At 40.0% G+C, this 72,089-nt stretch overlaps 2 protein-coding genes across 2 annotated transcripts; both read right to left on the bottom strand.

The window, feature by feature from the left end:
* Positions 1 to 14,214: 14,214 nt before the first annotated feature.
* On the bottom strand, positions 14,215 to 14,997 carry LOC138190375 (uncharacterized). Its single transcript, XM_069133156.1, has 2 exons — positions 14,765 to 14,997; positions 14,215 to 14,680 (listed from the first exon to the last, which is right to left on the bottom strand). The coding sequence occupies exons 1-2, from the start codon at positions 14,995 to 14,997 to the stop codon at positions 14,215 to 14,217; spliced, it is 699 nt and encodes a 232-aa protein (XP_068989257.1).
* A 25,802-nt stretch (positions 14,998 to 40,799) lies between these two features.
* Positions 40,800 to 42,154, bottom strand: LOC124212248 (putative nuclease HARBI1). Its single transcript, XM_046612128.1, has 4 exons — positions 41,954 to 42,154; positions 41,520 to 41,849; positions 41,286 to 41,427; positions 40,800 to 41,185 (listed from the first exon to the last, which is right to left on the bottom strand). The coding sequence occupies exons 1-4, from the start codon at positions 42,152 to 42,154 to the stop codon at positions 40,800 to 40,802; spliced, it is 1,059 nt and encodes a 352-aa protein (XP_046468084.1).
* Between the last annotated feature and the right edge of the window lie 29,935 nt (positions 42,155 to 72,089).

Consider the following 72,089-nt stretch of genomic DNA (forward strand, 5'->3'; position numbering starts at 1 on the left):
ATGACCTAGAACTGAGCCCTGTGGTACACCACCAGTAATATCATACTCCTTAGGACCACTTTTTGTGTCATATTTGAGGACTCTGTTTGTGAAGTAGCTTGCTACCATTCTACGCAAATACCCTGGAACTCGTTTCTCTTCAAGGGCGCGCATTACGCAGTCCCAGTTAGCAGAGTTGAAAGCATTTTTGATGTCTAATGCAGCCACTAAGCAATACTTTTTTGTGCCGCGATTCCATCTCTTTCCAGCAATCGCATCCTTAGCTGTGTTGACGACCAGGTTGATTGCATCTAGGGTTGACCGCCTTTTTCGGAAAACAAATTGGTTGTCTGCAAGGAGTGGATCAACTACTGCTTCTATTCTTTGGTGAATTATCCGCTCTAATATCTTACCCGCCGTGTCTAACATGCAGAGTGGACGGTAGGATGATGGTTCGTCAGGTGGCTTCTTTCCTTTCGGGAGCAGTACAAGTCTTTGCCGCTTCCACCTTTCAGGGAAGACTCCTTCCTTGAGACACACATTGTAGGTATCTATGAATAATGCCGGCACTGCTTTGATAGATGTTTTTAAAGCAATGTTTGGAATTCCATCCAATCCCGGCGCCTTATTATTCCCTACACGATTGCATGCCTCCATCAATTCCTCCTCTGTGACAGGTGGGATGTCTTCAGGGTCAGGCTGCGGTAACGAATAGATCAACTCACGTTGCTGAGGAAACAACGTACAGACGATTTTCTCTAGTAGCTGTGGACATGTAGGTGACGGCATTGGTTGACATTTCAGGTGGGTCATGACCACCTTGTACGGTCTGCCCCACAGATCTTTCTCTACCTCTTCGACGAGTTCCTTCCAACAGCGTCTTTTGCTATCCTTGATGGCTCTATTCAATTCTCGACGGGCCTTTTTGTACTCCGCCACCAGTTCTGCAGAGTTAAGTCGACGGTAGCCACGCTGAGATATTCTTCTTCTTTTAAAACACTCTTTACGAAGAGTGCTGATGTTATTGTTCCACCAGTATGCCGGAGATCGATGATTCATGCCACGTTTCCGGGGCATACAAGCGTCGCAGGCTTGGGTCACTCTCTTCATTAGTTCTTTTGCTTTCTCTTCAGCAGTCCCTGTGGTAGTCGGGTTGCTATCTAAAGCTATTATTAAAGTAGCTGGGTCAAAAGCTTTGACTTTCCATCCGACTGCGTTAGTTTGTCTGGTTGCTCTTCGAAGGCTCTGGCTAGTTGATACTTCCCAAAGGACAGCGTAGTGGTCGCTGGCAGTGTAGGTGTTCATAACTACCCAAGAATAGCTTCCTCTCGTAAGACTGCTGCTGACGAACGTAAGATCCACTATAGAGCTTGCCTCTCCTTTTAAATATGTTGGTGTCTCGCCAGTGTTAAGGAGGACAACATCTAGTGTGGCCATCGCTTCAAGTAGAGCCTTTCCTCGTGCATTGGTGAGCTTACTACCCCAGTCTACTGCCCAGGAATTGAAGTCACCTGCTATTGCTACGGGAAAGTGTTGCCTTGCATCTTCGGTTAGACAATCAAGAAAATCGATAAATTGTTCCAAAGAAAGACTCGGCGGGGCATAGCAGCTGTAGAAACGAATTCCATCTACCCATGCTGCTACAAATCCGGCTTCTCTGTTGTTGACTGCCTTCTGGAAAGGTAATTTGTCACAGGACCAAATGACAGCTTTGTTGGTACTGTCCGATTCCCAGGGTTGGGTACTCAGATGTTTATATGGTTCTGCTATCAGTACTAAGTCAAGCTCTAGTTCGCGCACGGTTTGTATGAGCAAGTCCTGCGCAGCCTCGCAATGATTGAGGTTGAGCTGCAGTATCTTCATGCTCCTTTGTTTATCATTTTTTCGAGCGCCTCTTTGAAAACCCGGCATCTGTATGTGCCAGCATGGTGGGCAGCGTCCTGCGCACCTTGATTGTCAGCGCATAATACACATTTGGCTGGATTTTTGCACTCAGCAATCTTATGTCCTTCTCTTCCGCACCTTATGCAGTGCTTAGATCGGTCGATTTCACTTTTGCACTGGGATACAAAGTGCCTAAAGTGCCAGCATTTGAAGCATTGTATCGGCTTCTTTGTTGCTCTCATTCGGCAGTTGACCCAGCCGATCCTTATTTTGCCGTTTCTTTCCAGTAGCTGTTGTGCTGCAGCTGCTGGTAGTGTTACTGTGGCCGTTTGCGTACCTCTGTAGGCCTTACGGATCTTGATAGCCTCTAGTGGTATTTCGCAGGTTTCTCCGGTTTTCGTTTTCAGGGCAGTCTGAATGTGCTCCTTTGTCGTGTCATCATCAATGTCTCGGATTTCGATGATCTCCTGCGGTCCTTTGCAAATTACTTCGGCCTCTTTTTGAAGAATGTCCGTGATAGCCTTTTGCAGGGCTTGGCCTTTGTCAGTACTCTTCTTTGAGAGCGTAATCAGCATGTCACCAGTTTTGGTTTTGTGGATCTTTTCCACGGTTGTGCGGACCTGGTCGTCAGGGACGGCCTGCTTTATACGACGCAATATTTCGGCGTACTTCTCCTTCTCGACCGGACGGATGATCAGAGCGTCAGGCCTGATCCACTTTCGAGGTTTCTTCCTCTTGGGTTCCGGCCGTGGCTCTTTCGGCGGTTGCTTTGGGAGCTGCTCTTTCCGTTGTCTTTTCTGTTCTTTTTTAGACCGAACTCGTTGCCAAGCTGGCGCTTTCATCTGTTCGTCGCTTGGCAGTGCTGCTCTTTGCAGAGGGCTTTCCTTCAGGTCCTTCTTTTTTGTTGCTTGCCTGAATGTTGGGTCTGGAGAGGGTCTTTCTTTTCTCTTACCAGGCTTGCCGAAAGTTTCACGCCCGTCTTCAGCGACTGATTCACCGTCACCTTCGGCTCCGGTGTCTATTGCTTCGTCAGTTCCGACGTCAGCTTCGGAGGTTTTCTCCGGTGTAGCACGGGAAATGCGCTGCAATGATGAGCGCCATTCTTCGTCCAGTTTCTCAAACCTTTGTAGGGCGCTAGCTACACTAGTCGTCTTGGACTTTATCTCCTTGTGAATGTTGACCTTTGATTGAACGAAATCATTCAGCTCACTGGTCAGTTTTTTAAGGCGTTCGAGCGCTTGCGACCGCTTCATTTCAGCGCTTGCGTCAATCGCTGCTTGTTGGGCATGAAGCCCGTTTCCACTCTTGTTTATTTCCTGTAAGTTACTCATACTTTTTTGGTTTACCAGCGCATCGTACGGAGTGGAGCGGGTTGTCATAACTAGGAACGGGTGTACCCTCGGAGATAGTACTCCTACCCCAGTTCCCTGAGGCCTAGTCGACACTTAGCCAATCCCGGGATACACGGACGGACTAGACTCGCTCGGGGCGGTGAAGATTCCGATCTCTAACACTCACTGCGTACTTCCTGATCAGGGTCCGAAGTGGCTGGCTCCTGATCCACTGTTGCAACTTACACCTCGGCAGAGCAAGCTCACATCAGCCGTGGCCCGCATCGTCGGAAATAATCGACACGGGTTCCGGACACTCCCAGTGAGTTGCAGCAGGGAACGATCGTCTTGTTAGGTCAGTTAATGTGACCAACCCATTGAAGGGGAGTTTTGTCCACGGGAGCGTATTTTATTTAGCTCCTACCCTCTGTACCTCATCAGCTAGGAGGCCTAGTGTCATCCAAGGACAGCGAGTGTCAACCCATCCGCTACGGGGAGACGCGCCTGGTAGCAGTTTCTCCTCTGCCGCAGGTGTGTGTGTGTGTGCGTGCGTGCGTGCGTGCGTGCGTGAGTGCGTGCGCCGGCATTGTGTAGTCCAGAACTGTCTTATATACACTACTCTCTCTCATACTTCTCTTCTCTCGAAAGTTATGTATTAAGATTTCCATGTATAATTCTTCGAATTCTAAAGTATTATGAATTATTAATTGTATTGTTTATGAATAACTCTCCCGAAAATTATCTCTTGTACTCGACCGTTGAATCTAGTCTATCGTTCACGCTACCGATTTTTGTAAATTATTAATGTATGTCAATCTTTCATACTGGTTGGAATCTATGGTAAATTCGTCTTATTCTCCCGTTATTACCTCCCGAACTGTCGTTTTTTTGTTTTCTACCGATTGCAAGAAAGTTCTTACTCTCGTTTTAATTAACAGAATAATAATTCGCGTAGCGTCATTTGCAATTTGGTTAAGATCACGTCGCCCAGTGACGTATAGTTTTAAGTAAATTCTTGCATTATATCGCTTCTCCCGACCTACGCTCATTTTTCACTGTTAACTATCGTCTCTCGTTTCAAAGCTATCATTTAATTCTATTCTACCGAAATTTCTGTGAACAACTATTGCCTGTTTTATCAAATACCGCTATCGATGCCATTTAATTTGCCTGTCTTAACCCTGTAACTTACTCGACAATATGAGACTGATTCACCTGTTCATTTTTTCTGACTTGAGTTTATTCTTTATTTTTTCATTTTTTTTGATTCTTTAATTATCGTCAGCTGCCTTGAATGCCGCCACTCTACCAGTTCGTGTCAGTTCCTGAGCCTAGCCAGCTATACAACGGGTTCTCTATTAATTTTTCATACGGTTTCGTGTTATTTTCATTGATTCGTATTATTGTTCGAAAATCGACGCCAACGCGTCTGGCACCCAACGTAATTGATTTGGTTATAGTTTAGTCTTCAGAATAAGTGGAAAATCGCGCCAAAGTGTCAACGGTAAGTCCTCATCTGAGGGAAACAGAATTTAGCGTTACACTGTTGTAATCTATAAAATGACAGTAGTTTTCAAAAAATTTTATCACCCTTGTTGAAAGTATTAAAAATTATTTCAACTGAAAAATTTCATACTTTCCATCTTCATCAAAATATACTTTCTACCTATTTGAAACGATTTATCCAAGATAATTTCATTGTGACAAGGGTATTTTCAGTTGATTCGAAGAATAGTTTAGGTTGTGTCCAGGCAAAAACATCTGAAATGTGAAAATATCCGCCAAGTTATCGAAACCAAGTCACAATAAAAATTCAAGAACACCTTAGGTATTGCCAGTCTCTGTCGTGAAATTAGGAAAGAACCCCAAGCCCTACGATCTTTCAGCAAGTAGGTATACGTCGTCGAGTCGGACCTCGCTGTTTCGTGTAGTGATATAGAAACATCATTCCAAGTGCTACGTACTTGGCGGGCACATTCGCTTTATATTTTTTATCGAAACGGTCATACTTGTTCGTGACGTGTGTGATCCCGTGTAATAATTCCGTCTTCAAGACTACCTGTTACCATCTATTAATGGACTGAATTTTTTTTTAACAAAAGGAATGGTGTATCGAAAGGACTGGTTGATGACAGATTGTTTAATTTTACGAACGTATCAGATTCGTTACTTTTCCCTACCACTTGTAATTTAATTGCATATTTTATAGAATTGAGGACTTCATGAGATTCAGTATATTGATCAGTTAGCTTTGAACACTACTATTATCTTATAATTTCAATTTTGGAATGCATATGCGCGCTTTATTCATTTATTCAAAATCATTTGCTGTTGATTGCAGTGCGAAAACCGTTGCGTGCGAGTGTACGTACGCGCGTGCGCAACGATTTTCAGAAAATGTATACTGTTTGTAACGAAGTCATGTTCACACTCCTTATACACCCTGGCAGGGCTGATGCTAATATAATATTCAGTGATCTGAGTCATCAAATGTTTAATCATTTGTCTTCAAATGATGAAGATCGCTGCGTAATGGCGTCAGCGAATATTACTATGATAATGGTCAATCCCCAGACTCTAACAGAAGCTTTTCGATTCCAAATATATTCGCTTTTTTGCACACATATTCTTTGCTGTGAGATTTCTTCGAGACGGCGTGTGCTCATTACGCACGGCGAACCCATTAATTCCTCTCGATGCAATTCTTATATTGTCCTTTATTACGTTATTATAAGCATCTTTGAAAATGATTAATAAGAATTAAAATATTTTTTAGTTAGCAAAGCAAGGACAGGATATTGGCAGGTAAATTGGACATATCAAAGCTTTGGCTGCTTGTGCCACGTAAAGTATTTAATTGAGTATACTGTTTCCATGAAGCATCGAATTTTTATTCCGCATGATTAATTAAATATTATCCCGCGCAGTGAAAATATGTACAGTTTATATTCTCATGTCATTATTCCGCGAATTGATGCCATGGATTAAACTCCATGATTGCTCTGTCGCTTTGGTATTCGTAATTGATTTTCAATAAAAATGTGCCCGTCAAGTACGTAGCGCTTGGAATGATGTTTCGATATCACTACACAAAACAGCGAGGTCCGACTTCACGACGTATACCTACTTGCTGAGAGATCGTAGAGCTTGGGATTCTTTCCTGATTTCACGACAGAGACTGGCAATATCTAAGTTGTTCTTGAATTTTTATTGTGATTTGGTTTTGATAACTTGGCGAATTTTTGTACATATCGGATGTTTTTGCCTAGATTTCATTACTTTTTGTAAGTATGCGGGAATGATAATGCTGTACCGTAGTAAACAATGAAGCCATTGTAAGGGACCACACTCTTATACCTATTCAGATATGTAGCATTCATAGTTGAAAACGTTCTGTCTTATGACTATCATGAGAATACAAATAGTAATAGGCGTGATCCAATTTTCGCACGTTTACATAAATAATATTAATATGGCAGTAGTATTCCGAAGACTCGTGTGGTGCAACGGATCATATTACGCGTCTGTACACCGTGTCAAGATGTTTAATAGAAACACCCGCATTCGCATGAAGGATTAAGAAAATTGCAGGCAACCTAACCTAGATGTAGCCGGACTAAGTCTAAGCCTCAATTCGCTGATCCAGCACGACCCGGAACGACATAATCCGTAACCACAAACGTCTATCTCAATTTTCGAACAAGTAATGAATACATTACGGAGTGAAAACTATGAACTAAAATTCTTTTTTATTCCATTTTATTCAACCGCCTAGCACAACAAGTATAGCTAAAATTTGTCAGTTTCAGTGAATACTCCCATTTTTTACAGTCTCCAATTTTTAACACTAATTTGTCAATTAATAATACATGTCGCAAGCTCAGAACAACGGTGCTAGACCTTTGATATAATGTATTATTTCGGGAATTCGCGCAAATTTGAAAGTAAAAGATGCAGTACATGCAATTTCATGTTATGTTGTCTAAAACGAAATTTGTTCGAGATATTACCGATGGATTTCGGTTCCGTGACGGGTTCGAAGAAATGAATCAAACGAAATGGTCAACAACTTTGACGCTCGATTATTCGTGAAACATTCATGAATACCTATTTGTAATCATGTTGCCGGTGGAACATAAATTTGGAGCAAACGCTACGAACATTACAAGAAAGGTAATTGCCGTTCTGAGAAAATAACCAACGTAATTCAGCATTTATGTGGACTGCACTAAGTTTTTGTAGATTAATACCATTGTGATTGAATATTTTTTATCGCACCACAATATTTCTTTTTTCGAAAACAACAGATTGCTAGCGCAGATAAAATTGAGATTCATCTATCTTGCGTTCACTTGTTCGTACAAAATAATCTCACTATATCTATAAAACGTTAAGAGGTGATCCGCGATATTAATTAGACATGAGAAGTTATTTCTTTACAATTTTTGTGTGCCAACCACATGTTATTAGTATAGAGGAAAATTTATGTCTTAAACTGAAAGTGATTCAAAGTTCCAGATAGTAGTTATTTGTCCAGGGCAGCATTTTACTGCTTGTTCAGTACTTTATAGAACCGTGCACAGGTAAGCAAAAGTATTGTTTTGAACCTTATATGAAATTGGTGAGAATACAGAGCTTAAATTGTGAGTGATGAAATGCATCGGGTGTGGAGCTCGTTTTTGTTCATTAAAAGCGTTCCATGATTGAAAATGGAATTCATGCTGGTAAAGTTATATTAGTTGTCGAAATGTGCCGCGTAAGCGCGGAACATTGAAGCCTTGTAGCGCTGAGTTCATTGAAAGCGAGCAACGTGTTGGGGTCGATACGCGAAATCTTTAGTATAATATAATACGCCATTCATAATACCTTGGTGTTGACTTTAGTCTATTGAAATATTTGCCCACTTTTGCTCTGAACTTGTTTGTTCAATTTTACACCAACAGGCTCCGCAGATTACATTTCTGTTCGATGGACATTTGGGAGACGCTATTCTATAATGTTCTATTGTATTAAATGATTGTCATTTATGAGTGGTGTACGTTAATTTCGACAAACGATAGTTTACACGAAATACTGCCTTCTATGTATCGTCTCTTATTTCAGGATTCACGTCTGAATCTGAGAGTTACTCAAGTCCATTGAGGTGCTGTTATGATTGAAACAAAAATTTTTATACAACTGGATACATGTCTATTAAGGTCCAGAGAAGATTGAAAAGCGTGATGATCTGCTCATATAGTCAATTTGACACCGTCATATATTTAAGCCAATTTTAGAGATTAGAAAAATATAAGAGCATAGATTAATAACAATATAGTCACTTTGTGGTACTTTCTAATACGACTCTAGTACGTCAAATAAAGCTGAGGGTAGCAGCTGAAATTAACAGTCAAACGTGTTTAACTTTTTCAAAATAAAATAATGCAGTTTAGTTTTATCGTCATGATGCTAGAAAATAGTTGGGAGTTCTAGTTATTTCACCACATTTTGATTTTCATACTTCACTACCTTATTTGAATGAACATTAGAATCTCAAATGCTAATTTATGCTGCTATCTACAGCCTTGTGTACTGCCACAGTCGAAGCGGATAGACATGCTTGAGAGATATGATCACAAAAGACAGCACGATCCGCACAGAAATTCACAAGTCCTCAGTGGGACATTCACCATATTTCATGGGGGTTGAAGTTTTTTATTCAAAGCATCCAGTTAATTCACATCCTAATTCTTGCTGTCGTTAAAACTGAGCACAGTTTCTGTCACAAACGTATTAGTAAGAACAACACAAGTATCTGTAAAAAACGGACAGTACAACAATCACATACAAAATAAAAAACATTCAATTCGTCGTTTATTTGTACTACAATTATGTTTATGAAGTATATAGTTTGTTTCGTAAAGTAACCAATGGTCTATTAGTAATAGTATTGTGGTCAGCGCATACCGCTTGTTGCTGGAAAGTTAATAGTGCTGATGGATAGGTAGATGAAGTTAATGATTGGCAAGTCAATGAAAGACGATTCGAGACAATGAGAGATACATAGAGTGCCAATTTCTAAGTAGCTGTCCTTTTGTGTTGGGACGTAGTTATGCCGCAGCGTAATGTTAGTGAGTTTAACAGATCAACGGTCGGATAAGAACGGGCCAGGTGAATGCGAAACATAGAACAAAAAACAATCAGGGTTTTATTATGTAGGTATGTAGCTTAAACAAAGGAAATGATTTTAGCTTATTACATGATGCTGAAATTAGTAATGTTATTGTAACAACACATCGAGGAAAAAAGTATCATTGCCAATTCTAGAATGACTTTTCAAGGAGTTGGCCTTTCAACGTAGGAGTATGTTTTGTTTATTATGGTTTAGTAAATATTGGACATTCTCAAAGATGCAAAGTGACGATTTTTCTCAAACATGCATCGTTACAGCAACGTTATTAACTTCATCCTCATCTTATTATCGTGTTTGTAAATATCATATGAGGTTAGGTGATTCCATCAATATGAAAATGTATAGCGTACCGTTAATTTAAGTATTGACAAATGTACACTAGTTTTCTTGGTGAGTAGTTGATGGTGCTGAACAACAGATGAATGAAGTAAATGCTTAGTAGTCTGATGACAACCGGTTTAATCCAATAAGATGTGTAGAATATTGAGTTTTGCACAGATGTTAGTTATCTTCTCTTTGGATTATCGGCTTGGCGAAGTTTAACATTTACAAGTTCCAATGGATTCAAACAGAATAGGAATGTTCCAAATGACTGTGAAATAAACGAAACAACAAACAACCAAGGAAAAGATTTCATTTTATCAATGATAAGTACTAAACCGTGCGACACTGAATCAAAGTTATATATTGAACAAATACATACTAAACATACAAATTAATTAACAAACAAGTCATGCATTTGGTAGAGATGACGAGGTTGATGCTAAGCTATTCATATATTAAATGTTAGGTGTAATCTAATGAGAATTAACGAAGTATCATACCGTCTGATATGGATGAAGCATCGTGAGTATTCTTCCAATAGCTTTGGTTAGCATTGTTCTATCTGATGATTCATGATGAGCGAAGAACCTCCTTCTTGGCATTTGCTTAATAGTCATGTATGCTTGTCACAAATGTTGCTGATTATATTGTGTTTGTTATTCAGGCTGTTTGTCGAATTTGTATTCAATTGCAGAATATCTCATCTTTTCTTTGGTTCGATTCTGTGTTTATACCCAACTCGGATGATCCATTTTGTAAAATCACAAGAGCCCATAATGCAGATGCCACTAACAACTGAGCTTTAGAGGGCTGGACTGGCTCTCTGAGGAGTCAGTAAATTAATCGGAATCTCCACTGGATGTGTTGACTGTTTATATACACAAATCATACCTCTAAGAAATATCGTATTTCAAGAGAAAAATGCCGGCCCTCTAAAGGTTAATAATAATAATCATCTGCTCGAAACCACAGTGGTCATTCTATTTCACTCTTACGACACTCGATCATTGATTCAGTCACTCACTTATTTTATAAGTTTGCAAATTGATTTCAAGATTGGATAACATATAAATAACTAAATGATAATAATTTATCATGAATATTTTACGATCCACGACGTGACATCGTCATGAGGCGGCCATTTTGGTTAAACGGTTTGCAGCGCGAGTAGCGCCATCGGGCTGTTGCATTATTAATTAATAACTACTTTACCCAGCAGTCATTTTGATTTATCCACCCACGTCACAAGTTTATAATATTATACCGGCCGAATACGGATTCAGACTTATACCAAAATCAATAGGGGTCGAGATTGCGATGCCGAGTATCTGCGTTTGAAACTTAAAGTCGATTCATACACGCGTTCGAGCGGAATCGTGTCCACAACGTGCTCTGGCGTGAAGATGAAAAAGAAAAAAATCATCATTTCCATCATCTTTGAGAGCTAATGCTGCGGAAACCACTCGACAGATTTCGATTAAACTTTCTCACTAAGGTTATATCGGCCGAAACTACCAGCTGTGTAAGTCTCATTTCAAAATATTCACGCGTTACTGAGATGTAACAAGATGCTTATACACGGGAAGATAGGAAAGTAATTAGGCCGGGTAAATATACCCTCGGCTAGCTTTCACCTTTATAACTGGGCGGAATCTAGATACTTCGGCATAGGAAACCTAATTTTTTACCCCTAAATTGCAATGTATATCCGTGCTAAATTGGGGTTCGAAATATTTTTTTTTATCGTTATTGGCTGGATAAATTTTTTAACGAATAGTATGACATTCTATAGATCACAGCACATACCATACATTTTTTTCACGGTACTTCATGGAGCCGTTTGGGAGATACTATGGGGCAAAAAGTGCAGCTTTCGTCATAAACATTATCTTTCGATTGCAATATCGCGAAATCGTAACGGGATTGAAAAAAATGGGTAGTACCATTGTATTCAGTAACACTTTCATTTTGCAATTTCATCGCGAATATTTTCTAGCCTCGTGATTATATATTATAATTCTACCTCGCGAGGAACACATTGGAATGGCAATTTTCAGTTTTCTTTTTTTTGTGAAAAATCAAGTTCTGATAAGAAATATTGGAAAATCTGTTGGACGATTTTTTCAACAGGCATTTAAAAAAAATCAAAAAAATTCCACCATAAGAGGGATGTCCATAAACTACGTAACTTTATTCTGCATGATTTTGAACCCCCCCGCCCCCACACGTTGTCTATTGTAAATGTTATTCTCTTTGTAGAAAAACACAAGGCTTAAAAAAATCATAAACTAGGAGTGTTTTTTTTAAATTTTTTATTATGTAAGACATCTTTAGGAACTAATGTCGAGACTTGTTACGCACGCACATCATTGTTAATGAGAAGAGAATTATTTTTAGGTTTTTCGTGATAATCAAGGGCAGGGAAAAAAATTATCCCCTGAAACAATACCTCCCGAAGAAATATCACATCAATTACCGAATACATTAATTATAAAACCACGTTTCGCAGACTAAGGCATCCCCTCTCCTCCACCCCCCTTTTCTTTATAGCCTAGTCTATCATTTCATTAAATCTCCGCCCTCTTCCTCCCCCTCCCCAAAAACCCAGCTACGTGGTTTATGGACAATCTCTAAATGTATAATTTAATAAAGAATCAAACATGGTAATCACAGTTTTCTCGATTATTCAGTAAATAATTGGATTGGAGAATTGAAATTTTCAGGATATTTTTATATCGGTGAGAATACGATAGGTTGAGTGTGACTTATAAACTTGCTAGAGACAGTTTCAGTACCCTTATGCGGCTATGCTTTTTAGAATAATTTCGAAATAGCAAAGTTTGCACAATGTGAGTATCAAACTCGTGACTATAGTTTTTCTATTTGTTTACATGCAAATATAAACGTTGTGATTTCCCATATGGAAATATGACACATATAAGAGAAAGTCAAGTGGTCGGATATTCAGAACATTAATCGAGGAAGTCATTACAAGTTAGGGCTACGCAACGAAAGGAGGGGCGAACTAAATTTCACCGAATGATTATTGTCCAGTAGAATATTTTTTCAACTTGCTGCAATATTACTTTGCAAAAATAATCTCGGTAGACAATTTTATTTCGCATCTTTTCCCGAAATAAACTATATTGTTAATAGTAGTATAGCAACGGGGATTCTGCGTAAAAGCACCTACTTTACCGGGAAGCTCCCCATACGTCAACCCTTTGAGGTTACCCCCCACCCCTCGTAAGAAAAATGTGCTCTGCCGATCGATCGTCAGTACAAAATCCCCGAAGTTGCCGTAGTTTTTATTCCTCGTGCGTTCTTCGTCGGTGAGAAGTGCTTTAAATTAACTATCAATTACCGTGGGTAGGTAGCTATCCATTACCCTTACCAGATGAATAGCACTCTCGGTTACCAAGCTCATCGAGCGTGAATCCTCAGGCGTTCGACCGCATCCCGCGAGTCCTCGGACGTTCGACCGAGAATCCTCGCACGTGTCGGGTTTTGAGAGCTTCCAGAAGGTTCGAAAAGTTTCTCCGACGATCGAGAAGTTTCAAGGGGGAGGTACGACGTTGGAGGGCCCATGAAACGACCCTGAACGAATTTTAGATCGACAAACAATTCTCGGAATCGTCCGACGAGTTTCGACTTGACGTTAAGCGGCCTGCGGTCAAAGTATATCGGTGCGACGTTGAATTCTGAAAGTTTTTGAAATGAACTTTCAACTAGCAGGACAGAGGTTCTGAACTGAAACGGTTGGTATTGACGATGAAAAATATTTTGTGGGAAAAAACTTGAGATTAACGTTTTACATAGAATTCGTAATGCTGATGAATGAGTGTAATTACATTTTTCTTGCTCAACGGTATCGTGACCATGCTTTAGACAGTGGGAATGAAGAACTGTTCGAGTAAACACCGATCGACTTTTGTATTCCAGCAGCAAATTTCGCCGTAACAATACGTTTTGCGCTGCACAATTTGGACGTAATGTAGCATGATGCGCACAGTTCAAATTAGTATCTGACATTTTGTTCAATTTCTATAACGACGGACAACTCAAATCCTTCATTCAAATCAACGACTTCAACTTTTTCACCCGGAATCTTCTGCAGCAAAATTTTCTTTTCCAAACCTTGTACGTAAACTGTTGAAGCATCACGCAGCGACACGCATTCGATGGCGAATTCAAGCTTCTCGAAAGTTAAGTCGCCACCTTCCTAGGATAGTCCGTGATAATTTCGTGACAGCCACAAATTTTCGCTTTCAACTGAAGCGAGTAAAGAATTCCAATTGTACTAAGGCTCGAAGAGAAAAATCGACGAGCCGGTATATTTGTCGAGTGACACAACTGCGAACTCTTTGGGTATAAAACCGGGACGCGCGAATCCTTGCGCGTCGACTATGAACTCCATTGTTAAAAATGCTGAATCGACTGTCGCAACCTGCCAGGTTTTTATCCCAATTGCCTCACCCCACTACTTGGCAGATTATATTTGATCATACGATCATATAAAATCAATCAGTAGGCAGATGCACCAATAGGAAACTTATTTTTAGTCTTAAATTCGATACGAATATCTACTGGTCCGGATTTCAGAGCCTTGTTTTGTTTCGAACAGTCGATGAAAATCAAAGGGTCGTGCTGTAGGAATTCGCTCTTCGTCAATAAAGGCTCGGATTCTTTGTCGTGATAGGTGGCTTGAAGGTTTGCGTACACTTCGTACAGCAAGGCAAAGCGATTGTGACTCATGTCTAAGTTCAGATCACCGTACCGATAATACTCGGAGTTCAAGGAGAGCTTGACGTCATTAATGTTACAGTGATCACGATGACTGGCATTTTTGCCGGCTTTCCTTGTTCGATTCATTTGAAAACCGAGCATCACTACTCGTGGTTTCTGCAAGTAGGTGGACGTTTTCACAGTCCAAACGTGTTTCGTGGTTGCCAGTAGCGAAGGATATTCGTACAACTCCCAACTCCGGAAGCTGATGGAGGCAGATGTATCTTCCTCGATGAAATTTAACAGTGTGATTTTTCGTCCATCCGAGAGCTTCACATACAGTACTAACTATTCCACTTGATCGATCACGATTATAAAGTCTTCGTCTTGATTTTGAACGATGACAGTTGAATCACTTTTTGATCTTGTACGAATCGGCTCATGTTTTGCGTTAACAATGATCTTGCGATAGTCTTCAGTTAACCCTAATATCATGCTTAAGGAAATAACTACATCAAAGTTGCCATCGGTCTCAATTAATTTCTTCGTTTCCTGAACATCGAGCCATCCAGCATTTTCCATATGCTAACTCTAACCAGCTGACCTCTGAACAGGCTGATCAGACCAACGTTTCTGCATTTATCAATCTCTACAGCGTTTAGTTCGTACCGTACATCTTCGTAAAAATCGCAGATGGCGTTATTGACTAAGGTTGTGATCGTTGCGGCAGTACCATCAGATTGGACCAATTTTCAATCATATAAGATCGGAATGATCAATTGTTTGGTCGACAGAGCGGTCAGATTATCCAGTAGTGAATTTCATAATAAGAATTTGTCTTTGATAGACGATGTATTACGTGAGAACGCTTATCCCCCAGTCCTTCTTAAGAAACACATACAAGCGAAATATAAATCACTTGTGGAGGTTATTGATCCTGACAACATCAACATGACAACCGTCGTACCTATAATTCAAAAAAACTTTGTTTGTATCCCATATCTGACTGGTTTATTTAAAATACTTGACAGAATATTTTCTAAATTCAACCTTCAATTTGTCGGTAGAAACACTCAAGATTTATCTTCCTTATTCGACTCAGGAAAAGATTTGTTACCTTTGGATAAACGTTCTTGCGTCGTGTAAAAAATTCCTTGTAAACAATGCAACAGTTTGTACATAGGTCAAACCAGCAGGCAATTGCATACCAGAATGAAGGAACATAAACGCAATGTTTTTGAAAATGAGGACAATCACACAGCTCTTACGAGACATTCTATCGAATTTGATCAAAATTTTAATTATGATCAAGCCAACACCTTAGAAGTTAAGCCACATTATTATAAACGTCTACTGTTAGAAATGTGTAATATTTTTGCTTATCCTAATACAGTTAACTTAATACAGGGCATCAAACATTTTAGCTTAATTTACACTCCACTGATACATAGACCCTAACCTTAACTGACTGAGTTTACTCCCAACCCTGCTATATCTTATCTATTTAACTCTTTGAGTTACTGCCGCGCTGTCTGTTACTTGAGTATTTATCTCTTTTCCCGCTCACACGTCAGAGGATCCACACGTGCCGTTCCAAATTATTCTTCGTCCTTTCGGTCATAATAATTTTTAAAAGTTTTAAAATTCTTAACATCATCAATTTTTAACATTTGAAACGTTTCACGTTTTCACGAGCGCCGAATATCACGATTTATCCACACGTGATACGAAATAACCCGGCGATTGTGTCTAAACTCGATTATTTTAGTTATTTTACGAATTTCCTTTCTCGTGAGGAGAAAAGCAGGATTCGGTCTCTGGACTCGGAAGGAAGGTGAAATTTATTTGTTGATTATTTAATGAGTTCCTGGAAGAGGTTCTATAGTTTGCACCTTTTAATGGTTTTTTTGAGGTGGCCTCAGCTGGTGTTTCATCACTCTCATATGCCGTAGCTCAAGTGAAATAGATCCATCATCACAGGCCGTATAAACAGTTTTGGGTCGAACTTATTCTATGCTCGTGAAGCGAGGCACAGAATTATCGCAATGAACAGAGGACTCGTGAGACGAGAGGTCTGTTTTCAAAAAAATCTGTAAATAACGATAATTTAGTGTTTTGTCCCCGAGAAGCGGGAGACACGAAAAACGAGAGTATATGTGAATTTATTATTATTTATATGAGAATGGTTTGCTCGTGTAATCGCTCACACGTGCAAATATTTTATAAACTCTGACGACGGAAGATCGTCGCTGGTGAGTTATTATTTCGTGGTGATAATATCTTGTCTCGCGAACGGCAACGCGGCATATTATATACGTGAAAGCGTGGTTGTCAGAAGAGCGGCAATTATTCGCAGTTATATCATTACCTGCATCGAGACGGCCTGGCGCAATGCAGGTAGCTCTTTGCAGGTTCTTGGGCCCTACCTAAGGGTAAACGAATTCTGTGAAGAATACCGTGTCTGAGATTCAACGTCAGACACAATGTTGGGCTTCACCCAGACACGGCTTCCTAATACCTGAAAACTTTATTACAAAAACTGAGTTTGTTCTGTACGTTAAATTCCCTCCCTCAGTTGAGAGTGGTAGTCGAGGCTCCTTGGAGTGACGCGTCCTTGCCTCTTGGTCAGTGGCTCGTGTCGACTGCAAGTTCCTCGTTGAGAAGTGGTGATTCGCAGAGTGGATATTAGAATGTGTCCGTACTCGGAGAGGGTAACTGATCAACTGAATGTCGACGATAGGTGTCGAGAATGAATGAATGAATCTGAAATGGCGTATAATTGTAATTATGTTAAGTTTTTGTTAGAATATTATAGTTTTTACTCAAGTTATCTGTTCCTAGCTAATAAAATAATAAGCTTTTACCAGATTGTACTAGTTTATGTTTGTTTTGTTGTGTATGTGATTTGCATTTTAATTGCGTTGTTGTTCTAATTTTAAGATTTTGGCTGTTTTGCCTGGCTTAATCACCTTTGTTAGTTTTTTTTTTTTTTTTTTTTTTTTTTTTTTTTTTTTGTAATGAGTGTATTAAATGAACTGTGTTTGTGGGAGTTTGTGTTTTATTTTGTACGGTATTAAGTCTGCATCCACTAGAAGGCTGTCCTCCAGGGATTTAACTCCTAAGTTGGCGTAAAAGCTCTCGGCTTGATTTGTGATTATGTCGCGTACCATAGGTACGTCGGCTTCCTTGTGCAGATCTTCAATCTTAGTGGATTTTTCGGCTTTGAGAGCTAATCTCAAGCATTTGTTCTGAACTCTCTGCAGCGATTCCATTGTTGAGTTGGAAATAATTCCTCCCCACACTGGAGCTGCATAGATCAGTGCTGGTCTTATTATCATTTTGTAGACAATAAGCTTGTTTTTTGAGCTCATGGAGCTTCGTCTGCCCATTATGGGCATCAGAGCACCTATGGCTTTATTAACTTTGCTAATCGTTGTTTGAGTGTGTTTCCGAAAGTCGAGCTTTCGATCAAGTATCACTCCCAGGTACTTGACCGAATCGCTCAGCTTCACCGGCGTGTCAAATGCTTGAATGCACTTTGGATCTGATTCTTTCAATTTTTTGCTAAACAGAATTGCTTCTGTTTTGTCCTTGTTTAGTTTGGTTTTTGATTCCTCGTAGTAGGGCTCTAGCTGTTCTACGTGGTCCTCGATGTATTTTACAGCTTTTCGCTTTCTCCAGGAGTGAGCGTAAGAGGCTGTGTCATCGGCAAAAAGCGCAATTTTTGTGTTTTTGTTCTTTGGTATGTCATTGTTGAATATTATGTATAGGACTGGCCCGAGTATTGATCCTTGCGGTACTCCAGCAAATATTTCTTTGCTAGATGAGAATACATTTTCGACTTTAACTCTAAAAGTTCTTTTATCCAAGAAGCTTGCTGTTATTTTAGTGATGTACTTTGGCATGTTCGAGTCATCCATCTTTTTTATGAGACCATCATGCCATACTGTGTCAAAAGCTTTTGCTGCGTCTAGGAAGAGCGCTGCAGTTGATCTATTTTGGTTAAAGTTATTTGTCACGTCAAAGACAACCCTTGCAAGTTGCTTGACTGTGCTTCTTTTTGGGCGAAACCCAAATTGATGATCTTCCAGTTTCGTTTCTATTTTGCCTTCTGTGTTTATTCTATTTAGAATAACTCTTTCTAGTGTTTTTCCAAGTGTTGGTAGCAAACTTATTGGTCTGTAGCTTGAAGCTGATTTTGTGTCTTTGCCGCCTCCTTTGTAAAAGGCAAGTATGATAGCTTCTTTCCAAATTTTTGGAAAGTAAGCTTTTTTCAGACATGCATTAAATATGTGCGTGAGCTGAATGTATGCTTTGTTGTTAAGATTTTTTAGTGCTATGTTCGGTATGTTGTCGTTTCCTGGAGCTTTGCCATTTTTGAACTTCTTCACGATTTGCTTTATTTCTCGGGGGCTAACCAGTTTAACCTCCTCTTCATCGTGATCCTCGTTTTTAATTGCATCAGCTATTTGCTCTACAATTTTATTCGATTCTGGATCTCCAAAATCTTTCGTGAGTTTGTGCACACTTTCAAAGTAATTTGCCAGTGTTTCTGCTTTTTCCTCGTTCGAAATCGCCACATCTTCTCCACTTTCAAGAGGTGGAATAGTGGTTGATTGCTGTTTTGTAAAATACTTTGTCATCTTCCACAAAGTATTATCTTTGGTGTTTAACTTCTCTAGTCTTTCTTGCCACTTTTTATTTTTCCACTTTGAAACTGCTTTGCGGATCTTGTTCGTGAGCTTATTCATCTCTTGTTTTAGGTCTCTTGTTCTGTGTTGTTGATATTGCCTTCTTACCTGATTTCTGTCCTCTATAAGCGCCTTAATGTGTTCAGGTAAAGAATGATTGTGTTGTTGTGATGGAGCAGGTGTGCTTGTTGTTAGGGCTTCTTGAATGTTTTTTGTCAGCAAATCTATTTCTTTGTCAATATCTTCTTGAGTGTGGATTTTGTTGTTGATTTTTATTTTCTCATGCAGAGAACTTCTAAACTTTGTCCAATCAGTTTGTTTAAAGTTTAGTTTTGAGCTTGGCTCAAAGAATGTCATGTCTGGATCAGTGAGTTCCAATGTAAAAGGCAAGTGGTCTGAACTTAGTTCAGTGTGCACAGTTACTATTGGGATCTTTTTCGTATTCTTCACTAGCGCTAAATCTATTGTTGATTTGACTGCTTTTGTGGAATATGGGCAAGTAGTGGCCGTTTGGGGATCTGCTACTGTCACCAGATGTTGATTGGCGAATTGAAATAGTGTATTACCATTCCTGTTGGCTCTTCGGCAGCTCCAAGCTCTATGTTTAGAGTTTAGGTCGCCTAGAGCTATCACTGATGGTGCAGTGTTAAAAACTGCATTCAAGTCATTTCTGTCTAATTTGCTCTGGGGTGGAGCATAGAGGCAGAAAATGCTAGGTCCGTTTTGAATTCGAATCCCAATAGATTCTAATGAGTTCGTTGTAGGTGTCGAGACACATTTGTGCTCGACTTTTATACATGCGTTGGCGTATGGTTTCGCAGATTTAAGAAAATGCGATTGGCCGTGTCCCTTGAAGAGGGAGCACGGCAAATCGCGTGATTTAATTGGTCTCTCGGTGAGTGGTGGGGTCACCGAGTGTACGTAGAGACTTTCTTTGAAATTTGTATATGGACTATTGTCACCGATAAGCCTAATGCTCATCGCGCACTATGCCCTGCTGACAATAGTGTCTTGAAGTTCAGGTTGACTGTCAGGTGCCGGTACTCCGGTAAGGCGTCCCGTCACACATTATCACTTCAATTTCAAATATTTATTTGACTAAGATGTACGCTTGGAAAAAACGCATCGCTCTGTTTTTACACTATAACGTTAGGCTTGTCATCCCATTGTGTTTTATCCTGTGATGTTCGTCGTGTCTGCGTTCATTATTTATGCAACATACATCGTTACGATCAGGTATTTACCGCTGGTTTTTCTTTTTCTTGGTTTTTCGTTTTTTGTTCGGCACATATTGCCTCGATACTGATATTTTTTCTTATAAAATGATTTTAAATCTAAGTTTACTATATTCATGCTATCGATATTCTGTTTTCATCTTTTTATCTGATTTTTCATCTTATTTTTCTTCTGTTACCTTTTGTTCTCACTTGACACATATGTGGTCAATAAATTAATATTCGTTTTGAGGAGGGCCCCCACTCGGGCTGAAACGTCAACAATTTTTTGGTTGTTCTGTTGAATGACCTTCATAATCAAGATTAAAATTTTAATTCAGTATGCATAAATCCCAATGCTGAAAGATGATTTGAATCTCATCGCTGTTGTCAAAAGTTGACATGCGTATGGTTTGTGTGCATGTTTTTCTCGGTGTGCAAATGATTCGTTGAAGACGACAGGCGTTGAAATAATGAAGATTTCCTCCTCCATGGCACGGAGCAGGCAACGAAACAGCATTATCGCTGTTTCGTTTGTCAGAAATTCATTTTGCACAAGGTGTTAGCTTGAGACCCAGAGCTATCAGGAACTCCACGTTCGGACGTGTTAACGGTTCGGGATTTGATCTATGACTGACTGATCCGGCCATGCTGACTTACTAAGATAACTCTTTTTGGGTAATCTGTTATATACCATACATATCTTTCATTGTGATTTTATGTGTAGTCTCAGAGTTATAGGTTCTCTACGAAAATTAACTAGGTCTCCGTCTTGATCGACTTACCGGAGCTGTATGTGATCTATGGTCTTAGCGGTGATCGGAAGGTAAATGATGTGCGTTGGCACTTGCATAATCTTACATCTCCGCGGAACGATAGGGAAAAATTCATGAATAGTATGCACTTTGCGTTCGTTGACATAGGTACCCGTTGTAATGCTGCATTCGACTCGCAACGCATTGACCTTGAAAATAGCTACAGGAATATTCGATTAGTGAGTTGGGTCAGCTGCCAATACGCGCGGTGTCAATCCGAGAAGCTGACCAATAAAATCGTCTGGTTCAAAATTTATGATGTGGTTACGTTGGATTTTGCTGCATAACGTATTATTGTTGGGCCTTATATTGATTTCGATATCGGTATTTTTTAACGCGTTCTGACTATACTTTCCAATATCCTCAATTCCGTAGCTGGCAGTGGATATAGTGACTACCTCATCAGCTACGTATATTTTATTTTGACCGACACCAACGTTGGGAATGGAATCGTAGGTTAACAGTTTAACGCGGCCGAGGACATAATTTTTGTTGAGAGGAAGTTCGATCGGAGGAAAATATTACGCTTCGAAAATCGAAGACGTTCCCGATATCGTCAACGTTAACGAATGATCCATGACCGCAAGTGTTGGACTCACGTTATTAAATTGCTGGTTATGTGTATATAGCTCACCGCTAGAAATTTCAGACACAAGTGTCCGCTATCGAATGTATCGTTATCCTGATATCTTTTATCGTTGTACTTAACGCTACCAACACCGAGATATTTCACGAGGTCTAACTGAAGTTGAAGATGAGCGAAACTGTCGAAATATACGACATCGTTGCCGCGTTTCTCATAAGCAACCCAGTGTGTCACAGGGTCATCCTTATCGTTAAGATTAACGACGGCTGTCTCGTTTCCTCACTGCCCGTTCTTGGGCATTTCATTGCGCACAAAAACATCTTGGAAGTAGGGAATTTTCATTATTTTTGCCTACTTTAGCAAAACCCAGTTGCTTAATGCTCGACGTGGTAGCTTCACACTTAGTTTTTCAAAAGATGAAGACCGAAACCCTTCTTGTACGGTTTAAGGTGTGGACCTTTACCTTATGTGATCGATTCCATCCTTTTATCATGCCGTTTGCTTTCTATCAATTTTCATTGGCCGCAGGCGTGTCATTTATAGCCTTTGCTATACCCGCAGCACCTCCCGCTAACACACCCGTAGCGTTGAGATCAGTAAAAGTAGGTATGAGGAAAGGTAGATTTCCGCCAACTTTTGAGGGTACCGGTAGGGCACATGGTGATCGGACGTTATGTTTACTGCCTGCTTTTTTCACAGCTTCTGGAGCACCTTTGAGTATAGACTCAACGCTTGTTTTCACATCGTGGTTCAGAATCATAGACTGTTTTGCCGCACGTACGATTTTGTTCCAGGAAACGTTCTTTGGATTTTGACACACCATGCCTAACTTTGTTTTTACCTTTATCGTGTTAGCTACAGCCCAAGCAGTTGCTTTTTACCTAATTTTGCGTGCTTTGCGATAACCCGCTCCAGACTTTTTCGGTTGTCATTTTATCCGCGGCGCTTCTAGCTTCAAGGTTCTCGCGATATTCCGGATACGCTATATCGTGTCCCTTGCACGTTGCGTCGAGAGGATTGATACCGGAATCGTCTCTTGCGAGTCTTTTCGTCAACCTCGTACCAGGTCCGCAGTATTGGTAAACGAGAAAATGCAACTTGATCAGTTTGTTGATAATGTTATTCACCAAATCCTTCCCACCTTATCCCTTTTTTGAGGTTCGCTCACGATCGCATGTATGCGCAATCATGTCCACTCTGTGACCGAGGGAAAGTTTTTATAAACGATGCATTCATAGAAAATACAGCCAGTCACGTCCGAGATGAGGTTCGAAACATAATCGACCAAGTTGCCTGTGGTGAATTTCGACAAATTTACGCAGCAAACTACAAAACGGAAAAACACCATGGTAAATTGTTACCGAGTACTGTACGTGCGGTATTCTGCGAATCATCCAACTGTGGTAAAACCAACGCATTATTTGCGCTGAAACCGCATCCAAACAGTTTGAGGTTCGAAAATCTCTACGTTACTATAAATCTCTTAATCAACCGAAATACAAGTTTCTGAGTCAAGTGCTCGTAAGTGTCGACGGTGTTGAGTACTTTCCCTTCAACGAACATGAGCACGTCATTGCACCGAAGGAGACGCAACCACACTCAATCATGATATCCGATGGCGTAGTGCGCGAGAAGCAGGACAACATACGCTCTCACTTCTGCATGGGTTTTCATAGGTTCTGTATGGGAGCATCTCGTGCACGACAATGCCAACTTGCTGGTCTCATTTGAATGAGATGAGATAAACCTGAGACATGTATACAACGATCACGTGAACACCGATATGTCGTACACACAGTTCGATGACTTGTGTATTGCATGCTGAAACGGTGATACATATGGGTTCGTAGTGATCGACAAGATAGCGAGATCAGTATGTATGTGTATGTATGTAATATTTATTGTTCCCCTTGGGGTTACAAAGACTCCCATTTTCCTCTCCCTTTACAACGGTTTTACATGTTTTCTTAACCTATTCTTATTCTATTCTTACATCGTACCTTATCGTTATTTATTCTCTGATTGCCTGTGCCCTGTGCCGTTGCCTTGCCATTCCCTTACTTTCCCTCTTATCCTTTCCTTATTCTTTATCCTTATCTTCACTTAACCTTATCCTATCTTACCTTATTCTATTCCCTATTCGTCCTCATCCTGCTTGACTTCCGTTTCCCATTCATCTCTCACTCTTTCATTCTCTCGTACATCCCTGATCCTTTCCAGTTCTCTAATCCAGACTTCTCCCGCCCCCTCCTCACCTAACATCTCCCTCACCACCTCCTGCCAGCTTTCCCCCCTTTTATCCTAGCCCGCGCACCTTTCCCATACGTGCTCCCATGTTTCCTCCTCCCCCCCCCCCCCCCCGCACACCCTACACCTTCTCTTTTCCTCTTCTTCCCAGTACCTTGCCTCCTTCATCTCGCTTCTTGATCTGAATCTCACCCTTGTTCACCTGCTTTCCCCCCAGCCCTTTCCCAGATAGCCTGGTAAACCTTCTCCTTTCACTAACCTGTACCATCTGTTGTATCTCAATCCCCCTGTTTTCTCCCACCTCTCTTTTCTCTGTTCTTCCCTCTCTCTCTCCTCTATTTCCCTAAAATCCACCACTCCCCTCTCCCTTCTCGCGACTACCTCTCTACTCTCTTCTCCCCTTTCCGCAAAGAACCTTTCCCATTCTCTTTCCCATCTCGACCCCTGCCTCCTAACTTCTACCTTTTCCTTTATCTCTTCACAGCATCTCCTAGCTAATTCGCTACCCTCCCCTCACTACATCTTCCTTTTAAAATTCCATGCCCTTCTTCCTGCCCTAATCCCTAGCTTCACCCTCTGTTGCTCCTCCCTTACTAAATATCCCGGTGTTCGTCCATCCACTCCTAACGTCCATCTCAAAAATCTATCCTGTACCGCCTCAACCGCCCTCCACTCTCTCTACCCCCATTTCTCCGATGCATACTCTATTACCGTCCATACTAGCCTGTCAAATAACCAAATCCGTTTTTCCCAATCCCTCCCAAACCTTTTTCTTTCTATCCCCCATACCTGCCTCATTACTACCCCTGCCTTCCGTACTCTCTCTTTCACGTGTGCTTCCTGTCCCCCGTTATACTTTATCATACCCTAAGTAGCTAAACTCTTTAACCTCCTCTATCTTTTTCCCTTTTTATCTCGAATCCATTTCTTTCTTTCTGTCACCTCCTTTCCTAAATCTCATAATCCTTGATTTCCCTACATTTACCGTCAGCCTTTTCCTATCTATATACCTTTCTAACTTCCTAATCATTACCTCCATCTCCTCTTCACGCTCCGCTAGTAGCACTATATCATCAGCATACACCAACGTCCATACCCTGCCGCCAGTCAACTTCGACCCCCCCCCCCAACCATTCTCCCTCTCCCCATTTCCTCTTCTAAATCCGCCAGCAGCAGGTTGAATAGGTGTGGACTGAGCGGGCACCCCTGCCTTACCCCCCTCGCCGTCGAGAACGCCGCTCCTACCTTTCCGCCGATCCTCACCCGACTCTTTGTTTCTTTGTAAATTTCCTCTACCCTTACCCTTAGCCCTTCCCTCACCCCTCTCTCTTCCATAGTCTCCCACATCACCTTTCTGTCCACCGAATCGAACGCCGCCTTCAAGTCCACAAAGAACGTCACCATCTTTCCTTTATCCCTTCCCACCTGTGTATTGATAGAATAGTTCAGCACATACAAGTTGTCAATTGTGCCCATTCCTTTCCTGAAGCCAGTTTGATTATGCGGTATCATCTCCTTCTCCACTACCTCTCTTTCTAACCTTTCCGCTAGTGCCATCGCATACACCTTATACAATGTTGGCATCAACGTCACCCCCCCATACTCTTCTACCCTTTTCCCCTCCCCCTTCTTCATTATTGGCGCTATCAACCCCTCTCTTCAATCCTCCAGCCAGCCCTCCCTCACCCAAACTCTATTACATGTCTTCCATACCCACTGCTCCATCTCTTCCCCCCCCATACCACCATACCTCAGTAACTATTCCATCCCCCCCTGGTGCCTTTCCATCCCTCAGCTTTCCTATCACCTTGCTGATCTCTTTCCTCTGCACCTCCCTTTCCCCATCCCCCTTCCTATTTGCTGTCCCCCCGCCTTCTGTTACCTTGTTCTCCACTCTGCCTAATAATCCCATGAATACTCCTTCCACTCCTGCTCGCCTATTTCCTCATTCACCCTCTTTCACTTCTTTCTTTCCCTGTTAACTATCTCCCATACCTTGCTTTCTGTCCTTGCTTCCGCTGCTTCTTTTATGAATCCCTCATTTCCTTCCTTTTTCCCCTCCTCGCATAGCCTATTATATTCCCTTCTTTCCTTTTTGTACGCTTACCCTTTCCCCTCCCCCTTTCTCCAGTTCTCTAGACTCTGCCCAACTTCCACTTTCTTTCGCCTACATTTCTCACCCCACTCACATTTTTTCACTTTACTTCCCCCCCCTCCTACTTCTGAAGCTCTTCTAAACTCCCCTATTCTTTTCGATAGAGAGATCAGTAATGGTCGGAATAGAATGGGATTCGAGATTTTCATAAACTCGACAATAGCATAAAATACGCTATCATCAACGGTAATAAAACTGTAGCTTTCCAGAGCTAATTGCTTCAACGTCCAGGAAATTCGTAAGGAAAAAGAAGACTTGCGTCATATTGCTCAAGCGAATGATGCAATTCGTCGTAAGCATAGAATTATCAAGACGGGAAAAGAGTCGCCGTAGGAAACAATGACGGATGTCTTTAAACCTCTTTCAACTCCGCTGCAGGAATTAGTCAATGTTTTTCAAGGCACGAAACCTATCAAGGAAGAGGCGAAGACGAAAATCAGGTCTGAAACGAAAGATGAGCCGAAGAGCGAAATGGAATCCGAAGCAGAATATTCTTTTGCAACTGCAGAAGAAGAGGATCAAACTATCACAGAGTCGTAAGATCAAAAATGGAATATCTTGAGATGCTCAACAATAAACAAAGAGAGCACGAGTTGGGTTTCGTGAACAGGGTACGGAGCCTCTCTACTGCCGGGCTGATGGTCGGTGACTAATCGATAAGCTTCGAGCGCAATTCCGTTCATATAGGTGGTACGCTTTATCCGAAAATTCAGGGACTGCTCGAGCTGCTGTTTGAAAAAATGTACAACAGCGCTCGCGTTACCAGCAGGGACAAGGAGAATGACAGAAATATCCTTTTCGCAAGAAATGCTCACAGAAAATACTATAGCGCCACCGAGCCTTTCCGAAACGCTCAGAGGGCCAAATTCGAGCCTTTAATTGCAGAGCTGCTCAATATTTCTACATTAGTCAAAGCCGTATTCCCCTAGTAAAAGATGTCGAAGCGTATGGGCAAAGGTGTTTTGCTACCTCAGGCTTGGGTTACTCGATAAGGTGTTGAAACAGATTATATTTTCTGAAACGACGCTAACGAGTTGGTGCAACGTCTTCGTTTGCTTATAGCCGCTCAAGCAGCTGGGAATACAAGTTACAACGATGAATTATGTCGATTCTCGAAGAATTATGGGAAGCCGGAATTATTTATCAGCCATCTCTCGTCGTTGATGTGTTCAGACGTCAGCTGAATGAAAATACAGCTGCGAGCACTCGCGGGCCTCCGGGTGCTGCCTTTCAAATAACAGCGAACGGATATTTTGATATACAGAACCGAAGACTGTGCAACGTTGCAGATTACGCAGAGCCCAACAATGCTGTAACTTTAAAAATCTTGAGTGAAAAATTCGACCTTCTGCAGAAACAAATTAACAACCTCGATCAAATAATCAAAGCTTCGAGATCCCCACGGGCAAAGCCTTGGATACCTTCTACGAAGATTTTAGAGCAGGCAGAGACCTGTCAATTCGAAAAGCTGAAATCATTTCCAAATTGGGCACCAGACTAAGAGCATTGGAATATGACCGAAAGAAAGCTAGCGCTGGTGCATAACCTGCATAAGCCTGCATGCCGGAATTGCCCGCGTCGACGTGTAGACGTGCGCGGCGTCGACGAGACCTGGCAGGTAGATCTTGTTCATATGACGTCGTACGCTCGAAAAAACAAAGGCTACAAGTATATGCTCACAGTCACTGATATTTGTTGAAAGTATGCGTGGCTGTACCGATACAGAGCAAGTACGGGGATGATGTTACAAAGGCGACAGAATCTATGTTAGTTCAAGGACGGATACCAAAAAAATTATACGTGGACAAAGACACGGAATTCTACAACTCAAAATTTGAATCTCTTATGAAACGCTATGGGATCAAACTTTACTCCACGTACAGTAATTTGAAGGCGCAGATCTGTGTACTCTTTAATCGTACGTTGAAAAGTGAAATGTGGAAACAGTTGAGTACGCAAGGAAGCTACAAGTGGCTGGACATCTTATCTGATTTGGTATCAGCTTACAACAACACAAAACACCGAACCATACAAATGAAACCGTTAAGAATGAAAGACAATTATTACATAATGCGTCCGGAGGGCTTCGAGCGATACTTAACATATCGGTGTTACGCCCCGACGTACCGCCTTGGTGTACCTTTTTTAAAATTCCATTCCAATTTATTTCTTCAATTTCTTCAATGCACAGATATTATTTTATCAAAATCTCATATTCCAATAACGGCGAGTTCCACCCCTCCTGACAAAAGTCAGGTAGAGACCAACAATGATCCCTAGTATAAGTTTCGACTTTTTTTTATTCAACTGGTACCATGAAATGAGATGAGGGACTGCTGGATTAGCATCGGTAGCGCTCAGCCTGAAAACATCCCTCTTTTTAAGTTAAAACTATAACCAATAACTAGGATAAACCACTACAAAAGGGTGAACACAACATCTACACATTATAGTCCTCCGTATACACAGTGCTTGAAGAGGAGAAACTTCTTATTTACACATAAACCGGGCACAGGAAAACAAATTCGAACTCACTGGTGATGAGAGAAATTAACGACAACAGAGTCAGGGCGGCTGGGTGGTCTAGTGGAGTATGGCTCCGGTCAAGCATCTCTAGACGCCAGGTTCGATTCCTGGCTCCGTCGTTAATTTTTCGAAATCACCAATTTTTCGAATTTATATTCTTTCAACAATATTCTTCTCGTAGAAAAATGATTTGCACATCCGCATATCATTCATTAGACGGCAATGCTTGTCTTACTTGGCTTCTCATCGGAAGCAAGGATTCAGAAGGGTAAACACAACATCTACACATTATAGTCCTCCTTATGCACAGTGCTTGAAGAGAAGAAACTTTTTATTCACAGATAAACCACTACTTTTGGAACCACCAAATTAAAATAGAATACTTATTAGGATGTATGAATGAATGTGTGAATATTGTATGTAAATATCTCTTGTTCATATTTTTAATGTGTCACCGACGAGATTGAGAATCGTCGGAACACCGTCGAAGAGCGTGAAGTAACGCTGACCGTGTGGATTCGGGTACCGGGAGGTCGCCCTCGCACCTCGTTGGTTAATTACCGTTGTAACTTATTACAACTGTAGCTCCTTGGACCCTCAGGCCCAAGAATACGCGTCTTTCGTCTGTCAAGTCGCGAGGTGCGTGAACGTCAACCCGTATTAGCCCTTCTTGAGTAATAGTAGCGTTCGGAAAATCTTAGTTGTGACCGGCCTAAGGTCTCTTGCTAATTTGTCGAAATTCGAGCGTTCATATTATCCTATGACTTGAAAAGACTCACTATCTTCTACGTTCCATCTTTCCTGTTCTTTACTAAATCTAATTATTTCGAGAATAGACATTTTTATGATATTCCATTTTCTATAATTGAATCAAGTTCGGTCCACATTCAATCGGATCTGGTAATATTAAGTGCTTATAATAATAAGCAGTTACATTATCACTTTCAAATAATAATCGTTAGAATACCTTCCAATATACATATATCAAAACCGCGAGTGAATCAAATTGACATTTTCAACCATAGCTTTCGATAGTAGAGTATTATTCTGAATTTACAAAGACTAAGTGCTCAACGTTAACATCGTTCGGAATCATCAACCCTTCCGATCTCGAGGTGAGGTCCTGATCCAGAAATTCTACTGACGCAGACCGACACGATCCGATGGCTCTCAATCTCGCTGTATTACATCTAAAGATGAGTCACTCCGAGTGCTAATCTCCAACATTGAACGAATTCTAATGTTTTCACCTGTCTAATCAAAATTTAATATCATAATATCCAGTCAAAAGTAACACAAGAGTTGGTGGCTAGCTTCACTACCCCAATTAGATCAAACATATTGTTTCCAAGATTTAAGCACAACTTGATATGACAGCAGCAAGAATTGGTGTCCAGCTGTAGACAATTCCCTTGGGAATTTAGAGAGTTATTCTCCGGTTTTCAGTTCAGCCCCACTTTAAATTTAATTTAAGATAATCTAAAAAGAGAGATACAATAATCACGACCAGCTAGTTATAACTACCGTTCAGGATAGATGTTCTTGGTATCAAACAATAAAATCATTTAGGATAGAATAACACACGATTCGCTAAAACACGTAAACGGTCAAATTTAGTGATTCTGCAGCTTCTCTGCATTTGAATATAAATTCGTCCGTCGGCGTGGATCGTTATATGAACTCAAACGCTTTATAAATTGTTACTTTCGGCTTTTATGTCATTATCACCATTCATTGTTATCAGACATTTCAATCACCAAATTATACAGAATATACTTCATCTTTCACCAGTTAAATTATTTCAAAATATTTATCTTGAATGACAACCTTTTCCCATTTGTATTATAATAAATTAGCCCCAATCATTTGACCAAACCTCACAGACCTGTACAGAGCTATAGCAACACGATCCTACAAATTACCGGCTTACCGAAAAGTAGGTCTTTCTTAGTTTTAATATTATTCATTGTCGTTACGTGGGAGCATCTTTGATTATTTAATAATCATCAACTACCACCGCTCAGTACACTCTCACCCCCACGTAACACCGGTAAACTTCAAAACTGGTGACAGAGATCGAATCAGCAAATTCAAAAATATCTACGAGAATGGTTACACTCGCAATTGGACGACAGAGATATTTACGATAAGCCAAGTGGACAATACCCATCCTGTGACGTACAAGCTCAAAGATCATTGAAATCAACCCATCACTGGCGGTTTCTACAAACAAGAGCCCCTCAGGGTTGAACATCCGGACATCTATCTCGTGGAGACGGTTCTCAAGAAGCATGGAAAAAAATCATCTGTAAAATGGTTAGGTTTTGACAGTACATACAGTAGTTGGAGAAATGAATCTGATATGTAACATTATAAATTAAATGGATGATATTTTTGTGTAATAAGAATGTCTTTATTCTACACCCTATAAATTGAATATGCGTTGGGATTCGACGCTATACATGTGGGGCATTACACGCCGAATCAACCACTTTTAAATTCGACCCCTTTCAATTTGGCTGAAAGTTTGTTATCCTTCTCTACTCTATGAAAACAGTTTTTCGGAATTTTTTCAAATTCTTCTATCAGATCCCAAAAAAGTTATGAATGTTTAAAAATATGGCTTTTTTTCAATAGTCATGACTTTCCCAAAATTTGAAGTATCGGGCCGTTTTTTTTTTTTTGAAAATTTTTGTTTTTTGATGTCCTTTTTGCAAAAAAATACGAAAAAATTACTCAAACCTATTGTTACGTCCGGCATATCGCCACACGTCTCCCTCATCTTGCCACCCTCCCATGATCCTTGCAGTATCCTTATCATTTCATTCCTACCCTCCTATTTCCATTCTGGCTCACGCCACTCACTTTTTGCCGACTCTGCTACTTGTATTCCCCACCACTTTGCACACCTTACGTCTCATCCTCTTCACCTCAGGCACTCCAATTCCAATGTTTGACACGAACAAGTCTTTCTTTCCAACACTCAACAACCTCACGTATAACTTTACTCATTAATTATGAACTACACCCTCTGCTCGAAACTACTCCACAAATTATCCAACCAAATATATAGTTCATACCTCAAACGCCCAAATGTTATTCAACCATGATTCAAGTTTCTGTTGTCTCCGGATGTAAAGGCCAAGGCGAACCAGTTTGTTCCTCACCGCTCGGGAAAAAACGACGTCCACGGACGTAATATTGGTGGCCAGCGGTGGTCTTCGCTTTCTGGAACCTAGGTCGCCGTAATCAAATTGTAAGGGACATATTACCCGGTCACGAGATTTTAAGGTCACGCTAAATAAAGTTTTGAAAGTCGATCATTACCCGTTGCCTCGGGTCGAAGAAGTGTTAGACGTGTTGAGAGGGGGGAGAATATTCACGAAGCTGGATTCATCTGAGGCATACCAACAGTTGCCGTTAACCGAGAGGGCAAAAAATTAGTGGTGATAAGCACTCACTTGTGTCTGTTTCAATATAATCGTTTGCCGTTTGGAGTGTCCACCCGACCGGGTTCTTTTCAAAGGGTGATGGCATCTCTATTGTTAAGAATACCAGGGGTAATCGTCTTCATTCATGATATTTCGATCGCCGCGTCGGAAGGAAAAAAACACCTAGATTGGGTACGAGAGGCGGTTAAGCGATGCCGGATTGCGGTTAAAGTATGAAAAATGTGAATTTGCGCAACAGGAAACCGAGTATTTAGGATTTCGAGTGAATGATAAAGGAATCCATCCCTCAGGAAACAAAATAGATAGTGTAAAAAATGTGCCAGCACCAAAAAAATGTTTCAGAAGTGAAAAGTTTTTTGGGCTCGATTAATTATTACGCACGGTTCATTGAGAACATAACAGATAAACTTTACCCATTATACGAACGTTGAAAAAAAAAGATTTCAAATGGACGGATGAATGTAATCGAAGCTTCACTTAGATTAAAAAAGAATTGTCAAGTGAACTTACGCTGGCACATTTTGATCCAAAAAAAACGATAGTGGTTACATGTGACGCATCGCCGTATGGAATTAGCGCAGTATTATCACATCCGGAAGAGGACGAATATGATAGGCTGATCTGTTTTGCGAGTTGGACGTTGACAGTGAGCGAAAAGAGATACGCGCATCATGACAAAAAGGGCTTATCGATAGTATTCGAAATTCGTAAGTTCTATCAATATTTATATGGAAACCAGTTTACTATCCAAACGAACAGCACCACGTTGTCAAGTATATTTCACCCTGATAAATCGATCCCTGAGATCTCAATAGCACGTTTGCAGCGTTGGGCTATATTCTTGTCGGTTTTTAAGTATAATATCAAACACATTCAAGGAAGAGAGAATTATACTGGCTGGCTCAGTAGACTACCAATTGAACATCTGCAAAAATTGGAAAAAAAATTTCAAATACTCCAAGATATCGATTATACGTTCATGAATAGTATAAAAGAATCCGATTTTGCCTCGCTCGACTGAAGCATGGTACGGAAAGCTACGCGTGAAGAAGTTGTATTGTGCCAGATAATAAGATATTGGATGGACGGATGGCCAGAAGCCAACCTGAAAGTGGAGGGGATGCAGAGCTTTTGGGAGAAACGCGACGCGCTCTCAGTTAAAAGCAATTGCGTATTGTGGGTGTACCGTGTGGTGATCCCCAGCCAGCTGAGATCGCTAGTGCTAAAGGAACTTCACCATAGCCACTTTGGCGTGGCACGTATGAAAGCATTAGCCCGATCATATGTTTGGTGGCCCCAAATAGATAAAGATATCAATGAAATTACGAGCGCATGTTGGCCTTGTTTAAAAACACGTAAAAATCATCCCAAAGTACCTCTTACTCCCTGGCCGTGGCCACCCGTCCAATGACATCGTATTCATGCGGATTGTTTAGGACCAATCGGCGGGAAAATGATTTTGATAGTAATTGATAGTCATTCTAAATGGCCGGAAATATTCGTTATGTCGAGTATGAGCGAGGAAACAAAAATAAATGTATTCCAAGAAATGTTTGCTAGGCACGGTTATCCTGCGCATATTGTGACGGACAATTTTGCCACGTTTACGGGGGAAAAATTTCAGTGGGTACTCTGAGAGGAGGCATTAGGCATAGAACGATTGCGCCGCACTGTCCGGCCACGAACGGAGCCGCAGAAAACCTCGTAGATACGTTCAAATGAAAAGTCAAAAGCATGATGGATGATGGCATGTCATTGCAGTTACCGGTGCGACAGTTCTTGTTTGATTTTCGAGCGACGCCCCACGCGACGACACAGAGATCTCCAGCCGTTATGATGACTAATAGAGAATTAAAAACCCGATTTTCTATTTTACACCCACCGTTGGCAGCAGAGCATGTTCAGATCCGCCAAGAACGGCAGATAAAAGATCACACGGGCTCGCGAAGGATAGATTTGCGGGTGGGAGATTTAGTTGTAGCAAAAGTTTTAGAGGTGGAGGGGAGGATTGGGCGCCGGCCGTGATGATACAAGAATGGACGCCAGATACGATGTACGATGTTAAGACAGGAGGCGGGTTGATTTGGAAAAGACACATGCCAATCAGTTAATTTCAGCAAAAACGAGCAGGGTTGCGGATACGGTTGACAACGGCCAAATGGTCACAAAAAACAGAATCAACCGTCAAGCGTTGAACCACGACGATCAGAGCGAATTCGCCAAAAGAAAGATAGAAATGCGTGAAGATAGTTAAAGGCAATAGAATTAAGAAAACAATGTATATTCATCGTATACATAAGGTGGTGGTAACTACTACAATATCAGGTACAAGCCGGCTGGCAAACATAGCGGGGGAGGGTGCGGTATCCCGTTCCCGTACGGTGCTGCCACGCACATTAGTAAGATAAGGAACCGAGACTATGGTAAAGAGTGGGGGGCAATACAGTCAGTCGGTCTCGGACGCGCGACGTGTAAGCTCGAAGTGGTCTCGAGAAAATAATAATAAAAGACTACAATACAAGGCGTATACTGTGTTGTTGATTACGTTCCTCTCCTATTCCCAAGTCACCGCATTACCAATCACACGTCAAGTTGGAGACAACAGGCCAATAAGCACTCAAAATATTCGAAAACGACATCAAAACGAACGACATCAGCAACAGCAACAGCATGAAATCTCCCGGAGTAACTACGTGAACACCAAAGTAGTGACTAGCGCTAGACAACCACGATAAAATACGAATCAATCAAGCACCAAGTATGAGACCAATTTGGGAACTCATCTTCCACGAACTCACTTACGACGTCCACCTCTGCTTCACCGACGATCCGACACTGGACACCGGAGACACCACACGCACTTACCCCAGGACAACTACACCGGCAATCTACAAGCCTCACAACCAGTCGACTGTGCATTTTTTTTTTTCGTGATCTTATACTGCATCCACCTGTAAGTTGTTATAATTTACATTGCTAAGTTAACCTACATTTTTCACTACCGCAAAAGCTTGAACACTAAAGTACGATGCCCGACACCCAAGACGATAACATGTCATACGTATTAGCCGAAGACGCTATGCAATGGGTTCAGCCCTTCAACGGGTATAACATTTCAGTAGACGACTTCATCTTCACAATAAAACAGGCTAACTCACTCGTACGACCGAACGAAAAATCAATATTCGCGAAAATGATCTTGCTCAGAATGACTGGAGATGCAGTAAAAATATTACATGGCAAAGAGTTCGTCACGATAGATGATATTATCAAAATTCTCGAACGACCTTTCCAGACTCTCAACGATATGAGCGACATGTTTATTACACTTACAGGAGGCAGCATAAAGCAAGGCTCATACAAGAATGTTCTAGTTTTTGGCGGGAAAGTAGATCGGTTAACAACGAAATTGCTAACCACGATTCTAGCCGAATATTCCCGCCACAGAGTCGATGGTTGGTTGAACCACATTGACCAACAGAGCCTACTGACTTTCATCAGAAGTCTTCACGATGAGCCAGAATTAAGGGTAGTCAGTCATAGATTAACCACACCCAGCGGCGCGATAGAAATTACTTTCGGTAAAGAGCGTGAATTGATGAGGCAACGACTATCAAGTGCTGGTCAGCTCTGTTCAGCCAATCTTCCTCCTCTGTGGCCGTCAACAGCCATTTCTCTTCCATCCACATCTTCACCTCCGACATCATCTCTACCTTCGGGATTACCACCACCCACCCCCTCCCTGCCATCTCCGTTTCTGCCGTCCACTGCAATCCAATAACCTCACTCACCCCCGCCCCCGGCGCCGGCCACATACGCACAAGCAACATCCGAAAACGGAACCAGTGATCAGCCTGACATAGTTCAGCAATTTTGAAGCCGTTCAAGTCACTCGGCCGCGGAATGCCGCCATGTTCTCAAACAATTCTGCACAAAATGTAAACGAATCGGTCATTGACACACGTTGCCGATTTATCGATACTTATAGACAGGACCGGAGTCAAGAACATTACTGTAATTACTGCAGACGGTTCGCACATATAATTGACAAATGTAGAACTCGCGCTTATAATAACGTCAACCGTAATTCAAACTATGACAATAATCAGATAATGACCGAACAGTCCTTAAAACCGAACGACGCCCGGTTTTCTCCCGGCGGCACCAATAAACAGCGTTCACAGCAAATCACGTGCTCATCACAAGATCAATAAAAGACAAACCACCAGTGATTCAAATTAATGCCCCTAAATTGTACGAGAATTTGACATTCATAGTTGACACAGGTGCCCACGTAAATCTAGAAAAAAATAGCGTCACTAGACCAAAAGTTCTGCGTACAGCAAAAGAACGGCTATCCCTTACCGGTATTACCAACCAGACAATCGACACAATTTCTAAGACCCAAACTCACATCAATGAAAACAGCCACACGTTTTATATGATCCCAGATAACTCCCTTACTCAGCAAGACGAACCCCTAAGGGGGTCGCACCTTTAAACGCCTGTCGTGAAACAAAACCCCTCGCGTTCGAACATCTCCTTCACGACTGTACCTCTGACGCTACCAGATCAGCTGACATATTACACGTATGCGATTACGATCTTGCTGGCTCTGACGTAGTTGCACACCTTACATTAAGTAACTTTAAATTCTTTCACAACACATCTCAGCAAATTTTTCGAGTACCAACGTTTGGACTCACCGATCTCACGCAATTAAACACAAAACCAGACCAAGTCTAAGTCCTTCCAGTAAAATTAAACTGCCAAACGTCAAACACTGCAATCGACAAGACTTTCGAAAGACAGAAAGATATACCCTGGACGAACTCGATCAAATACCGACGAATCAGGCAATCCGACTCCACCTAAGAAACGGAGCAACCCACAACCGACGGTTATTGAAAAATCTTTCGATTCTTCACGCAGCTAATCTTCTGACGACGAGGCACTCATGTTGTCACTTCTCCACTGTAAAAATAGCTCTCGTGATCCCGCAGTTGAACGTTGTCGAAAAATCTATACCTCCAGTAACTTGGAATCACATAAAAAACCGAACTTAGCACACCAGGCTGACATATCTGACAGTTCCGATGACTTGATGACACCCGACTCCGACTCAGAGGGCTATGACGCAGACTCAGACGAACGACTGTCCAGGTGTTCTAACTCAAAATACTATAATACACCAACATTCGCCGACTTTTTGCTAGACAGACGGCATCAGCCGTTAAGACGCAACGTCAATATCAAAGAAACAAATACCGACTTATTCGACCAGAATGACAACTTAGCCCACTGCATATCATCCGATTGCAAATTATCACAAGGTGTTGCCATAAAATTGGTGTAAAGAAAAATCGTAGACCGAACCCAACTGAACGGATTTTCTCTGGCAGTTACCGACGTCATTCCGACCCCCCCACACGGTGATAAATACATATACAATTTGGTGACTGAAACAAAGTATTATGAAAACCCACTCCAAAAGACTTCTTCCAAACCCTGACAAATTCAAAAAATATTTTGTTCGAAAACAAGATAAAATCCATATCAATTCCAAGACTAGGCTGCGGACTGGATAAACTAGATTGGAAGTCCGTACGCTGCATGATCCATTATATATTCAAAAACTCTGACATTAACATTAAGATCTGTAAAAACGACAGTTCATCCTGTACCACTTGGAATCAAGCCGATCCAACAGCTGTGCAGGTCAGTGTTTCAGCCACTCTTTCGCCCGCTGCACCGCAGCCACCTCAGCCTTTACCTCGATTTCCCTTCTCACCTGTTCGTGACACATTAAACCCCCCAGTAGCCGGATTCTGCAACTCTTTACCGAGTACTATCGATAACGTTACGTGGCGACGTTTGTCGCTTGCACTATCGATGGTTGAGACAGACAGTGATTCTGTAACTACGCGTCATCGAACAAAATCGTTGCAAGATGTGCTGTGTGTGAAACGACAAAAGTCGACAACTTTTATTGAAATGTGATAACGTCGCATATTACTATGAATTGTATAGGGACTTTAGTGATTTTAGGTAATATAATGTAAAGTGTCGGTCGCATCTGTGTAAATTTATATAAGCGCGGTTAGCTTGCCCGTTGTGTCAACAATAGTGAAACTGCTTATTCCTTTGTTCAAACTACCGTACTTTAATTATTTGAACCTACGATAAATTCTGTTTATATCTTGTTTCAAACTATGGCATCGTAAGTATAATATAACAATTATACATCATTTTAAAATCTGATGAAATTGAATATCAGTATGACATAATTTATAAACGTATATCTAAACGCTTTGTAAAAAAAGAATTAGAAGCGGACGGGCGACGGATGCACAATTAGCGGCAATGGTGCAGTTTTTCGAAACACACAAAGGGATTGCGGAAGAGAAATTCCTAATTATGAATAAAAAGGAAGAACTCCGTAAAAAATAGGATCAATTGGCAAATGCTTTAAATATAGCAAAAGGTGCAACCAAAACCACAGCTCAATGGCAAGTAGTACGTATAATCCAAGACATAATATTTTTAATTATATTTTACCAATTGCAATATAAATAACTTGAACGATCAAATTTCATGTACACAGACTTGAAGAGATATGAAATGTCGAACATCACAGAAAGTACGTAAAATTACAAATCAGCGTAATGCAACAGGCAATAAAGAAATTGACGAAGTTCCATTGACACCATTAGAGCTAAGAGTCATTGGAATCATTGGCAAAAACTACGTTGCAGGTAGCTTTGATTGTCCAGGTAGCGTTCCTGAAAAAGAGGTATTTATTATATAGTTTGTGGAAATTATATTTAAGTTGACATTGAAGTAGTTGAATACATGATTTGTAATATACTATTAATACTCCCATTGTAACATTGAATTTTTGTTTCGTTGACTTGAAATAGGAGTTACAAGAACAGCTTGCTGCAGGCGACTCCTCACCATTATTAAAACCTCCACGTGTAATTAGCATCTTTGACCACATAGCGAGTACATCAACATGCACTGATGTTTTTGAATCAGACGTTGCCAATGACTATGGAGATAACGGTATGACTTTGTTATTATGAAGTATTCTGAATCGTTGTTCCATTTCAAACATTATTATTTTTAATACCGATAGAAAACCCCAATGTTGACCTCATTGACTGGGAATATATGGAATTGAGCAACACCGATGAAGGCATTGCAGAAAGTAAAATGCAAGTCAAAAATATAAAAGAAAATATAGAAAAACACGCACTAATAGAAACATTGGATGTACAAAACAAATCGGCAGCAGTCAATGCCAAGAGCCACCGATACTTCAAAGATTAACAAAAAAAAAAACCTTACACAACCGACAGTGCCCCAACTACAGGACCAAGAGAACGTATGTATTCTCAATTTACATTGAACTTAGAATGTTGTACGTGATTCTGTCATAAATGTTACATGTGTACAATATCATCATTTATGAATTTTAAAGAACACTGATACGATATCGAATATAGACTATGTAGTAACAATTATGCTATTCTGTTTCAAGGAAGACAATCTAAACAATTATCTTCTACACGGGACCAGTTTGCAGCAATTGCTGAGTCACATGCCCAATCAACGATGGTTAGTTGTAATTTCAGTAGAACTGCTATCTATTTACTATATGATATAGGATAATTTTCATTTACACAAACTATTTTCGCAGATGCTAGCTGAAGCTGCAAAATTACAGGCAGAAGAGACAAAGCGTCATGCTGATGCTATGGGTCGATTGACAGAAGCGATGGAACGGCAAGCTGATGCAGCTGTGCAAAACGCTGAAATGAAAAAACGAGAATCGAAGTCATGCCTCAGCTAGTGGAAGTACTATCACAGATTTTACCAACTCACCAATAATAGTACAGTATAGTGTAGTGTAGTGTAGTATAGGACTCCATCGTAAACAACAAACTATTGAACATGGACCAAAGTTTATATCAATAAGTATTATTTAAATTCAAAATGCCAAAACGTATTCTAGTCAAAATATAGATATTATGTACTCGTCTTATGATATACAAATATAATATCAAAATGTTAAACCGATAAGTGATATAGTGAAAATAGAGATATATGTACTCGTTTTAGAATATACAAATATAATATCAAAATGTTAAACCAATAAGTAATATATAAGAAATTTAAATACACGTTATAGTTTTATAATAATAATAAATACATATATTATTATTCAGATTTTACAAATTTATTGAAAATTCGGTAAACTAAATTTAATATTATGTCGTATTACATTGTGATATGCCTCGGTTTCACGGACGCGAACCAAGCAAGAACTACCCATCCCTTTGCCCAGGGTACCGCTATCCCTAGACGGCTAGCAGGCCCATACACCCGTATACTTGAGTATGGCCTACGCGCCGCGTCAGCCAAGTCAGGGGTACGGAATTTGCCAGAAACAAAAACATAAAACCACCCCTGACTTGTGCCACCTCCACTGCGATACGTAAGCATATCTTGGGTATATAACGAACGGCCGGACCCAAAAGTCCCAGTGTATTGACATTCATAGTAGTCTGCGCTCCGCTCAGCAAAATCTCAAAATTAAATCAATCGATGAAGAGTAACTTGTTCCCCCGTACCAATATTATGCCTCTCATGGTCTACATCCACCGTAACAACATTATATCTTTCATAATCTAAATCATGCATGTATTAACCGATCTTGAATACGGCGAGCAAGTGCAAGAAGCGGAAGATTATTGTCGTCATCATCATCCATGTTCGCCATGTTAGGTATATTTATTACATATTCATTTGGATCCTCATACATATCTGGTTGTAGCCCAAAATCAATACGCATATTGTGTAATACTGCGCAGGCATTAACAATTTTTCCAGCCATTCCAGGCTCATATTGCAAAACTCTGTGTTTAGAAAGACACCTCCACGTACTTCTAAGCGCTCCAAACAATCGTTCAATACAGTTTCTTGCACTACACAACGATTGATTATAATTGAAACGTTGGGTTTCTTCTCGTTCATTAGGTAATGGAGTCAGGCGTGGTTCCAAGGGGTAACCCTGGTCACCTGATAAAATATTCAACATTATGAGTAATTTATTTATCAATGAATCACCATGTTAAAAACTACTATTCATAAATGTTACAAGTTTCAAGTTACAACTTACCAATAAGAAACGTTCTTTCTCCTCGATTATATTCACGCTCCATTATGCGTCGTACAGAGGATGTATTCCATATGTATGTATCATTTCTTGCCCCAGGATAACGTGCATTGATGTTTAATATCGTTAAATTAGGATCACATATCTGCATGGAAAACGTTTTCATTATCCATAGTTGTGTGTTTTATTACACTCGTATTTGCTACGTATCTACGTGATAACGGTTAAAAATTGTACCGCTTGCACATTGAGTGAGTGATATCCATGGTGATTAACATATGCCACCTGATGTTCTCTAGGCCCAAACAATGCGACATGAGTGCAATCAATTGCTCCAATAGCTCCTTGAAATGGTTGACGTGCGGTGACAAATTGAGATGCTGCTCGTTGCCGGTCTTCCGGAGTCATGGGAAATTGTACCCATGGCTTTAGTAATCGTTCATTAATAGCATTTGTGACATCACGAATGCACCGGCTCACTGATGACTGACTTAATGAGATATCGCACTGGTCTCCTACTGGACGTTGATAATAACCGGTAGCATAAAATCTCACAGCTGTTAATACCTGTCACGTGAATATACTAAGTATAGTTCACAATAAAATGCAAATGGGTAATTGGCATGCAAACATAATACTCGTGTTTGGACTAAGAGTCCACTGTCCCTCACACGTTGTAAACTAGGCTGTAGAGTGTCAATCAGGTCTGCTGCAAGTTGTGGGTTTATGCGGTATAATTCAATAAACTCTTCATTTGTTAAATCAAATGAGTCTTGCTCTCTTCGCATCAACTTGCGTTCTAATGTTTGTTCTAAACGCCTGACTCTACAATCTAAATTTAATACATCTATCGCAAGATGACCCTCTGCCATCCTGCAAAAATTTGAATGAATTAAAAATTTAAAACAACTTGTATTACACCTCATAATACGTTTACACGGATGACGCGTAAACATCGGAATGCTTTATAAACAAACATAACCTATCAGTTATCAGATTTCATTGAATCAATCATTTGACTTGAATGATAAAAACATATATGATACAGAAAACTTGGCACTTACCTCAACTATAGCCACTATACTTCAGTATTAATAACCGAATAAATTAATTCACAATGGCATAGAACGTTCTTGTAACTCCGTATAATGGCTTTTAACTCTTTTTCTTTAACCAAAGGCGCCTATTGCGCGTAGCTTATGTAGGTAGTACTATAAAACACAACATTCAAGCCTAAACGAGCGTTCTTCAGTCCTCGTTAAGCTAAGCAACATTCGTCGATAGTTAGCGACGCGGCCGTCCAACAAACATCGACATCACGGCTGTAGAGAATCACTTCAAACGAAAAACGTCGATAGCATTGGTTAACGATAGCGATAATTATCGATAGCGAGTTACAGAATCCGGCTACAGATCTTCTCCCGCACCATAAGCGCGCGTCACACGCTCCTAGCCTCTTTCGCCACCCCCTCTCCCTGCCCAGAGACGCTTTTACAATTCATCCTTCTCACCTTCCAATTACTCCTTCTGCCCCCCCCCCTCGCCGTCACCTCCGCTGGTAGTTTCCTATAACAGCTCCGCAGACGAGCTACAGCAAACCCTGCAGCAACAAAACACAAAACTGACACTTACTGTGACAGGAATTCCCGTCCTCGCGCCTTCGTCCCTAGTTCACAAGTTTACTTACTCAATGAGACCGAAACGAAACTCGGAGACAATTACAAAGGGCTGTACTAGATGAAACGTACCATTAACCATATCAGTGCTGAAATATATCTCCCGAATAACAAGACAAAAGTAGTCCACATGAATAAACTCAATACAGCACGCTGACGTTACTATAAATCAACCCCGACTCTCGTTTCTGAAATCTCCCCCCCACCATCCCGCGCCACGCACATTCTACTTCCAAAATATTATGTCATGACACCACTACATCATGAACAACCAAACGTCGATAATGAAGTTATCAACAGCTCCACAATTAATTGGCTGACCGGATCTTAATCAGACCTTATTTTCATAACGTATTATTACAGGTCCTTCATAACTGTTAACGGCACTAATAACTCGGTACCATACTCCATGAAGCGAATAGAGCCAAATCCGGGTCTCTATTTTGAACAACTAAGAAACCTTCGGACCTTTAACAACCAATGGAGAATGATCAACTTTATCGACCTCGGTAACATATTCCAGGAATTCAATCGCATCTCCGAATATTTAGACATGATTCGTAATGAATGTACCGCAACATGGAACCATTGTAACACAGGTGACCATACACGCATGTTGACCCAGAGATTGAATCCGTCCAGGAAATACCAGACTAAAATAAAAAAATTGATAGGCCACCGCCTCAACAGCAAATCCCATGTGGAATTGGCTAAACTCGTAACACGTCACAAAAAAACGAGGTGCCATATACTTCATAGGCGCGATCGCAAAAGCACTTTCGGGACGCTAGACGCAGAAAACGGACAATGCCTAAACAATCAAATCGACAACTTGTATAATGACATAAAACACTTAGCGACACTACTTAACGAACAAACACACGTTGTACAGTCAACTTTCGCAATCTATAAAAATAAACTCGACAACATTATACAGCGTGGTTGTGACTAAGATGATGTACTCATAATACTTACGAACCAGGGAATTACTTCCAAAGCTCAAATATCAAATAACAAATTCGCAATAGCTCTCATTAACCGTTTAGTCGAGCTAGACGTATATATGAACAAGTTTGAAATTGATCTAAGTAACCTGGTTGAAGCCACCTTATTCGCACAAAATGGTATCATTCACCCAAAAGTCCTGTCCCCAGCACAGATCATATCTAGTCTTCAACACATTCAAAATTTGAAACCTCAACTCGAATTTCCGATACCTATGGACGCCCCCTACGCTGGAAGAACTGAATAGCATATCGAGCTTAGACATCGTTTACATCAAACCACGTCTGATTCACGTCATAACTATCCCATTATTAAATAACGACGCCTTTAACCTTCCTCACCTACTTTCAATACCTGCAAAACAAAAATACGACTCGACAGATAATAATTCGCGTTCATACAGCCCGCAAGCGATTACGTAGCGATAGCCTTCAATCGCACATCGTACTTCCAATTATCGGAACTCAGTTTTTCAAAGTGCATCCCAACTGAAAACATCTACATGTGAGGACTAAACCAACCTCTGTTCCATATCGGAAACCATAAACTTTGCGAAGTAGATCTATTCTTGAATCCTTGGCAATTAGCAACCACAAACTGCGACATGAGACTGGCATCATTCACTGGCACGTACTGGACTGCATTGCCTAACTCGAATTCATGAATCTATTCTGCTTCCAAAACAGCAACGCTACATAACTTATATCCCAGCGACTTCACGTACCGTGTTTCGATTTCAGGTGCTGGCACCATACATCTTAATAACACGTGTACTGGACATACTAGAGAGACGACCCTGACTACTAGCAGACGTTTCTAATCAATTGAATCCAACTCATATATTCCTGACTTTCATCTTGATCTGCAAGCAATCTACAAAAATCTCAATTCAAACCCTTCGACTAATCTATCAACGGTATCTATCTCTCCATTAAGGAAACCCTCGTTTGTTAACATCCATGACTAAGCCGTCACTGGTATAACTTTACGCGAGATGGAGAGACAAAGCACTGACATCAGTACTTGCTATCGCGCGCGTCAAGGTACTTACCTTCTCACAAACAACCTTACCTACGCCCGTATATCCCTCATCGCTTTTGCCCCCATATACTCAATCTTAAAATTTTTGCTGTTCTCCAATATCCTGAAATTGTGTGCCGCATATGCCACCGAAATTCGAAACCCAAACAATCGCGGCCCCACCATTTGACCGGATCTGCTGTACCCACTATCTCACATCCTTACATGTTTCCTGAAAACATTGAGCATACCCAACAGTCCCAAAAATCAAAGCGCCCCTCCCAATCCCCGGCCAGGCTAGCGCTATCAGCTAATGACGACCTTGCACGCTCTCCGTGGTTAGATTACGGGATGCTTGACCGACTTTAACATCTCGCCACCATGGCTCCTGTATCGCAGTTAATGTCATATACCGCGTTATCGTTTCTACCCAATCTCCGGCTCTCACACGACAATAATTGCTATATGTTTACGCTTGTCTGCTATTTACAAATCTACATTACTGTATACTTAGGACGTAAGCCAACTCCGACTATAACTACATCAAATGGAATAAATCCTACACTGCCTACAAAACCCCTTGAATTCTTTCAATACTTTTAAGAAGTATTGTAAACTAGAAATAAGTATACTAACCCGCTTAAACCCGCAATAACCCTAGGCGCTCATCATAAAATCATTCGATGTACCATCATAATATGTACTACCTTCTGTACCGAATATCCATCTTCATAACAATGATAACATGACAAATCAACCAATCTGTACCTAGTTTAAGCTCATGTTCGATAAATATTTCAATTACCTTCCTTTAGTATAAGCCCAATTTGTAAACACACATGTTATAATTCTCAAATGTCTAATTCGTGAAGGTAAATATTTCGATTGATCTTTAAGTTCAATTCACAAGTAACCACATACTTATGGGAACACATATATTGTTATATCTAGGTATCGTTCAATATCCAACGTTTTAAACTAAACCACTATGAACATATTCACCTTGTAATCATACATTCTCAAAATATTGTATTCACAACTTTCGCATATGCATACCATGTACCATCTTAATCATTTATAATAATACGACACACACACAATCGAAGCTTCACTCACTCATCATAACGCAAACAGATTACAAAGTTATGTACAACAGATTATAACCAGCGACTTCAATCGTTTCCGGCTATTCGATCCCCGACTTCTTCTAATTCTAAACATTCGCTCGCTCTCCATCATCAATGTTTCCTTCAAGGGGAGGGGCAGGGGGGGGGGAGGTGTTACGTCCGGCATATCACCACACGTCCCCCTGATCCCTATCATTTCATTTCTATCCTCCTATTTCCATTCTGGCTCACTCCACTCGCTTTTTGCCGACTCTGCTATTTCTATTCCCCACCATTTTGCACACTTTACGTCTAATCCTCTTTACCTCAGGCATTCCGATTCCAAAGTTCGACACGAACAAGTTTTTCTTTCCAACACTTAACAATCTTAAGTGTAAGTTTACTCATCAATTGTTAACTACATACTCCACTCAAAACTACTCCGCGAATTATCCAACCAAATATACAGTTCATACCTCAAACACTCAAACGGTATTTAACCCTATCCCAAGTTCCGGTTGTCTCCGGACGTAAAGGTTTAGACGTAAGGTGTGCAAAATGGTGGGGAATAGAAGTAGCAGAGTCGGAAAAAAGTGAGTAGCATGAGCCAGAATGTGAATATGAGGATAGGAATAAAATGATAAGGATACTACAAGGATCGTGGGAGAGTGGCAACATAAGCGAGACGTGTGGTGACATGCCGGACGTAACAGTGTTACGAGAAATAAGGCTAGTAGAAGAAATTTATTTTTTTTTATTGAAAAAAAAATAATAGAAATAAAAAAAATACCACCCTGAAAAAATTTGAGGATTTACAGAAAATGTCAAAGTTTATTATGATAAAAAGAAAAAAAAATCAAAATTGGTTATCATCGAGAAATTTTCGATCTTTTCCAAAAATCCAAAAACAACGATGAAGATAGGTTTCAATAATTCTTTTGTAGTTTTTTCAAAAAGCGCATTGTAAGACAGAAATTGTTTCAGAAAAAACGTTCCGATAAGTCAAATTTTGGAAAAGTTATAACTATTCCAAAAAAGCTATTATTTCAACAATTCATGACTTTTTTTGGCGTCGTAAAAATATTTAAAAAAATTCCGAGCAACCTATTTCATAAGGTAGAAATGGAAAAAAAAACTTTCAGCCAAATCGAAAGGGGTCGGGTTCAAAAGTGGTCGATTTGGCGTGGAATGCCCCATACATATTATATACATCACTGTACAATGTCGAATTGTACCACATACGCTACGATGCAGTAAATATAAAGCCAAAGCACATCTCATAACTTGAGGTCCAGTTTATTTACATGGCCTACAGCCCCACGGAAGCGTGTAGGTCGTGTCGTGGAATACGATCCGCTTGTCGTCATTCCATCTCACAAGGAAACTGCCTGAGGTGTCCCACTCCCGATTTCGACCATTTGACGATATGTTGTTCTTCATCGAAATCTAAGCGACACATTTTTTTTTTTTATCGGCGGAAAAACGGTGTAAAGCGGTGAAATCAGCCGCCAAAGTTGGGCATCCTCAGTGGTTGTTTCATAGTTTCGCATACTTCCGGTTGCGATATTTGAATGAAACCAATTAGAGAATAATTCTTATGATCAATAATGAAAAATGCATTTTGGCCGGTTACGACGGGGTTGAATAGTCGAAAATAATAGAGGTTGAAAGTTGAAAAATTTTTATAACTAAAAAACTATCATGCGGATTTTAATGAAATTGATTGCATTTGAAGCAGCAGTAAAGTAAAGGATACATGTTTTTGCGTTCTCCGAAATAACGTCACTTAGGGGGTGAACTACCCTTATACACGTGCAGCCGAATTCCCATTAGAATCGCACTATTCTGCTTCAATTCATCTTATCTAACATTACAAAGCTTTTTCTAAGCTACAATTTAGGAGCTTCTTCATTGCAATAAATTTCGGTTACATTTATAACAAAAACCACTCCCACAAATTGCAAAACGGTTTCTGGAATAGTTTCTCATACGATCGTGAAATCTTCCGGAGCTCGGTATTTCAGTAATTTGTGAGGTTACTGGAATCGATTCCGAGCTCACAATTTTGGAATCAACATGGCTAATGATGGAAACACTTAGGACTTTCATTATTATTTTTTCCAAAACATCAAAAGAAATCGGAAAGTTAACATGGAATGGCTTGTATACCATTGAAGAAATGAAAGTTATTGTGTGACGCAGAAGCACCAAAACAATTAGATTTTGTTTCGGCGAAGTTCTAATTTTATCTGCCTATTGCGACGTATTATGCGAGACATATGATAAAAATAAATCAGTTGTTCTGGTTGACTGGCCAGACAATAAATGCAGTCGTTATGTGCAGCCGAGCATCAATTGATATTATTGATTCTGACCTTGCAATTTTGGAATCATCACATAGTAGATGGCACAGAATTATATAAATATGATATTGTTAGATTTATGAAATAAATACAACGAATGAGGGAAATCGGGATCTATTTTATTTTATAAATCCAAACACGTCAGTGTTGCTCTAAGTCTATAGTCTAATAATTTTTTTCTTTTTCCCGTCCGATTTCTTCGCTATCCGTCCACCGTCAAGTGCACATTATTGTACACCGATGAATAAAAATCTCGACTTACTACGAACCCTACAATGTATTGAATGACAACAATAATTGGTTATTCTTCGGCAAATTATTCCTGTATACGGAGGAATATGCATTGCATTACTCATTATAAGTACTGCAATAATGGTAATCGTCGAAAAAATGACAAAAACATAAGGACTTCTTGCACAAGGAATGACGAGTAATCGCAATATTATCGCATCCTGTAATTTCACAATGTGAGGAACAAGTTTCTCCGAACCCGAAGTCCACAGGATTTTCGAATCTTTCTGGCTTCACTTTGGTGTAACTACTTTTGAACCAAAAATACTTGAAAAGGTTGACATATCATGGACATGATAATTAATTGTGAGTCAGGGATTGCAATTCAATAATGTTATGTCTCAGATGTAAATTTAGATCATAATTCATCAATAAAACACTGTGAGAGCAAAGTCTGATAAAATTTTTCCACACCCTACAACCATGAACGTCAAGGGGTTGGGTCTTTCCGGTTGTTCCTTTGAGGATAGTTTGCAATAAAACGTCTCTACTTGGAGGTGTTGCCTCACGTACAGCTACAGGGCAGTGGCCACTCCATGAATCAATCAATAGTGCACTTTTTGAACCAACGTTGGGGAAAAAAACATGTAGCAACCAAGTTTTAAAATGTTCTGAAAATATAATAATATGATATTTACTACTGTACACACTACTTTTCCATTTCCATAAAGGAATAATCATGGAATTTATAACACGTTTATACCTGAAGTAAATTTACCGGACTTCGATACTTCTATGTACATATTATCTGATCCAAACAATGTCTGTTGCACAATTGGACCGAACATACCACTTGGTTCTTTTAGAACCAAATAAAGTAGGAAAAGAAGTATTCCTTCAGCTGATATAGTTGGCTGAATTGTGTAACTGTGTGTAGTAAAAGCAACTGACTGCACTAGACATTCCACCTTCTTTTCTTCTTCGACTGCTAAAGTTCTCCCAGAATGCATTTCTAATTCGAATCCACTTTCATCTGAATTATACACATTCGATAAACCGTATATTTTTAAATTTTGCTTCACACCTGGTAGAAATTGTTCAGCTTGTTCTCTCAAACTTTCGGCATTTTCAATCGTTTTTTTTTTTTTGGTAATAAATTTATTAATTTTCCTCGATACAATATGAAGGGCAATTTTGAATAAATTCGCCCAATGTTCAGATGCTTCAAACCAAAAATCTTCATGGCCTATTTCTTTCTGGGCTTGTAGCGCCCACCTTCGTAAATCACTATCGTGCACTGGTAATCTATCATCAACAGCGAATTTGAAGTTCTGCCATGTGTAGTCACAAACTTTAGCAATTTTCGGCTTTCATGTTTCGCCCTTATTTAAATAATGAGCCCAGCGGCGTAATTGGCGAACATATTTCACTTTTTTGAACTTCTGGCGGACACTTTCAATGTTCAAATTTTTTTTCCAGATCTCCAATAATCAACTGCTCTTGACTTGTATTCGTATGACATGTTCTTGTCATTGCTGGTGCATGCGTCTGGAGGCGATTTTGGTTCATAAATTGCAGATGACCATTCTTCATCCGCTACTATTTCCATTTTAAAATTTTTATAGTGTTCTGCAAAGTACAGGCAACTTTCTTTCCCCATATCAACGCCAGTGTATTCATCCATTGCATTTAATAATATGCTTTCAAAATGATTTTTCAACTGTATTTCCTCATCACTTACGAGCGTTTGATCAATATTGAAATGTTGTCACAAGTAACTGTATAACGAATAAATATTTGTTTCTTGCATATAGAGGTCAATGAAAATGATGTCAATTTGTTAACCGCAACAGGCAGATAAAATTAGAACTTCGCCGAAACAAAATGTCATTCTTTTGGTGCTTCTGCGTCACAAGATAACTTTGATTTCTTCAGTGGTATACATGCCATTCCATGTTAAATTTCTGATTTTTTTTAATGTTTTGGAAAAAAATAATAACCAAAGCCCTAAGCGTTTACAGCATCAGCCATGTTGATTCCAAAATTGTAAGCTCGGAATCGATTCCAGTAACCTCACAAACTACTAAAATATCGGGCTCCGGGAGATTTCACGATCGTATGAGAAACTATGCCAGAAACCGTTAGGCAATTTGTGGGAGTGGTTTTTGTTATAAATGCAGCCGAAATTTATTAAGACGAAGAAGCTGCTACATTGTTGCTTAGAAAGAGCTTTGTATAGTTAAATATGACGAATTCGGCTGCACGTGTATAAGGGTAGTTCACCCCCTAAGTGACGTTATTTCGGAAAACACAAAAAAACGTGTCCCCTACTTTTGTCTGCCGTTTCAAATGCAAATAATTTTATCAAAATCCGAAAAACATTTTTTTTGTTATAAAATTTTTTAACTTTCAACCCCTTTAATTTTCGACTACTGAACTCTGTCGTAACCGCCCTAAATGCATTTTTCATCATTCGTCATAGGAATTATTCTGCATTTGGTTTCATTTGAATATCGCAACTGGAAGTATGCGAAACTATGAAACAACCACTGAGAATGCCCAACTTTGGGGGCTGATTTTACTCCTTTAAACCGTTTTTCCGCCGATAAAAAAAAAATACGTGTGGCTTGGATTTCGATGAAGAATGACATATCCTCGAATGGTCGAAATCGTTGGGGGGGGGGGGGGGGGGGGCGAGACCTTAGGCAGTTTCCTTGTCAGTGTTAGCTTCTTCTGTTCCACAGTATAAACTTCATGCTTCTGACTTAATACCCAATTCTGATGTTTTATTACATTTTTATGTTGTAAAGCACATTCCTTATAATCGTTAAAAGTTATTGTTTTTAATGCTTTCACACCCTTGACCCGTTTTGAATCTTTCTTATCTCCTAACACTCGAAATAAATATAATTTAGCTCCTAATCCAACGAATTCTAACATCATCTTTCCATTATTCTCGTCTTTCATTAGGCCGAGGACTTTTTTTATTTCCTAAAGGCATTCCATAGACGTTACCATGTGGGCAAGGGTACGGGACACGTGTCGAATTTGTACAAGTCCTTCTTTCATACACTAGTATATGTGAGGGACAGTGAATTGATAGATTAAACTAGCTGTAACAGTGTACATCAATTTTGCATAGTTTCCGAATTTCGTTATAACATAATTATAGTGGAAATCGTGAACGCAGGTTTTCGAAAGATCTAGAATGGAGAAGCCTGCATACAATGGCTTATTTAATTCGACTATCGTTTTACTTGATTCAACTATTATCATATTATCCTCCAAAATCGTGCAGCTATGGAAATTTGGTTTGGCAACAGCAACACTAGCACTGTATCTTTCATCCTATTTCGTTATCAGCCTGAAATCCTTGTACTTCCCAACATTTTCCATCGTTTCATTGGAAAGTGCGGGATTCATTGGTTTATAAAAGTTTTTTTCGAATTCATTAATGAATTTTTTCCGTAAATCGGTATTCAAGTATACATAATTTTTGATTCATGGTGTTTGCTGGAATTTCAGAACCTTGTGAATCTTAACTGACCTTAAGCCCGATTGCAAACATTGTTTGAAAACGCGATAATGAACAACATCGTTTTGTTTGGAAAGTAGCTTGGTGGTCAATTTCCACTGTTTACTATTTGATGGATCAAACGAATTTACCTCAACTAAAGTTCGATCTAAATTATATGCTGGTCTCGTTCCAGAGGATGACAAAACGTAGTATCTCTAGTTCCACTGCGAGGCCGTGACGTGTACAGAGTAAAAAGACAGAATACCCTGCTTCTCTATCTGGTTACGTCTATGCTTCATACTTTTTGTAGTTTAAAATAATAGAATTATAAAATAAGGAAATAACAGTTCGTTACTTAATATTTCCTTGAGGTGTGGTGCAGTTTTAAGTAGAGCTTTGGGGTGGGTTGTAATCCTCTCGAAAGAGACCAGCATATAAATTGGATCGAACTTCACTTGAGGTATGTTCGTTTGATCTATCAAATATATCTGGTCTCGTTCTCGGGATTACAAAACGTAGATGTTAAGAGTTCCCTTTTGTTTCATAATTTTTTGAAATACGATCTGAAAATACACTTTTTTTCACATATATCTCTTTGTATTTCTATATACACATATGTAGACAGTAGACAATACATGAGATACAGCTGATAGGTTTTGAGTCGCGACACGGGCAAGCGGCGAGATTTGACGCAGAGACAGCAAGTAAACATTGCACGCAAGTATGCGTCCATGCGTGAGGCCGATTTTGAGTTTTGTGATACACACATTTAACTAATTCGATACTTTGCCGAAACACTTTGATTATTACTAATACACTAATAGTAATAGTTTGTCATTAATGAATGAAGATTTTTATAAGAACACGGCCTCCGCAAAAGCTTTTCCGGTTTCTTTGAAGGGTCGGTTATAAAATCTTGCAAATACTTGCGAGGATTTCGACCAACCAGCTGTTTCTTCAATTCCATCAATATCTACGTCCTTTCGTAAGGCGGACGAGGTCGACGCGTGCCTAGAACTATAGGCTATAAATTCCTCGTTTACCTTGCTCTGCGTTAGAACAGTTCTTATCCACTGTCTAATTTTTTACGTAGAGGCCTTTTTGTACGGTTTCTTATGAGTGATTGATAACTCGTCACAGTCTTTTCTCAAGTCTTTGGTTACTTTCAAATATATCCCTGTTGTACTGACTGTACAGAGATGATGTTTTTCTGAGAAGGGAAGTTTCATAACCGGTTATTTAACTCCTGCTCTGGACGTCTTTATAAGGTCCATAATCTCTTCCTCCAGGCTATCAAATAGTCTTTTAATATTTCTGATTTTAATGAGCGAAAGCGTCTGGAGTATGTGAGCCGTGCCTAGAGCCAATAAGGTAACTAGCTTACCAGTCAGTTCAGATAGTGTCAATGTTTTAAGTTGGTATAACTTAGATAGGTAATCTAAAACTATAGACGGGTCCCACGTTCTATTGTATCTAGGTTTCAACGGACGGCATTTGCATACCTCTCTGAAGAATCTGTTCAGGATTATACTTGATGAAAAATTTTCTTTCAGTATCAGATATATTGCTGCTCTCATAGAATTCAAGGAAACCGTAAGATGCTCCTATCTGAAATTTGTCCGAAAGAAATTCCAACAAATCTGTTTCCTTGAATGATAAGGATCGATCTTCTTTGTTTTACAATATTGCCAACAGCTCTCAATTGGGCTTGAGTATTGCCTTACAGTTGCTTCGGATAAGGAAGCCATCAGTGTTTCTGTTGCAGGAATCGAGATTTTCCTCTTTGTAAATGCTGTTGTTACGCCCCGACGTACTGCCTTGGCGTACCTTTTGAAAATTCTATTTCATTTCATTTCTTTGATTACTTCAATGCACGTATATCATTTCATTCAAATCTCATATTCTAATAACAGCGAGTTCCACCCCTCCTGGCAAAAGTCACGTAGAGACCAACAACGATCCCTAGCATAAGGTTCCACTTTCGTTTATTTAGCTGGTACCAAGAACTGAGATGAGAGACTGCTGAGTTAGTATCAGTAGTGCTCAGCCTGGAAATATCCCTCTTTTTAAATTAAAATTGTAATCAATAACTAGGATAAAACACTACCTTCAGAACCATCAAATTAAAATAGATTACTCATTGGAATGTATGAATGAATGTGTAAACATTGCATGCAAATATCTTTTGTTCATATTTTCAATATGTCACCGACGAGATTGAGAATCGTCGGAACACCGTCGAAGAGCGAGAAGTAACGCTGACCACGTGGATTTGGGCGCCAGGAGGACGCCCTCGCACCTCATTGGCTAATTACCGTTGTAACTAATTACAACTGCAGCTCCTTGGACCCTCGGGCCCAAGAAGCCGCGTCTTTCGTCTGTCAAGTCGCGAAGTGCGTGGACGTAAACCCGGATTAGCCCTCTCGAGCAAGAGTAGCGTTTGGAAAATCTTAGTTGTGACCGACCTAAAGTCTCGCGCTAATTCGTTAAATTCGAGCATTCAGTTATTCTGTTAGCTGCAAAAGACTCACTATCTTCTACATTTCCATCTTTTCTGTTCTTTACTAAATCTCGTCATTTCGTGAATAGACATTTTTATGATATTCCATTTTCCGTAGTTAAAATTGAGTTCGGCCCTGATTCAAGCGAATCAGGTAATCTTAAGTAATAATAATAATAATTACACTATCATTTTTAATAAATAATCGTTCCAATCAATTTTAACTTATCATCAAAATCACAAACAGACACTTTCAAACTTTCGATAACAAGATATCATTCTAAATTCACAAAGACTAAGTGACCAACGTTCAACATCATTCGATTCATTAACTCTTCCAAATTTGAGGTGAGGCCCCTGGTCCAGCATTCTACCGACGCAGACCGACACGATCCGACGGCTCTCAATCTCGTCGACCGATTCACCAAAAAGCTAAGTCAATCCGAGTGTTAATCTTCGAAATTAGACGAATTCTTGTTTCACCTTGATAATCAAAAACTACTTCAGTAAATTCACAAAAACCAAGTCTAGAATTGGTGGCTAGCTTCACTACCCCCAATTAAATTGTACTTATTGTTTCCAAGAATTAACGAATAAGACTTAACAATTATATATATATATAATCGATTTAAGATAATCTAAAAAGAGAGATACCATACAATAATCACGACCAGCTAGTTATAACCATCGTTCAGAGTAGATGTTCCTGGTACCAAATAATAATATCCTCTAGAATAGTATAACACACGATTTTTATAAACTTGAAGACTTTATAAATTGTTATCTTCGGCTCATATACATATATTTATCACCATTGATTATTACCAAACATTTCGATAACCAAATTGAAACAGAATATACTTCATCTTTTACCAGTGAAATTATATTAATCATTTATTTTGAACGACCTTCTTCCTATTTTTATTATTGTAATTGCCTCAACAATTTAAACAAACCTCACAGACCTGTACAGGTCTATGGCAACACGATCCTACAAATTACCGGCTTATCGAGAGGTAAGTCTTTTTCTTAGTTTTAATTATTATTCATTGTCGTTACGTGGGAGCTAGATTATTCAATTAATCATTAACTACCACCGCTCAGTTCCACTTTCACCCCCACGTAACACAAGAATTGGTGGCAGCGGTGGGATGTTGTTGCTAAAAGTGAGATTTGTTTAAATAAAAAAAAATAAAATAAAAAAAAAAAAAAAAAAATTTCTTTAGTTTTTGTGTTAAAATTGAAAAACTGGTTGAACGCATGAAAAACAAAGTATCTTTCTTTTTAGATAATAATTATATAATTAATGACGAATTGTGCATGAAACTCTGCGAATTATTACTTGCGTATTTGTATGTATATGTCATAATATCCTGATATCGTATATTGCCGAATTTTCCACTGGTCATTTGTGTATTAGCTGTGTTCCCAATATTTGCCTAAAATTGGCCTGAATTATTTTGTGTGCATAAGCAACCTTTTTCGATTTTGAAATGCCTAACGAAACGGGAAACCAGAGCGCGGACCGAACCAATGTGTCCGCTCTAGACGCGAGTAATGCAATGATGACGTCGATGGCGGAGTGCTTTGCGTTGCAGCATAGTACATTAAATATTCCATATTTTGACGGGAAAAACATTCGTTTGAAAGATTTCTTACAAGACGTGCAAAACGGTTCAGTGTATGTTCCGCCAAATTCGGAAGGCGCATATGTGAAGTGCGTTCTAGGAAAATTGCAAGGAGCAGCTCGCGACAGTACGTATGGCGAAACTTTCAATACGGTCAATGAATTAATAACACATCTGAAAAGTCGATTTGCAGCTGAAAAGACTTATCCGTATTATCAACAAGAGATCGCGAATATACGGATGAAACGTGATGAAAACGTGAGCGATTTCTACGATCGATTAAAAATCTTGGTCAGTGCAGCTCGCGTAGCTTTAGAAGACGAATACGGAAAAACCGAAGTCGACGCGGTAATGAAAGTTCTGCAAGTGAACGCGTTGGATGCTTATATTCGAGGACTACCTGAAGCTATCGAAAGATATGTTGAAGGACGTGTAAAGACATTGGAAGAAGCGTTCAAGTTAGCGCGAAAAACAGAAAATCGTATGCGTCAGGGAATAATATCTTCCGGAGAAACGCAGAGAGTACAAATTTCGCGACCGAACTCTCCAACGATCTATAACCAAAATAACGCGCCGCGATTGTGTTCGAATTATGGCATCTCAGACGGAGCGGAGACACGCGCGAGAAGCCCGTCACCGAACGCGGCGATGTACAAACACCCGACGGCAAACGTCGCCGATCGACGATCACCCGAACCGAGGGGTTATTACCCATACGGCATGCCCGCTCACTCACAGTTTCAGCACCAGCAACCGCGTGCTTATCAATATCCGCCTTATTTTCCACAACACCCGTATTATTATCCGCCGATGACATATCCGTATTTACCACCTTATGGATATCCGCCCACAAATCCTGCATCGATTCCACAGAGATCGGGATCGCCGGGAGCAAATTTAAATACGGGCAGATCAAATTCGCCAAATTCAAACACCCGTTCATACGACCCGAATCAGCAGTCCGGTTTCAATCAAGCGAGGTTTGATAATTCGAACGTCAGAACACGGTCACCATCTCCGCGTAGAACGTCCGAAACAGCTGAATCTTTAAACTTGAACGCGACTCGTCGTCCGGACGCAACGGCGAGGTACGCGACGCCCGAGCGTCAACCGACGGTCCGTTTCGCGGAACCGCCGGCCGGTGCATCGATACGCGCGGACCAGATCGAGAATCGCCACTGATCAGGATGACAGCTCCTGAATTAAAAGAACATTCAGCTACTTTTCTAATAGACACCGGCGCAGATATCAGTCTCATTAAAGCTGATGTTTTACATCCTGACGTTTTAATCAGTGTAGACGAAATTTCTACGATTACGGGAATAACAACCAACAAAGTAAAAACTTTGGGAATAACAAATTTAACTTTACAAAACGAACCAAGTAAATTTCACGTCGTACGATCAACCTTTTTGCTAAATTGCGACGGTATATTAGGTAAAGATTATTTGCGCGAGCGTAAGGCTGAGATCTCTTTCACACATAACACCTTGGTAACGAAAACTGACCCGATTAGACCGATACGATTTATCGGATACGAAGAACATTCCGATACCGAAACAAAACCGCAAAAACGTTTCTTTAAAATTCGTGCGCGCACAAAGCAAGCCATTGGCATTGACGTAATCAGTTGTGGCACAAAAGAAGCATATTTGCCACGCGTAGAAACCATAGACGGCGTATACATTGGTGAGGCTGCAGTCTCGGTACAAGATGGCGTATGCCATGTTCTTGCAATTAATACCTTGAATAGAGATATTGAGATAGAGATTCCACCACAGGAAGTGATACCTTTTGAATATCACAACTTTCCGGAGGAGCATGAATATCACGATTCAAGTTCAGAAGACTTAAATTTAGAACCTGTAGTGACTGATCGATTTACAGAAATTCGATCAAAATTGCATTTAGATCACTTAAATATAGAGGAACGCGACCACGTATTAGATATCATTGAGGAATTTCCAGAATTATTTCATTTACCTGGAGATAAATTAAAATCTACACCCGGAATTCAGCATCGTATACCAACCGAGGATGATATACCGATTAATACGCGACAATACCGGTTCCCTCCAATCCACAAAACCGAGATTGAAAACCAAATCAAAATTAAAATTGACAACGGAATAATAGTTCCTTCAAATTCACCGTATAATTCACCCGTGTGGATTGTACCCAAAAAACCCGATTCTGCGGGTAGAAAACGATGGCGCATGGTAATAGATTTTCGGAAATTGAATGAAAAGACAATTGGGGACGCGTATCCATTACCTAACATTACAGACATTCTTGATCATCTCGGTGAAGCGCGATATTTTTCAACTTTCGATCTTGCCAGCGGTTTCCAACAAATTGAAATGGACCCCCGAGATAGAGCAAAAACCGCATTCACAACACCAAACGGTCATTACGAATATCTCAGAATGCCTGAAGGGCTTAAAAACGCGCCCGCTACATTTCAAAGATTAATGGATCAAACATTACGCGGACTACAAGGTGTCGAAGTTTTCGTTTATTTAGACGACATCGTAGTTTATGCAAAGAATTTAGAAGAACACGGGAAGAAAATTCGCCGGTTATTTAACAAATTAAAAGACGCTAGATTAACGTTACAACCAGATAAATGTGAATTTCTAAAAACAGAAGTGGCTTATTTAGGCCACATTATTGGCAGATCAGGAGTTAGACCGGACCCGAAGAAAATTACCGCGGTTCGACATTTTCCACAACCCAAAAATCCTAAGAACATTAGACAATTTCTGGGACTCGCCGGTTACTACAGGCGTTTTATTAAAGATTTTGCGGGAAAGGCTAGGCCTCTCACAGACTTGTTAAAGAAGGAATCACCATTTATTTGGGGTAAAGATCAAAAGAAAAGTTTCAAAATTTTAAGGAAGTATCTATGCCAATGTCCTATCTTGCAGTACCCAAATTTCAAGAAGCAATTCACGTTAACTACCGACGCATCCGACTATGCAATCGGAGCCGTTTTGAGCCAGGAAGTGGACGGTTATGATATGCCCGTCGCCTACCTGTCTCGTGCTCTGAGCAAAGCGGAACAAAATTATTTCACAACTGAGAAAGAGTGTTTAGCAGCCCTATATGCCGTACTACATTTTCGACCTTACCTTTATGGCCGAAAATTCACACTGGTTAGTGATCATGAGCCATTACGCTGGATCGACTCGATTAAAGATCCCGGGCAGCGACTAATACGATGGAGGCTCAAGTTACGAGATTACGAGTATGAATTCAAACACAAGGCTGGACGACTTAACAGTAACGCAGATGCATTGTCGCGCAATCCAGTCCCTGTTACCGACGGCATTAACCAATCGTCGGAGTCATCTGATAGCGGAAACGATAGTGACAACCTAATAATTAAATCTGTAGATTCATTTCCAAAGTATTCAGACTATTTGAAAATAATTAGAACAGCTGATATTGAAAATCCAAACATTATTGAAGTACATGAAAGCGTTTTCGATAAACTTGACAATTATGCGCATACCGTTTCTGTAGATCTTGAAATGAGTTCCGGTATAGCTAGCGATTTTAGGAAAAAATATGGGGTACCGGAACACCTTCGCAGTCAAGCCGATATGCATTCAGTAGCTAAATTAGAACTGCCAGATCAGAAAATTTATTACATTATGACAAAATTAAACTTTTGGGACAAACCAGAGTATGAAGACATGTACCTCAGTCTGATCAATTTTCGGAAAATTTTAGAGGATGACTCTGTTAAAACAGTTAGAATACCTAGAATGGGATGCGGTCTAAATAAACTAGCATGGAATAAGGTAAGAACCATGTTACGATTCATTTTTGGAGGAACGGGAATCAAAATTTTGGCTTGTACAAATTTAAAATTAATAGAAAATCAAAAACTCCAAACGATATTTGCTATTATGAACCCTAGGTCAAACTTAAAGGTCAGGAGTAAACCGAACCAATGGAAGATATTACCCATCGATTCGAAAATTTCAAAATTACCTGCTCCAAAAATAAAGCGACCATTAGCTAAATCAGACTCAGTCCCAAGGAAAAAATCAGCTGACGAAACATTTTGTCCAAAAACAAAGACTACCATAGAGCCTGATGAGAACGCGATCTCAACAAGAACTCGATCGAGAGCTAGGACAACAGCAGGAAGTAGGCAAGCTGTTTCTGAAGACTCATCCGACGATGAATCTTCCGAACCGCCGGCCTACCGGAGGCAAAGAAGTGTATTACCGAATTTAGGTCTTGAACAACCTACTACATCCCAGGGAATACGACAACCTGAACAAACAAACATTCAGACTGACGCACGAACTGACGACGACGTTGAATCTGATTCTGAGCCTGAAAATATAACAGTAAAATTAAAATCACCGCGTGATAGAGATAGCGATTCGGATGATGATGTATTTTTGCAAACAGAAGCGAGTCGTAAAGCTAACTTATCTATAGATCCTAAAGAATTAAGGAAATCATTTGACCTCTTTAATAAATCTTTGCGCGAAAGAAGTAATCTGAATCCAAAGGAGTTGCAAGATTCATTTGAACTCTTTGACAAGACCTTGCACGAGAGGAGTCTTTTAGACAACTCCAGTAACTCGGATGCAGATGAAGTAGAGTTACCAGGCCATATATCAGAGGATGAAGAATTAGACGAAACCATACGTGAGGTACTCGACGAAAAAGACGAGACGGATGACGACGAACTAAATAACAAAATTGAAAAATTTTTAGAAAGAGTTAATAGAAATCAAGGAAACAATAGTGAGGCTGGACAGACTAACACCAATCAAACTAATTTGAATAAGACAGTAGTTAGTCGACCTTTGCAGAAATCGGCATTACCAACACCTATAGTCGCACCCAGACCAATAGCACTCTCAACCCCGTATCCTTTGAATATGATACCCGAGTTGAATGAGACGGGGGATATTTCAGTGAAAAGCAAGGTCAGCAAAACGCCAAGGCGTTTACAGCCGCAACTAGAATTCCGAGATTTACCAACGCGAATTGAAATTACGGAAAGTATACCACCAGACTTAGAAACAGTATCGCCATTAACATTTCCCAAAACAGGTTACCATTCAGGGAATAGAATCTCATTCAGTCGTGAAAATTTGACATACAGAAAAGACAATTATGTACATTTCATATCAATAGATTCAGAATTTTCTACACCAGTCAGCAGACTGTTAAACGATTTGGAATTAATAAATGCAGACGATCATCGTGATGCAAAACCAAAATTAGGCCAAGTCATTATAACAAAAACGGGAAAATATAGCATATTTAGCCTCGTAGTTAAAAGAAAACATTTTGACAAAATTGAATGACATAACGTCAAGGTAGCTTTGGGAAATTTGAAAACGACTTTATTAAATTTGAAAATAAAAACATTTAGAATTTCAAAATTAGGGGATATGACTGACGAACTAACAATAGACATCTCAGATTTATTAATAGATATTTTTGAAGACGAAGACATAGACATTACAATCTGTTCAGGTATAACCGAGATACCACCATCAGAAATACGACCGGGCATAATTTCGGAAATGCATAGTGGACTGATGGGAAGACACAAGGGCGTGACCAAAACATATCGAAGAATCCGCGAAAGATTTTATTGGCCACGAATGAGAGAGGATATCAGTAATTTCATTCGGAGATGCGAAAGCTGTCAAGAACAAAAGCTAGTTCGCGTAAAGACTAGAGAGCCAATGCTAATAACGGACACTCCATCTGAGCCGTTTGAAAAAATTTCGCTAGACACAGTAGGTCCACTTCCGCAGACCCCTAGTGGCAATAAGCATATCTTAACTATGCAGGATAATTTGACAAAATTTTGTATCGCTGTGCCTATTCCCGATATAAGAGCTGAGACTGTGGCTCACGCAATGGTAAAACATCTGATTTTGCAATTTGGATCGCCTAAAACCATTCTAACAGATCGAGGAACAAGTTTTGTAAATAAACTATTACAAGAATTAGCTAAACTTTTCAAAATTAAACATATTACTACTTCCAGTTATCGACCGCAATCAAATGGCGCATTAGAACGTAGTCACATTGTTTTAACAGAATACATTAAACATTATATTAATGAGTTTGACGATTGGGATGAACTAGTTCAATTTGCTATGTTTTCATACAATACGGCAGTGCATGAAGCCACAAACTTCACACCGTATGAGCTAGTTTTCGGAAGAATAGCGCGCTGTCCAACTTCGTTTGATACTGATGAAAATCGTTTAACGTACAACTCGTATCTTGAAGACCTAATGATCAGATTAAACGAAATGCAGGCCTTGGCTGCGACCAACTTAGTGCAGGCAAAGGAAAGGTCGAAAAAGTATTACGATCGGACAGTACATCCGTTCAAAGGCAAAGCGGGAGACATGGTACGCGTACAGATAGAAGCTAGAAAAGGAAAATTTAGCAAGCGATACCAGGGTCCATATAAAATTGTTAAAGTCTTGGAAAACAATAACGTAGTATTAGAAGGTAACAACGGTGAAAGATTCATTAAACATGTAGACAAACTTGAATTGGCTTACTGATGGAACGCATTGTAGACTGATTAATGTGACTACAAATATTAGATTGGGAGTAATGAACATTCATTTTCGAGAAAATAAGGAGGAAGGATATGGATTCATTAGGGGAATTTACCTTATTAATTGTCGGATTTTGGATATTGAGGGAAACGAACTTGGAGGACTACATGATCACATCATTTACCAACAATCCTGGAATATACGATGAAAAGTTACATAACATCAGACTTAGGGAAGCAGATTGGTTGCTCAGGAGCAAGTGCAGTACGAAAAGCACTACGGAAACGATTCTTTATTTCTAAGTAATTTTAAGCTTAACGCCAACGGATGGGGCGTGACCAACCGCAACGAGGGATATCCAACTGTAACTAGCTCTAAGTTTGAAGTCTAACACCTAAGATGGAAGTTAAGCAATGAACTTGATCTGCCCTTAGAGTTTGTTCAGAAGCTTCTGAATGGATCAACTCAGTGTGATGTTAACCTTGAAACCTTTCCTTTCTTTCAAATTCCTTTCATTCCAAATTAACGTTAAAAATGCTACAGTATATTAGGAAAAAAAAATGACCATTGGAACTTCGGCAATTATTTAAGGCAAATGGCAATTTGGTGAAAACTTTTACAAAACCTAACAGGAGAAAAGGCGAGTTCGAGTGGCTGAATGCAGTCGACGGGCTGTTTGGGTCCAGAATGCACCACTCCAAAGGAACCCAGATGCCAAAACAAGGCAGCACTTCAAAGTACTGCCAGGATTCCTGTTCGTCAACCTATTAATGAGTATCCGCTACGAGGGTACACATACGACTACGACTCTCAGTGGGTCACATGATACTGGGCCCACCACAAAGATCTAAATGCACGGAATCCGGCCTCTACCGAGGCGTAAGGCTCTCCAGCTAGCCGAGCATCCAGATCTCGTTCACCAATCAGAGGACACGGTACACCTGATGTTCAGCAGCGCCAAAGCCAAATGTCAACCAACGCAGAACATACTAGGCGTTCCACCAACGTTTCGTATAAGTCATTTTCGCTATGAAGAACTCGGCTGACCAGTCTCACTGATCACAGAGAGTTATTCTCCCGCCGACCTTACATCCTAAATTGCGGTAGCAACGATTGTCACCATGTTATAAAATATTCCACCTTTAATCATGATATTACTCCCTTACGTTAGCCTAAGATGTAGTTGTCCTTAATGTAAAGGCCGGTTGACCAGTTTACTGATCACAGAGAGTTATTCTCCCGCCGACCTTACATCCTAAATTGCAATAGCAACGATTGTCACCATGTTTTAAGATATACCACCTTTACTCCCTTACGTTAACCTGAGTTATAGTTGTTCTTAATGTGAAGGCCGGCTGACCAGTTTACTGATCACAGAGAGCTACTCTCCCGCCGACCTGAAATTTGTTTTTACATCTATATATTACCTTAATTCATCATTATCATTGTCACACTGTCACACACACCCATACATTATCATTTTGATTACTCTCGATTTTTATATACCTACTAGCCTTTAATTATTCATCAACGGGGACGTTGATGGTTTCTAAGTGGGGAGGGATGTTACGCCCCGACGTACTGCCTTGGCGTACCTTTTTAAAATTCTATTTCATTTCATTTCTTTGATTACTTCAATGCACGTATATCATTTCATTCAAATCTCATATTCTAATAACAGCGAGTTCCACCCCTCCTGGCAAAAGTCACGTAGAGACCAACAACGATCCCTAGCATAAGGTTCCACTTTCGTTTATTTAGCTGGTACCAAGAACTGAGATGAGAGACTGCTGAGTTAGTATCAGTAGTGCTCAGCCTGGAAATATCCCTCTTTTTAAATTAAAATTATAATCAATAACTAGGATAAAACACTACCTTCAGAACCATCAAATTAAAATAGATTACTCATTGGAATGTATGAATGAATGTGTAAACATTGCATGCAAATATCTTTTGTTCATATTTTCAATATGTCACCGACGAGATTGAGAATCGTCGGAACACCGTCGAAGAGCGAGAAGTAACGCTGACCACGTGGATTTGGGCGCCAGGAGGACGCCCTCGCACCTCATTGGCTAATTACCGTTGTAACTAATTACAACTGCAGCTCCTTGGACCCTCGGGCCCAAGAAGCCGCGTCTTTCGTCTGTCAAGTCGCGAAGTGCGTGGACGTAAACCCGGATTAGCCCTCTCGAGCAAGAGTAGCGTTTGGAAAATCTTAGTTGTGACCGACCTAAAGTCTCGCGCTAATTCGTTAAATTCGAGCATTCAGTTATTCTGTTAGCTGCAAAAGACTCACTATCTTCTACATTTCCATCTTTTCTGTTCTTTACTAAATCTCGTCATTTCGTGAATAGACATTTTTATGATATTCCATTTTCCGTAGTTAAAATTGAGTTCGGCCCTGATTCAAGCGAATCAGGTAATCTTAAGTAATAATAATAATAATTACACTATCATTTTTAATAAATAATCGTTCCAATCAATTTTAACTTATCATCAAAATCACAAACAGACACTTTCAAACTTTCGATAACAAGATATCATTCTAAATTCACAAAGACTAAGTGACCAACGTTCAACATCATTCGATTCATTAACTCTTCCAAATTTGAGGTGAGGCCCCTGGTCCAGCATTCTACCGACGCAGACCGACACGATCCGACGGCTCTCAATCTCGTCGACCGATTCACCAAAAAGCTAAGTCAATCCGAGTGTTAATCTTCGAAATTAGACGAATTCTTGTTTCACCTTGATAATCAAAAACTACTTCAGTAAATTCACAAAAACCAAGTCTAGAATTGGTGGCTAGCTTCACTACCCCCAATTAAATTGTACTTATTGTTTCCAAGAATTAACGAATAAGACTTAACAATTATATATATATATAATCGATTTAAGATAATCTAAAAAGAGAGATACCATACAATAATCACGACCAGCTAGTTATAACCATCGTTCAGAGTAGATGTTCCTGGTACCAAATAATAATATCCTCTAGAATAGTATAACACACGATTTTTATAAACTTGAAGACTTTATAAATTGTTATCTTCGGCTCATATACATATATTTATCACCATTGATTATTACCAAACATTTCGATAACCAAATTGAAACAGAATATACTTCATCTTTTACCAGTGAAATTATATTAATCATTTATTTTGAACGACCTTCTTCCTATTTTTATTATTGTAATTGCCTCAACAATTTAAACAAACCTCACAGACCTGTACAGGTCTATGGCAACACGATCCTACAAATTACCGGCTTATCGAGAGGTAAGTCTTTTTCTTAGTTTTAATTATTATTCATTGTCGTTACGTGGGAGCTAGATTATTCAATTAATCATTAACTACCATCGCTTAGTTCCACTCTCACCCCCACGTAACACTGTCCTGATAACTTGCCGGCAATCAATGATAGTTTGTTGGCCAGAGGAAGTTGGATTGATCTGCATGGCGATAATAATAAGTACCTGGACGGTTGTAATATTAATGTTTCTTCCAAAAGGAGGGAGTAGAACCTGGGGAACCAAAGCTCTGGGGTCCAAAATGGTGCAACCACAATACCTCAGGCTTTATCAGTTATTATTTTTTGCATGACTCTTGGTATAAGAGAGAACGGAGGGAATGCGTAGAAAGGATATGTAGACCAGTTTAATGTAAACGCGTCAATGAAAGATCTTTCACGATCTTTGAACCATGAGCAAAAAACGTTACATTTAGTATTAACCCTAGAAGCGAAGAGGTCTATCTCTGACAATCCAAAACGTTTAATAATTTGTTCAAAGGCTGTCTCTGTGAGTGCCCATTCAGTGTCTATATTACTGAGCCTTGATTCCCTGTCCGCCTTGACGTTCTCCTTTAGAGGGATGTATGATGTGAATATTCGAAGATTCCGCAGTTCCCACCATTGCCAGATCTTTTTTGCAAGATTATTCAGACGCGGATATTCAATTTCACCCTTACGATTCACCTAGGAGATTGCCGTCGTATTGTCTACCCTCAGGAGAACGTCGCAGCTATTGAGGTCAAGAGCGAATGTTTTTAAGGCTAAAAAGATGACGAGCAATACCAGATAATTGATATGACACGCTTTCTCCTCAGCTGACCACAGTCAATGGCTCCCTTCTGCATTAAAGAAAGTGCCCTATCCCGACTGCGGTGCATCTGAGTAGATACGAATGATACTGAAAAGAGTGAAAGCGTGTAGAGTGGCGTGGTCGAGGCGGCCATTACAGCGTGCGAACAAGGCACGAAGGACGAGTCACAGTAAAAGTCACGGGCATCGTGAGAGTGAGTGCAGTGATAAATACGTCGGAAAATTTTGTGGAATTGTGTGGGTGTGGGCGAGGATTTATTATTCCGCTGGTTGGATTTATTGCGTGCTTGAGTTTTTTTTTTATTCTATCAAAAACAAAAGGATGCCGGACGATGGTTTGATGAACTCGGCGAAGCAGTTTGTTAAAACCGTTAGTATGAGTTTTGCGGGTGTACATGAATGAGAGAGAGAGAGAGAGAGAATATATCTTTTGCATATCTAGCCGCAAGGCCAAGGCGTGGCATCTTGTTATCGAGGAAAAGCAGATAGTAGTCTTCGAATGTTCCAGAGCGATAGACGTATTCTTATACGAGTTATTCTTTTATCAACTTTAAAATAAAATTCATCTTCAATATTGAGTATATATATATTTCCAACGGTGGAAATTCCAAGTTACCGCATTATTTTATGCATACGGGATTTCAGACGTGGTAACCGGCGAGAAAGTAAAACCAACGCAGTTTGGTCAGGAAGTGCTCGCAAAAGCATGGGTAAAGGATGACGCGTGCGCAAAAGTTGTGATTTCGACATCGATCGACGATTCACAATTGCAGCCATTGCTGTCATGTGCGACATCAAAAGAAATGTGGGACATGTTATTGAAAGCTCACGAACAAAAGTCGACTATGAATGTGTTACTCTCAACTCAGAAATTCCATGAGTACAGAATAGCGTCATCGGATTCCGTAGTGCAACATTTCGCGAAAGTGTCCAACATGGCTGCCCAGTTGAAAGACGTGGGTAAGCCGGTGTCTCAGATAACGCTCATTGCAAAGATTCTCGCGAATTTGGCTCCGAAGTACGCGAACTTTTTGACAGCATGGGACAGTGTTGATCCGGGGAGACAGATACTTGATAATCTTCAGGAACGATTAATTCGAGAGGAATTACGGAATTACGTCTAACGTCGAACGACGAAGAAGCGAGTGCGTTTACGGCTTTTCAATCGAAGAAAAATGATAAAAGAAGTGGAAAGCATGGCTCGAGCTCGAGAAGTGATTCACAGAGCTCAAAAAGTGAAAAACCTAAAAATTGTGGAAGTTTTTGTTACAAGTGCAAACAAAAAGGGCATTTTAAAAGAGAGTGTGAAAGCAAAGTATGGGTGAAAAATCGTAAAGACGGAAGTGAAACCGGTAAAGTACGTGATTGCCCGTTTGTCGCCGAAAGTTCGAGAAAAGTGTCCGAAATTGCGGGAAAACTCGAATCAGAGTTACCTCCGGCCGATATTATCGCGCAAGTTCTCGAGACCGAGCATAAAGAGGTCTGGGTGACCGATAGTGGGGCATCGAAGTACATCTCGTGTAATAGAGACTGGTTTACCATTTTTCGGTGTGTTGAAAACGGTGGTAAAATCTCCTTGGGTAATGACACGGAGTGCGACGTGGTCGGAATTGGAACTATAAACATTCTCCAGTACGTGAATCACGAATGAGTGAAAGCCCATATAGAGAACGTTTCATATGTGCCTCAAGTTGAGAAAAATTAATTTTCTGTGGGTATTCTCACGTCGAGTGGTCGCGAAGTCGTGTTTAAGGACAATTTTGTTAAAGTGAAAGACGAAGCAAGAGTGATCGCGTCACGGGGTAAAAATGAGAAAGGAGATAGATCGTATGTTTTTTTGACCGGATGTCGGTAAAGAGAGTGACGAAGTGAATGTCTCGGCTGTTGACGTGAAAATTTGGCACGAAAGATTTGGTCACCTGAACAAGCGTGGAATGTAAGGCATACTGAAAAAGGAACTTGTTCAGGGAATGAAAATCAATCAAAAAATAGATTTCTTTTGCGACTCGTGCCAAATTGTGAAATCACATCGATCACCGTTTCGACAGTGTCAAGAAAAAGAAACAACAACGCCGGGTGAGGTTATTCACACTGATATCTGTGGTCCTATGGCGACTCAAGCCCCTGAGGAGCCCGTTTCATCCTTACTCTTAAGGATGATGCCACGAGTTACAGGTTTGTATACTTTCTCAAACACAAGAGTGATGTGTTTGAGACTATCCGAAAATTTGAAAAAATGATCGAAAATAAATTCAAACGAAGAATGAGAGTCCGTAGATCCGATAATGGACTTGAATTTCGTAATAAAAATATGAATGAGTATCTGGAGTCTCGAGGTATCATGAGGGAGAATTCGGCACCTTATTCGCCGGAACGAAATGGTCGAATAGAATGCGACAATCGGAAAATCATTGAGAGCGCAAGAACCATGATTTTGGCGAGGAGCTTGTCTCCAAGTTTATGGGCTGAAGCAGCAAACACGGCTGTTTATCTTTTGAATAGTCTGAGTGCGTCGAGCATAAGAGAAGGAAAATCTCCGCTCGAAAAGTGGGTAGGAAGAAAACCACGTCTCGATCATCTTCGTGTATTTGGGTCAGATGCTTTTGTAAATACACCGAAGCAACTGACGAGTAAACTTCATGCTAGAGGGAAGAAGATGATATTTGTAGGTTATGAAGGTGAATCGACGAATTACCGTGTCTTTGACCCCGAGAAAAGACAAGTCATTGTGTCACGCAACGTAGTTTATAACGAGAAAGAAGCCGTCGCGAAAAACGAAAAGAGACAAGAAGAAGAAGAAGAAGCAGAATTGATTTTTCCAAAAGATCAACAGGAAATCTTCGTGATCAACAGCGATGAAGAAGAGGAGTTCTTACCAGCGAAAGAGCAAGAGGAAGAAGAAGACGAGGGACCGATCGAAATCTGAATCCAGTAAGAACAAAGCCGAATCTGAGAAATCGAGGTAACATAAAGCGTCCTATAAGGTATGAGGTAAATATAACACAATACTTAGAGCCATTTTTATTCAAAGAAGCACTAAAGAGTCCTCAAGCAGAAGATTGAACGCTGCGATCGACTGTGAGCTGCGTGCTCATGATCAAAACGAGACTTGGAAAATAGTACAAAGAAAACCCGCAGCAAAGATAATTTATTCTAAGTGGGTTTTCAAATGTTTGAAGGACGAAAATGGCCAAGTCAGAAGGTACAAGGTGCGGTTATGCGCTCGAGGCTTTATGCAAGAGAATAGTGTAGATTTCTCAGAGATATTTGCGCTGGTAGTAAGGTATGACTCGTTAAGAGTACTATTGGCAAAAATTGCAGCCGAAGACTTGGAAATGTTGAAATTTGATGTCGAAACGGCATTTCTACATGGTGAACTTCAAGGAGAGATATGAAAGTTTCGGAGGGGCTAAACGTCAACAGTAAACCTGCGAGCGATATACGCGACAGTGTTGTGTGTCGACTAAAAAGGTCGTTATACGGGCTTAAAGAGTCACCGCGCTGTTGGAATAAAAGATTCAGTGATTTTCTTGAAGAATTTAAATTTAGAGAGTCTAAGGCTGATAAATGTATTTTTATACGCGAAATTGAAGAGGAAACCGTGTATCTCGCGCTTTTCGTTGATGACGCTATGATCGCGAGTAAATATCAAAAAGTCGTTAATCCTGTGAAAGATTGATTAATGTTATTCTTGGATATGAAGGTCACAACTCAAAACACTTTTTTAAAGCGTTAACGTTTCAGCCCTGATGGGGGCCCTCCTCAGAACCGATTTATTTAAACATCTGTCACGAACAAAAATAATAAAATAATGTACAACACCGTTATAACAAAATTAAACATAAGTGGTTTAGATAATAATCTAGGATGTTTATGCAGATATAAATGAGAGGAATTACCTAGTGTGGGATGACACTTTCAATTACAGCAGACAGGGCACACTCTTAAGTAGTGAATGCGTGTTGGTAAATAAATAATAAATAGAAACAATAAAAACGCGATACGTAGTTCCCGAGACTTCATCCTTGTAGTTAATTTGATAAAATAAAACACACAGCCGTTATAGGTTTAAATGAAGAGCACATTTGCACATGTGGAACGTCCAGTGTGTAGTGGGGGGAGATCGATATCGATAGTTATCAGAGCAAACGCAGAGTCAACGGGTTAAAAGGAAACCAAAATTTTGTTAAGAAGGTAAAATCGAGAGCAAGCTCAGTCGGTAATGGATAATTACAATGGTTGTATCACAGAGGTGTAAATAGTACTCAGATGTTCGATGTCTTGTCTTCGGTTGACGGAATTGGGATGTGCAACAATATTGCACATTTCTAACAATAGCCTATTATAATACAATGGTTCAACGTCAATAATGCTGGCTTGAGAATAATTGAAAGAGTGGTCGAAATCGATGGCTGCCTCGTCAGTGCAGTATAATTATCCTCGTGTTCATGGATATTGCGTTTATGCTCGGTTATCCTGGTGTGTAGTTGCCTACTTGTTTGGCCTATGTAGGACATGTTGCATTGGTTGCAGGGAATTTTGTAAACTACACCAGAACGCATACCCGGGGGTAAGGGGACCTTACCCGAATCAAACATAGAGGATAGATCATGTGCACATTTACCCACAAATTGAATTTTGTACTTAAAGAATGTTCTGTTGAGTGACTCAAACAACCCTGCAACGTATGGGATGGAAATATAGTTTTTTTGATTAGCTTGTGCAGCAGATGCATCGATATTATTGTTGGAGCTAGTCGATGACAAGATGAAATCGTATTTGAACTGTATATGCTTGTTGAGCAGACGAGATGGATAGTCATTTTTACTCAGTACCTGCTGAATCAAGGACATATTTTTGTTATGAAATTCCATACTTGAGAGTCGGATCGCTCTGTCAACCAAGCAATGAATCGTTCCAATTTTGTAAGATCTGGGATGGTGAGAATGGAAATTTAAATACCTTTGTGACCAGGTAGCCTTATGAAACCAATCTGTTTTGATGAGCTGGTTATCATTAATGATCAAGACATCTAAAAAGCTAATTCGATGATTCAACTCTATATCAGAGGTAAATTGTAATCTCGGATGG

Source organism: Neodiprion pinetum, chromosome 2 (assembly GCF_021155775.2).
Source record: "Neodiprion pinetum isolate iyNeoPine1 chromosome 2, iyNeoPine1.2, whole genome shotgun sequence".
Classification (NCBI taxonomy): Eukaryota; Metazoa; Arthropoda; class Insecta; order Hymenoptera; family Diprionidae; genus Neodiprion; species Neodiprion pinetum.

Excerpts from the sequence above, each read along its gene's own strand:
- LOC138190375 (XM_069133156.1), bottom strand. The coding sequence starts at position 14,997 with ATGGAAAATGCTGGATGGCTCGATGTTCAGGAAACGAAGAAATTAATT. Across the intron at positions 14,681-14,764 it reads GTGATCGATCAAGTGGAATA|CTTCCGGAGTTGGGAGTTGT; the intron begins GTTAGTACTGTA and ends TGCCTCCATCAG.
- LOC124212248 (XM_046612128.1), bottom strand. The coding sequence starts at position 42,154 with ATGGCAGAGGGTCATCTTGCGATAGATGTATTAAATTTAGATTGTAGA. Across the intron at positions 41,850-41,953 it reads TACAGCCTAGTTTACAACGT|GTATTAACAGCTGTGAGATT; the intron begins GTGAGGGACAGT and ends TTCACGTGACAG. Across the intron at positions 41,428-41,519 it reads ACTCACTCAATGTGCAAGCG|ATATGTGATCCTAATTTAAC; the intron begins GTACAATTTTTA and ends TTTTCCATGCAG.